At 33.2% G+C, this 68,703-nt stretch overlaps 1 protein-coding gene, 1 long non-coding RNA gene and 2 pseudogenes across 2 annotated transcripts; all 4 read left to right on the forward strand.

Moving 5' to 3' along the window:
- The first annotated feature begins 6,193 nt into the window (after nt 1–6,193).
- On the forward strand, nt 6,194–9,348 carry LOC131617722 (receptor-like protein 7; annotated as a pseudogene).
- An 11,130-nt stretch (nt 9,349–20,478) lies between these two features.
- LOC131617723 (uncharacterized) lies at nt 20,479–22,884 on the forward strand. The gene is made up of 4 exons (XR_009288664.1): nt 20,479–20,701; nt 20,777–20,833; nt 20,946–21,006; nt 22,269–22,884. It is a non-coding gene; the product is annotated as an uncharacterized LOC131617723 (long non-coding RNA).
- A 2,247-nt stretch (nt 22,885–25,131) lies between these two features.
- LOC131617724 (receptor-like protein 7) lies at nt 25,132–28,450 on the forward strand. The gene has a single exon (XM_058888980.1). The coding sequence runs from the start codon at nt 25,283–25,285 to the stop codon at nt 28,277–28,279; it is 2,997 nt and encodes a 998-aa protein (XP_058744963.1). The 5' UTR covers nt 25,132–25,282; the 3' UTR covers nt 28,280–28,450.
- A 10,310-nt stretch (nt 28,451–38,760) lies between these two features.
- On the forward strand, nt 38,761–41,888 carry LOC131615607 (receptor-like protein 7; annotated as a pseudogene).
- Nucleotides 41,889–68,703: the final 26,815 nt, after the last annotated feature.

Below are 68,703 nucleotides of genomic sequence, written 5' to 3' on the forward strand. Positions count from 1 at the left end.
AATAAAAGTACTTTCTGTTGAACAAATAAACAATTATAATTCTTAAGTTTTTAACTTATTGAACATTTAACTATTTTTTAACAGTAATTATAATTCTTAAACTTTTAGATCTTAATATAAGTATACGTGGGAACTTGAAGCAAGAAGTATTACTGATCTGGTTTCAAAGACATAAAAAGATATGGCTACCACTATAAATGTGATTTAAGAATCAAAGAATTATGTTTCAAAATAAAAGTCCTTTATTTCAACAAATTACAACTCTTTACTGAACAGAACACACAATAGAATATTGATGCAAATTGAATATTGTGCAAGTTTTGGAATAAAATAGGGCCCTTTCAATGGGGCCAAAAATAAATGCATTATGTAGAGGGCCTAAAACTTTAGGGCCTAAAATAAATCATCAACAATAAGGGCTTGATATATTAGGGTCTTAATGGGGCTAAATAAGTGGGGCTTTCAAATATAGGGCTTATTTGACAGCTCTAGTGTGCAGCATGCACTTTCTAAATGGCTTAAACGTTTGAAGAATATTATCTTTTAATATATTATCTAAAGTTATTATCTATTAATGGTTCATTTTACTTTTATCTAAAGTTTTTCGTGACATTTTCAGTTAAACTATCGTTATGAACCTTTAGTATGATCATTATTTCTTTTTACTTTGAGAAAAATACCTCCTTCAAATTATAAACTAGTTTACCTACTCCCTTAATTATTCTCAATTGAAGTTTATAAACTAATCTGTTTTTATATTTGCTCTGTTAGCTTCTGATTAGTCTTGTATTATTATACTGATTAATTTAATTGGACATTACTTATTAGAAGATATCTAACTAATCAATTCCTTTTTAGTTGATTAAATTAACCTTTGGTCACAAGGAACAAAGAGGGAACAACTTTCATGATTGAACAACTTTTATAATGATGCTTTGCAGAAAAACTAAATTAATAATATATTTTTATTACACAAATCTACTACAAGAAATACAAATATTTCCGGTAAATAAAAATTCTAATAACGTCAAAAAATATGTTGCAATTGCACATCTTTCATCTACTTCGTTGCAAATATATTTATCTACCTTTGCACCTAAAACATGCTTGAATTTACCGAAACAAATTTTACAATGAACAGGAACATGTCACAATAAAATTAAAAGGGGGTGGAAGAATTTTTGGTTCATTATTTGTGAGGTATAGCAGGCCTTTTGAGAAATGCTTATTCGTTGGCGAGTTTTCATCCTTTCAAAGTGTCAAAAAATCTTAAGTTTAATCTCCTGCAATTCGCGAATGACACAATCATATTGGGTTAAGCTTCGTAGGCGCACAATTTGTGATCCAATTTTGTTTAAGCTTCGCAAACGTCTCTCTTCTTAAAAAGGAAAACTGATTTCTCTTAGATTTCAAGTGACACTTCAAAACTCAGTTTGGAATTTCATCCCTCTATTTTATTTTTCCTTCTTCAAAACCCTGAAAGTGGTTATTCAAAAAGTTATACAAATTCAACGAGCATTCCTTTGGAATGGCGAAGAGAAGAAGAGGAGAATAAATTGGGTATCCTGGACTGCAATTTGCAAATCCAAAGTTGAAGGTGGCCTAGGGGTCAAGCAATGTGAATCATTCAACTGTTAGCTTGGAATTTCGACCAACTTGAAATGTGGCTTTATAGAAGTTATTTCTTTTTTGGATTTACCTTATGAAGACTTAATACGTCGAAGTAAAATACAGCTTCAAGTGCGTAATTGGAATATTTTATATGAAGAAATTTGCTTTGACAACCAGGTTGGATATGGTTTCTAAAAGGCTTCGAGCGGGAAGGGTTTGAAATTAAACTTGCGTTTGTTCGTCAGAAGAACACGTGGTATCATCAGAATCCTTTCGTTTGAAATATTGAGCGTGGCACTTATCTGCGTAGAGACCGTTAGGGTCGAATCATTATAAATAGGAATCTTAGGTTTTAAGATTGGTGTGTTTTTCACATTGTATACAAAAATCACTCAAATACTTGAAGTACCGGCGCGAGAGAAAAGAGTCGGTTGATCATGTATGTATGAAAACACCATTGTTTTCTTTGCTCTAATATCATTTATAGTTTCATTAATTCCAGTCTTTCGCCATTTATTTTCCTTTATTTTCAGTCAGACCTTTTTACATGTTTGGCAAAACCTTTACTTTCTTACACTTTACAATATTTACAAACCTTTTAGATTCAACTTTTATATTTTATCCAGTACTTTGTAGTCGAAGGTTTATTCTTAATACTTAGACAATACTTAGTTTCTTTTACAAAAGAATCTTGTTCTTATTCATAAATAAAAAATATGACCACTTATAAAATGAACTTAGAGAAAACTAAAACTTTGAGACACATGTCCTAGGATCAATCTAGTCGATCCTGTAAGTTACCAAATCACCCAGTTTGGAGGACCAGCGGTTGTTTGTCAGAAATTACTGGTAAACATCCACATGGTGTTGCTGAGTAAATGGGCATGGAAAATCATTTCAGATCATATATCTATTTGGCATCTCCTTTTAGCTTTCAAATATGGTGACATTAAAGGATTGATCCTTGACCTGTCCTGAACTGTTAACAGTAGAAATTTTTTGCTTTGGTGGAGAGTTTTAAGGTCTTTAGTAGGTGTTTGGAGGGACGCTCCAAATTGGTTTGGAAATACATTGCTTGCAAATTAGGAAATGGTTTAGCAATTGACTTCTGAACGCATATATGGATCAGTTCAATTCCTCTGAATTTGGTATTTCCTGGTTTATTTGATATTATGCAGGATTCAAGAACAAACATTTATGGTTTAGGGCACTGGTTAAATGGTGTATGGGTTAGGAATGTGAGGATCAATCATATCTTTTTGAAGATTCATCATGGTGTGAATGGGACTATTTGCATAACATTCTATCAAATGTTAACCCGATTCCAATTCTAGATGATATTTTTGTATGGTGGCGTGATGCAAAAAGTTTTTCTATTAAGGCTGCTTGTTATAGGTTGGATTGCACTTCGATTATGCTTAAGTTAGGGGTGGAAATCCTATGTCCCAATCAAGATTCAAGTCTTTGCTTAGAGACTTCTTTTGATTATGCTTCAAATAAGGGATGGATTGGTCGAAAGATGGGTTATTATTGGTGTGCACAACCTAGTATGCCCGCTCTATTTAGGACCGGCTTAAATGCACTTATACCATTTCCTTCTTTGTCTAGTGGCAGCTTGCGTGTGGCATAGTATGTTGGAGGGGATCGCGCATGGTGAGATAGCTGCCTAATTTTGACATTTTGGATCATTTGAAGGTCTTTGTAAATCTTATGAAAGGAAAGATCAAGAAAAATGTGTGTTTGTTCTTTAGGAAATAATATTATTAATTTTCATATAAACTTTATTCTTTAGGAAATAAACAATTTGACTCGCAGTCACTAATCACTAACATAAGGCAAAAGACTCCAAGAGGTCGAAGCACATGTGTTGCATTGGTGGTGTTAGATAAAAAATTTAAGTCGAATGAATCCAGACTTGAATAGTAAATATAATCACTTAATTAGTTGTATTTAAGCACTTTCAAAATGTCTTAGAATTGACTGGCATGAATACACAAGATAATTCAGTCTATATTTGAGTTTGCATAAAAGAGATGAAAATTCGAATGAAGAGAAGATAGAAATATGAAATTTTCTATGAAGATGATAGGCTTATATCATGTGATCTTCTAAATTCGAAATGGCCTATTAATAGGTGAAGTAATGTTGTTTTAAAAGCTTATGACCTTTGCTGAAATGGCCTATAATATCAGTTTGTAGCACATAATGCAAAACATATAAATGGACTTACCCAGTCTACTCAGCTATTGTATGCATCCTCCTAGTTCTTTTGTTATCTTTCAGCTCAACAATGCTATTACTCTCTATTTGGTCATGATATGAAAGACTCTCTATATCCGGGTAACCTAACTCTCTTAACCCATCTAATACTTCGAAATAACTCCAATAATCAGGATTCACATTGCATATTTCCTCTAACCCACTATACCCTAGTTTCGTGAACTCAGAAAACTCACCCCCGTGATGAACAATGCACACAAAGCGACTACCATGACTTAGAGACGGAATATGTAAAATCCTAAATGAGAAATCCAGTTATGGGTAACAAAACTACAAATATTTTGCATTACTCATACCTTATCACAGAATGTAGAAGATCTTCTTGTTCCACAAACCCTAAAAAATGAAGACGAACGAAGTATCAGTAGGAGAGATGAACGGAAATGGAAGAAATGAACACTGATAACATTGAATAAATAGTATTGTACCTTTGCACACGAAGATGGAGATGGAGATGAACGTTTCACGAATGCTGATGAACGAAAGAGGTTGTAGGAGAAAAGGTGAAAGGGTTAATGAAAAGGAACAATGAGAAAGAAATATGAAACCTTAAGAAGAAATGTCATTTTTATTCAAATGTGTTAATCATAAATCCAGGTGACCTAATGATGCCCAGTTCGACTGCCAACACGGCAAAAACTAACAGAAAAACATGAAACTTAACAAAAAAGACAACATTCACTAACGGAAGTATAAATAAGGGACCTGAATGTAACGTTTATTATATAAGGGACTGAACTGAAATTAAACTAAGGGACCAAATGATACATTAAGCCATTATTGTAGGAGTGAACTTACACGAAATTTGAAAAGGTTAAATGAGAGAGTTAAAAATTGAATGGTAAATAGTTGCTATGTAAAAAGGTTAAATTGGTTATTTTTGAAAAAATATAGGAAGAAAAGTATAAACATAAAGGTGTGAGATAAAGTTTTCAACTTTGCATTTATCATCTTTCTTGACGATGGAGCGGGGAGCAGAATCATTGAGAGAGATATACAAATTGGTTGAAAAGTCTTGGTCTTTCTTGACGATTGTTTTCATTTTACTCAGTCCCTACCCATCTTAAATATCTCTTAATTACTACAAAACAAGTGCATGCCATCACTCAATCGGTACGCACACACCCTAAACAAGTAAAGAAAGACTTTTGAAATCAGAGTGCACATGCAACTTCCTCTAAATGGGTTCCTTTTTAATTCTTTTTTCTTATTTCACTTTTCACTTGTTCTTTTTTATGGAAATGTTGTGTAAAACGTTTTGCTCATCCCTTGTATAAGAGAAGATGCCATTTAATGCATGTTTTCATTTTCTTCTGTTCCCACTTATGGATGCTAACGAATTAATCTTGTTGTTGATTATTCCTATCACTAAAAAAATATGATATTAAATAATAAAATAAATTAAATTTCTCTTCCGTGCTTTTAATGGGTAATAGAGTAATGTTTTAAATTTGAAAATTCAATCATGTTCCCGACATTTTGTTTTCAATTACATAATTTAAAACTAAGAAATTCTATAGAAAAACTTTAAATTTTTTTTAAATAAACTTTAAAAAAAAAAATTTGTGACACTTAGTGATAAGACTAAAGCCTCAAATTTAAGTCGATGAATCACAACCGTTATTCTATTGAAAATATTTGGCTTTTATTTTAATTTTTTAAAAAATAATATAATTGAGTGGTTGTCATGCATTGACAGTGTAAAAAATTTTACACTAATAGTGCATAGCAATTAAACTCTATCTTATAGAATTTAATTAGAATACACTGACGGTGTAAAGACGTTTTACACCGTCAGTGAATCACAACCGTTAATCTATTGGAAATGTTTGACTTTTATTTTAATTTTTTAAAAAATAATATAATTGAGTGATTGTTATGCATTGACAGTGTAAAAAATTTTACAGTCAGTGCATAGCAATTAAACTCTATCTTATATTGTGAAGTATCTTGATTTTACCAACAAATAGAGCGCAAAAATATAATACATCTTATATTGTGAAGTAACTTGATTTACCAAGGTCTTCAAAATTACCACCAAATAGAGTGTATAATATGTTATTATTTTATTGATTTAATCAATCAATTTTGTTAATGAAATTACTCATTGTTTGTGATTGGTACATGCACACGGTTCAAAAGTCTTGTCCCCCCTTGAAAAAATGCATGTCTTCATTTTCTTCCATCCGTACGCATCATAAATATACAGTAATCATTTCTATGAATTAATGTTGTCAAATTAATTCAACTACACAAATTCTTCTTTGCTTCTTTTCTATCTCTATAAACAGAGGAGAATCAATTGCTACATCCTAAATCACCAAGTAACACAGTGCAAGTGTAAGTTTAACTAAATGGGATCCTTACTTTTTGTATTGCCTTATTTTTCCCTTCACTTGTTCTTATTGCTGCTACTTACTCATTTTACTTCCTACACTTTTTCATTATGCAATCCTCACGACACCTCTGCATTGTTACACTTCAAGAACTCTTTTTTCGTCAACGCTTCATCTACACCTGAATATGATTATGACTATTATCCGTTGTATGGCTGTCCCTCTTTTTCTTTCAAAACAGAGTCTTGGAAAATAAGTAAAGACTGTTGCAAGTGGGATGGTGTCATGTGTGACAACGTTTCAGACTACGTGATTGGTCTCGACCTTAGTTGCAATAACTTGCAAGGTAAATTACATCCCAATAGCACTATCTTTCAACTTAGACACCTTCAACAACTCAACTTGGCTTTTAATGATTTTTCTATGTCTTCATTGCAAATTGGTGTTGGTGATCTAATTAATCTCGCATATCTAAATCTATCATACTGTAACCTCACTGGTAATATTCCTTCCACCATCTCTCATTTGTCAAAATTAGTATCACTTGATCTTGGCACAAATGACATTGAAACTCAATCCATTCACATGGAAGAAACTCATTCATAATGCTACTAATTTAAGGGAACTTAATCTTTATTGGGTGAATATGAGTTCAATCAGAGGGAGCTCTTTGTCTATGCTAAACAATTTGTCATCCTCTTTTGTTTCTCTTAGTCTATCATACACTGGGTTGCAAGGAAATTTGTCAAGTTCCATCCTTTCTTTACCTAATCTTCAAAAACTAGATTTGTCAAGTAATTATGATATTAGTGGTCAACTTCCAAAGTTCAACTGGAGCACTCCTCTTAAGTACTTGAGCCTCTCCTACATTACTTTCTCAGGTGAAATTCCTTATTCAATAGGTCAGTTGAAGTCTCTTACTCACTTAAACCTTCAAGCCTGCAATTTTAATGGAATGGTTCCTCCATCTTTGTGGAACCTCACTCAACTCACATATTTGAACCTTGCTGCCAACAATTTTGAGGGTGAGATCCCATCATTACTTTTAAAACTTTCAAACCTCACTTTATTGGATCTTCAATATAATAAGTTTAGCGGCAACATTCCAAATGTTTTTGAAAATTTAACCAAATTAGAATATTTATCACTTTATAGTAATAAACTAGTTGGCCAAATTTCAAGTGAAATCGCAAAACATTCAAAATTGAGCATTCTGTATTTAGGACATAACATGTTAACTGGAACAATTCCATACTGGTGTTATTATTGGCCTTCTTTAAGGGAGTTGGACCTCGACAACAACCACCTCACAGGATTCATTGAGAACTTCTCAACTCATTCTTTGGAAGTTTTATCTCTCTCTAATAACAACTTACATGGTCATTTTCCAAATTCAATATTTGAACAACAAAATCTTCATTACTTAGATTTGTCATCAACAAACTTGAGTGGTGTTGTGCATTTTCACCAATTTTTAACATTTCAAAACCTACATTTCCTCAATCTTTCACACAATAGTGCTCTTTCTATCAACATTGATAGCAAAAATAGAACCCTTCCACCTTACCTTCAATATTTATCATCAGCTAACAGTAATCGTTTTCCTAAATTCCTAGCACCACTACAAAATTTGAAAGTATTAGATCTCTCTAATAACAACATTCATGGGAAAATTTCCAAATTCCACCTCTTAAGCCAGCTCTTAAGCTCATGGGAGAACATGTATCACATTGATCTTAGTTTCAACAAGTTGCAAGGAGATCTTCCAATTCCACCAATTGGCATTCAATACTTTTTATTCTCAAATAACAACTTCACAGGAAACATTACTTTGTCATTGTGCAATGCAAGTTCCCTTGTAGTGCTCAATTTGGCTCACAACAATTTAACAGGGACAATACCACAATGCTTGGGAACATTTCCTTTTCTTTCTATATTGGATATGCAGATGAACAACTTCTATGGAAGCATGCCTAGAACCTTTTCCAAAGAAAATAATTTTGAGACAATAAAGTGGAATGGCAATCAATTGGAAGGACCACTGCCACACTCTTTGACCCGTTGCTCATTCCTTGAAATTTTGGACCTTGGAGATAACAACATAGACGAAGCATTTCCAACTTGGCTTGAAACTCTACAAGAGTTACAAGTACTCAGTCTACTATCAAATAAATTTCATGGTAAAATCACATGTTCTAGCACTGAGCATTCATTTTCTAAGTTGAGAATATTGGACATCTCTCATAACAATTTAAGTGGACCCTTGCCAACATCATGCATCAAGAACTTTCAAGGAATGATGAATGTGAATCATAGCCAAATTGGTCCGCGTTACATGGGTAGGGATAATTACTATAACGACTCTGTGGTGGTTGTAATGAAAGGTTTTTATATGGAGCTTACGAGGATATTGACTACTTTCACAACAATTGATTTATCAAACAACATGTTTCAAGGAGAAATTCCTCATGTCATTGGAGAATTAATTTCTCTCAAAGGTCTCAACTTTTCAAACAATGAAATCAGAGGTAAAATTCCTCAGTCTTTGAGTAATTTGAGAAGTTTGGAGTCGTTGGATCTCTCAAGGAACCAATTGACGGGTGAGATTCCGGCTGCTTTGACAAATTTAAATTTTCTCTCTATCTTAAACCTTTCACAAAACCACCTTGATGGAATCATACCTACAGGTCAACAGTTTTATACATTCGAAAATAGTTCATATGAAGGAAATACAATGTTATGTGGATTCCCGTTGTCTAAATCATGCAAAAATGATGAAGATCAACCACCACATTCAACTTCTGAAGATGAAGAGGAATCAGGATTTGGATGGAAAGCGGTAGTAACAGGATATGCATGTGGGGCAATATCTGGGCTGCTCTTTGGATATAATGTGTTCTTCATTGGAAAACCTGTATGGCTTGTAAGATTCTTTGAGCGTATGTTAACATAAGACTGAAGAGAACACGCAACAGAGCCGGTGCAAATCGAAGGAGAATGAATTAATTTGATGTCGGTGTACAATATCATGATTGATAATGTAGCTTTTCTGTGTAATATCATAATGTTGTCTATTTTAGACAGTTACATGTACAAATAAAAACTGGTGATAAACTAGTGATTGTGTTATTTTCATGACTGTGTTATGCATAACGTCTTTAACTTTTGAAGAATATGCTCAGTTTGTGAAAAAATGCTGGTTGATATTTGTATGTTTCGTATTTATCTTTTTATCTGGTTCTTATGTAAATAATATTTTTATTTAAGGCGATAACTAAAAAATATAATCATATTTTTAAAGATATAGGAGAATCCCTTAGTATCAGACAATTTTTTCTTTTTATTTTGATAAATATATACCTCCATCAAACTATAAACGAGTTTACCTATTCTATTAATTGTTCTTGAGTGAAGTTTATTAACTAATATGTTTTTATATTTGCTCTTGTTAGCTTTTGGTTAGTCTTATACTATTATTATGTTGTGTGTGGGTCCTGGTGGTTTTATGGATGATGCAGTTGTTTCATATTGTCCAAGTGGTTCACATGTTCAGTTTTCTTCTTCTCAGAAGAAGTTTGTTCTTAGAGTTTCATCTTTAGACTCCATTTCTTAGAAAATAAAGGTGTTTTGGCTAATGAGGGTTAGGTTAGTAGAAGAGTTGTAATGATTGTTAGGTATTTTAAAATTTCTTTTTAAAATGCAATAAAATTAAAATTTTATTTTTTAGTATTTTTATAATTGAAATAAAAGTATTCATTAAAAATATTTGACAATACATTTTCAACCAGGACAAAACTAAATAACTAAATTAAACATTTATGCAAATTTTTATTAAATTCAAACATTACGTTTCATGTCATAATATTAGTTTAGAACTACTTATAAAAAATATTATATACTTAAAATTCTACATCCTTGAAAAGGTTAAGAGGGTTAGCATCAAAGATAAGATTCTCACAATTTGGATAGCAACAACATGGAGTCTTTGGTGTATGTCTCAAAAGCTCACTTAAAGAATAATAATCTTTATTGAAACAAAACGGACACCTTAATATTGAGTCGGAGATTTCAAGCTTATGGGAATCATCTTTCAACTTATTATAATATCAACGTTTGTAGTATTCCAAATCAGATTCACGAGTACGTTCAGATTTTCGGTACATGTGAAAATGATAATATTAAAATCAACTTTAAAATAAGAGCAACACAAATAACTAAATATAGTGACTAAAACTAGATGATTTGATTATTACCTTCATAAGGGATAGCTAGGGATATATGAAAAGATAACTTAAGTTCACTTGGTAAATAGAGCATGCATTAGGTACTTTGTTCTTAAACATGATATTTCCAATCACTCCACTCACACAAAAAAAAACTTTGTTCTTAAACAAGATCTTGACAAATAATCATCTCTTTGATATGATGCTCAACCTGTACTAACATGCCCCATGTGGACAAGGCTACAGGTGTATTGTTAGAGTCCAAAGTCAAAATGAGGACCGGGTTCTCTGGATCACTTAGAATACAAGCCTAAAACGTGTCTTGTGTAGGGGCGTTCGCGATGCGATTTTGACGAAAAAATCATCCGAACTGCAAGAGAAAAAAATAGTGCAGTTTGGTTTGAGCCATACATACACATAGAGATGACAACATAATTTTGTAATTAGACATTCATACACTATCAAATAACAACAAAACTCGTCATATTTTGACAACAAATTTTTATTTAATATGTAAAAATTAAATTAGACAAAAATGGAATATTAAACATAAAATAATAGCATAAACAAATATAAAAATTATTATAATGAAACAAAAAATAGAAGAGACGAAAGATTAGTGAAGGTGAAAAAGAAAAAAAAGTGTTGAGAGATTAGAGAAGAAGATGTACGATAAAAACGAAACTGAAATACGGAACTTTTACATAAAAATGAGAAGGTGAAAAAGAAAGAATATAAGTGAGTAGAGATTATAGAAGAAGAGAGAAGATGTATGTGACAAAGAAGGTGCGATAATGTTATTAGAGATTTGAGAAGATCGGGACTGAAATTATATGTGTAAGGATGAGAAAATTGTTCGTAATCATAAGACTAATGTATAATAGGTTTATGTTTGGGTTAGATGTCAGTTAAGTAAAATTTAGGTTGTAACATAAAGCGGTTTGATTCGGTTTGGTTCGATTTACAAAATACAAACCGCAAATCGAATCGAACCGTGCGGTTTTGTTAAAAAATGACCCAAACTAATCCAAACCAAATGCGGTTTTTTGCGGTTTCGGTTTGATTTGGTTTGGTTTACAGTTTTCTATTGGGTTGGTTTGGTTTTGAACACCCCTTGTCTTGTGTACTCTAGGAGAAACAAGAAAATAGTAGGGGCTGTTAGATGATAGGAAGAATCTAGAAGGGCGTTGAATAGATCCTTTAGTTAAATTTTCACACTTTTTCAAACAACACGAACCCCCAGATTCAAACTCGTCTACAATGATCTGTTATTGAAAATATCGGATATCCTAACCGATTGGAATAAAGATGATAGATTATGAATCAATACACTTCACGTTTAATCAAAAGCTTAAACAAATTCACTTATTACTTAGTACTTCCAATGAGTTGTTTAAGATAAAATGAATAATTTGTGTGTTTGTCAAACACTTGGTGTGCTAAATGCACCAAGTTCACTTTCACTAAAGTTGTGGTGATTGTGTTACTAGATAACACTCAAAGTGAATGCTATAAATTTGTATGATACTACATAATCACCACAATTTTGTCACAAGTTGTTTTAACAAATGAAATCACACAAACTATGGCAAATGAAAATAACGGCGCGAGAAGATAAATAACAACACACAATTTGATCAGGCAGTTCCCCTTGTTGTCCTCGCGTAGGGTACGTCTGCCCCTAATTCTAAAATCTAGAATTAGGATATATGATATTAAGTTGCAAAGTTTTTACAAGAGAAGAATAGTCACCAATACCCAATTTACAATTGCAGAATTTGATACTATGTTTTTCTCTCCCCTTGATTCGAGATGAACCAAGTATGCCAAACACTTCGAACAAACCTCCGGTTAACGCTACTAATTTGTACGATGAACTCGTTCCACAAATCTTTCACTCGGCTAATTTCGATCGCAAGATGAATGACCCCAAATCTTCTTCACAATCCTCCAGTTATTGCTATTTGATTGTGCAAACCCACAGTTTCACAATCCTTTTGCTCGGCTGAATTGGATGAAGCAAAGAATTGTGCAAATACCCCAAAATCTTCAAGATCTTGGAGGAGAAAACCCCAATGGTTTTATCCAAGAAAAAACTCACAATTGCTCAACCCAAATCTAAATATCTATCTTCAATTTGAACGTTATCAACTCATCAATGCACTATGATCAACAAAAATTATTATGTGTAGTTGTTGTTGAATGCTTGAATGGTTGAAGATGAAGAGCAAAATGTGTATTTCTTTCACTTTTTCTTGTTAGATATGAAAATGTCACAAAATGAGTATATATGTGTAAACCACCAGCTCAAGAGAACAAAGTGTAGCAGAAAATTGGTCATAAACCGAGCAGTCGCCCGTTACAGAAAGGCTAGTCGTCGTCTATGTTGTTAATCTCGGAAAGCGGCGCGGCGCGGTCAACCCCAAAATAGGAGCGGCGCGGAAGCGGGGAGCGGCGCGGGCGCTATTTCATTATTTATATTTATTATTTTTTAATTAATATATTTTTTATATACAAAATAAATAAATAAAAATAAAAAACAAGGGGTCCAAATAATAGTGAGGTGTGGTGTTTAGAAAATTAAACAACTACTTTTGGGCTTATGGCCCAAAAACCATAAAAAAAGAGCAACAAAAATAACTTGGCCCCATCATTCTGAGTCAAACCCTAGGTTATAAGGGTGAGAGAGAAAGGTGGAGTGAAAATGCGCCGCCAAGAAGAAAAAAAGATGTTCTCTCTCCTGTTTGTTTGAAAGCTTTTACAAATTCACATCTCTCTTATCTCTTATCTCTCGCAAACTGCTCTCCTCTCTCTGCTCTCTCGCCACCTGTTTCACTGTTTGCCGGAAACTGAGTCGACTTGACCCACGAAAATGGAAAAGCGTCTGGAAGCGGCCGCTCTGAACCGCTCCAGAACCCGATTTCGCGGCCGCTCAAGCCGCTTTGAGCCGCTTCACCATTTCGCGCTGTACCGGTACCACCGGAAGCGGCCTCGCCGGATTTTCCGCATCGCACCGCTATAGCGGCCGCTCCAGCCGCTTTTAACAACATAGGTCGTCGTAAGCTCTCCCGAGGCAGATGAGAGGCAAGTTTCTTACACCATGCGTTACTCTGCAGGGGCATGCATCGACGCAATTCGAGGAAATATCTACTCCTAGTGTGAGTCGACCATAAAGATCGGCGTGAGCGCTCCTGAGGTTGGTGAAAGAAAGTTTGATGCTGTCATGCATCAACCATAGCAGAAACTACGGGAAATTTGAACTCAATATTTTACATGGAAGAAACTCATTCATAATACTACTAATTTAAGAGAACTTTATCAAAATTATGTTCACCTTTAAAAGGTGAATTCCAACCACTAAATTATTTGATAAAAAATATTATAATTACTTTAATGTTTAATATATAGATCATCATTTATTAATATTAAAATTTATTTTAAAGGTTATATTTTTTATAATTAAGTTATTTAAATATTATAAAATTATCAATCGTGAATTTTCTAACATTTTTTTATTTACTGGACTTTTACACGCGACTTTAAAAATATATTTATCGCGATTTCTTTTACTCCAAAAGAGATCTTCTCGACTATAAACTGTAACACCCTGTTTCCCAAATACATAATATAATAATAATTATAATAGCACTTATCAGAGTTTTCATAAAATATGGGATATTACATTCCTTTCAACTTTATAATAATAGTAACTATAAAAATATTACTTTATTAATTCCATAAAAATTCCTTTATAAAGGTTTATACAAACTGCAGCGGAAAATATTTTTATAACATCACCATCTTCAACTCAAATGGCACTAAGGTCTTCATTACAACAAATAAACAACTTCTTCATAATATGTTTCAAAATCTAATACGTAACAATATATGAATAAAAACAACTAAACAAGACTCATCCCATTACGTATCAAGCAGACTCCTACACAAAGACACCAGAGACTCCGAACTCAAGCAGCAACTACTCCAATGAATCTGCACGTTACCCACATAAGAGGTAACATTCAAGCAGAAAGGGTGAGATTTCACAATTCATAATAAAATGATAACATAGTAAGGAATTATCACGTTCAGCAACTTACAATCCTTCACCAATAACAACACATAATGCATGTTATCAACAACAACAATATATTATCATATTATAGCAACAATAGCAATTTATCACGTATGTGTAGTTAACAACTGACTTCAAAATTAACACCACATATAACAACAACCATACAACATCAACTACACATTATTATTCATCTTTATCAACAGTTTACAATATCATCAACAATTAACATCAACGTCATATGAAATGCAAGTGCAATCATGCATGTGGTATCCAGGGCATAAGCCCTCAATATTTTTCCTTAAATAAGGATCCAAGGCATAAGCCTTCAACGGTGCCAATCCAGGCCAACAACAGGGCATAAGCCCTCAACAATGCATATGTAATCATGTCAAATGAAATCAACTCAAAAACATCAACAATCAACATTTGGCACAATGGCCCAAGGCATAAGCCTTCAACAACGTCATCAACAACAACATCATCAATATTGGTACAAAAACCCAAGGCATAAGCCTTCAACAACAAACATCAACAATAACATAATTTATTTCATCAAGTAAATAATTACTCCCAACATCATTTTATACATCATTTGATTCGCCCAAATGTGTAACACAACTACCAACGATCGACACAATCATATTCAAATAATTATTTAAAATATCAAACGAAGTCGGAATCACGCAAATGAATATGTTCCGGAAAGCTTAGAGAGTCTATTTAAAGGATATGAATTTTATTTTAAGACCTAATACACCAATCAGTTTAGTTTAATCAAACCAAAAGAACACACACTCACACCTGGTAGAATATTTTGTCTAACTTCAAAATAATGCCAAAACTTATATACTTATGATAAAATTCCGAAACCTTCCAGTTGGAAAGATCATTAAGTCCTCTTTCCAACGCAACTGACGCCACCCCAAACAGACTTACGACGCTCCAGTTACACTCGAAACAAAATGACCAACGCATGACCGAAATCGCCAACATTTATGGTATAAAAACAAGGTAACCACTACTATTGAAGAACTCCTGGACTTAATTTCTCCATATAAACATAAATATTACCGCGTTAGCTTTCTAACGCTTCGAACGAGACCTCAAACGGACTTACGAAACTCAAGATATGCTCAAAACAAGTCGGTCAATACACTTCTACAGTCTCCTGCGATCCCAGTACGGAAATTTCACTCTTAAACTCATTTTTTTCAACTTAAAACAATGTCAAACATTCCCCAACATGTTCAAATAGCTTATTTTGAAAATCACTTATTATTGGTCAATTACTTTTTGTTATTTCACTCTAAACCTATCAACCAACATCAATTCTAACAACATTATGCCATCAAAATTCATCCCCATTCATCAATTCAACACAAATCAACATTTAACACCATTATCAACAAACATATACAACCATATTACATCAATTCATAATCAACTCAAAAACATCCCTAAACAACCCTAACCCCAAACATACATTATCAATCACATTATAAAATGTTAGTCCCCTTACCTTAATTTTGAGCTTTGATCCTTCAACAATGGTGGAAGTCTTCCTTCTCTCTTGCCCTAGCCTCTTTCTCTGTTTCTACATTCTTCAAAAATTAGCCAAAACCTAATCTTCCTTCTAATTCTATTTTATTTTATTAATAATACTTATTTCTAATATTACTAATGGGCTTACTACTCACACCCTCCCAACTACTAACCACATACATGGCCCATTTAATTAATTAACACTATTATTAATATAACCAATTCTTAAATTAATTAATAATACCAACTGACAGCAACATACCCTCTTATGATAACTTATACTAAAATTATGCCAAATAATGCACAAACACACCACAAAATAATTAATAATTAAGTAAATAAATAAACCGGGCGTTACATAAACAAATGCTTAGGAAAAAGTGAGTTTTGGAAGGATCTTTGGAAAAAAGCAATTTCTCAATGCACCCATAGATCTCTTACACACCGCACAAAGTTCGCACTTCCAAAACACCTCATTTTTAAAAAAAAATTAGTTTTTTTCGTAGATGCATCTAAGAAAGCCTTAAAATATAGTGAAATTTGGAATTTTCCAATTAATTGGGAAAATCTAAATGTTTCGTAGATACATCTACGGAACACTCTCTTTTCAAATCCCAAGTTTCACTACGAAAGCTTTAAAACACAGTGAAACTTGGATTTTCCCAATTAATTGGGAAAATCTCAAATTAAGTAATAAATTAATTGAAAAAATTTCAAATTAATTTCTCAATTAATTGAGAAAATTCCAAATTAATTAAGTTTATGAAATCTTTCATAGCTACATCGACGGAAGGTTTTGAAAAGAGTGTGTTTCGTAGATGTATCTACGGAACATTATGATTTTCCCGTTTTAAAGCTTCTGTAGATGCATCTACGAAAAAAACTAAATTTTTTTCGGAAGTGCATCTACGGAAACTGGAAGTCATTTTTACCAATTCAGTGGTGCGTAAGAGGTCTATGGGATGTAGTGAGAAATCATCTTAAAAAAATACAAGATTGAATTTTATAGGGTGCTTGAAAATACATTAGTGGAAAATTCCATTCACCAATTCGAGTCGTGCCCATTCAAAAGTAGAATTTTGAACAAAGTAGGACAGTGGTTAGGGATTTCGGATAAGTTGACGAATGTTGAGCTGAGGAAATTCTTGGAACACTTTGAAAAAATTAAGTCGAAAGACGAAAGATTAACTGTATATGGACTATATGGCTTGCGGTTTTGTGGAACTTGTGGGTGATGAGAAACGCTATCTTGTTTAAAGGTTGTGTCTTTAACTTTGATGAATGTTATAGTGCTATAATTCTCAGTTCGTGGAAATGGTTTAGGTCAGTTAATATTTCTTCTTCGGCGTGTAATTTTCACTATTGGTATTGGAACATTTTACCTCTATCTTATATAAAAAGGTAAATGTTTGTTTGTGTACTTTCTTGTGATGAATCACATTACTTATTGAAAAGAAAAAAAAAATAAACATTATAGAATTTACAGAAAAAGTAAATATTTTAACGTGAAAGTGCTATATAGCTATCATTTTAATTAATGAGTTTTTATTCCATAATTTAACTAAATTAAATACTTTTAAAAAATAAAGATTCTTCTTTTTATTTCACCCCTCTTTTCTAAAAATATAAAAAAAGAAATCTGGGGAAGAAAAAGTATTGATCTTCCCCCCTTTGAAATAATGCATGTTTAAAAGTCTTGGTCTTTCGCTTTGAAAAAATCCATGTTTTAATTTTCTTGGGTCATTATCCATCTTAAATATACACCAAACATTTCTATGAAATATGGATGATAATCATTTAATGCCGTCAATTGTCATATGGTTGAAGAAAAGGATCCTACATCTGGGATGTGTTGATGTGCATAAGGTATATCCTTATGCACGGTGCATAAATACTCGAATATTGTTTATATTACTCAAAGTATTATATTTATTACTCAACATAATATACAGATTATTCAAAATAGTATAAATATTACTCATAATAATGAATATATTACTCAAAATAATTAAAATTTGATATAACTTAAAATAGTGTAAATATTACTCAGAATAGTGTACTTATTAGTCACAATTAATAATTACTCATATAATTAATAGATGTGTACAAATAATATATATATATATATATATATATATATATATATATATATATATATATATATTATTCATGAATTATGATATTATTACTCGTTTCTAACTAAAATATTACTCAGAACAATTTAAATATTACTCATACGAAACTTATGCACCGTGCATAAGGATATACCTTATGCACATCAACCTGACCCGATCCCTACTATACAAAACAAGAGCACCCAATACTCAATTTGAATTGTATATTGAAAAGTATGATAATGATTATGTACACTTCACGACTTGGTCCATTTGGTTGAGTCATAATGGGGTGAGTTTTCGGACGGAGGATTGGAATTTAGATGACTTGGTTTGGAGCATTAAATGCTTGGTTTGGATGTGGTCTTTTTGTGGAGAAATTACCCACGCCAATTATTCTTATTATGATTTTGTTAAGGAACCATTGCGGTTCTTGTCATAATATTAATTGGGTGTTAATTTCTTCATTTTTCTCGGCCTTTCTTCTTGTGTTCCGGTCTTGTGCCGATCTTTTGTAAACAGGTTTGCCGTTTGAGAACCCTTAGTTCTCCTTTCAATATATTTCTTGTTTACTAAAAAAAAACTTTGAATAAAAAATGTCTTGGCTCAATGTCGTTTTAATTTGAAATTGGTAAAAGGAATGTAAAGCCATGGTAACAACTTAGTGCAATGAACAAAATTCCAACTCATTTAGTTCCTTTGTCAAATGGAAGGGTGATAATTTGAATTGAAATGAAATTAGAAAAATAACTTTCAAAGCCAAATATTGATTTTTCAAAGATGCATCATGCATGTGGTAGAGTGAAATTCAAACTAAATTAAAATCATGAATGGGACAATGAATGTATGATGAATGATGGTTTCCTTTTGAACAATCCAAAATGTTTATTTTTTTGGGAGATTTTTTCATGAATGGTCTAAAACTAAACCAAAAATAATAAAATGAAAGGATGCATAATGCAATGCGTGGTTAATTTAGGATAAAAAAATATGTCTTAGGGGTAAAATTTAGGATATGACAATCAAGAACATTCTCTTAGAGAATTTGATCAATTTCTTCATTCTTTTGAAAATTTTCAAATTGAAACTTGATTGTTCTTCATATTTTTTTTTCTTTCTATCGATCATTTCCTCTACGAGTCACAACAATCATTGTTCTCTTTTTTACAATTACATCACTCTCTTTTTTGCAATTACATCAATTAGTTAGAGCTTTTCATTGTATCAATTACATTTATCTTCTTGATTTCCTTTATTCTTGGCGCATAGAATGCTATAAGTCAACTAGTTCAACCACAAATTAATTTGGTTTTTTATGTGCAACGAAACGATGATCCAAATTTAGTATCTGTCTCAGGAAAACTCAATGGAAACAAGTATGCAGGTTGAAACAAATCCATGTGTAAAGCTCTTGGAGCTAAGAACGAGCTACTTATTATTGATAGGTCCTTGCCAATTCTTAAATTTGATTATCTTAATCGAGTAGCATAGAAAAATTGCAACCATTTGGTACATTCTTGCCTCGTTAACTCAATTTTTAATTCAATTGTTCAAACAATTATTTTTCATAAAAATTCCATTTATGTGTGTAATGATCTTAAGGAGAGATTCTCCAAAATTGATTGTATTTGTGTAACTACCTTAGATTTCAACTCAACAATCTCACTACAACAAATATTATCTCTGGCAACACTTTTTTATACAACATGTAAAAATTGTTGCCTAAAAGTATCTGAGGCAACACTTAATGCTGGTTGCCATTAATATTTTTGTAACAAATTTTAAATGTCCCCTAAACTCTCTGTGGGGACGTTTTTAAAGCGTTCTTATGCTATTCATTTGACAATATTTGATAAGTGTCCCCTTATATATTTGTGGGGACGTTTTTTAATTGTTGCATAATTTCTAACAATATATCGTTTGATTTTCAAGTTAAAAGAATTTTTGAAGCCAATCTTTTTTCAAAACATATAATAAAGTCATTTCTTTTTTAAGAAAATAATTTATTTAACGAAATTTATTACTATGCACTTTTAATATAAGAGAATTTACACTATTATAATCCGGATAGTTATCATTAAAAAAATTACGATTTAATCGGTTAATGGTAAAAACTCATTAAACTTAATGTATGTTCGCCTTAAATCTTTAATAATAATTTTTAATTAAAATTCTTATTTAACTTAATAATAATATAATAATATTTTTTTTTATATTTAAAATATATTTTATAGGGAAAATTATTAAAACTAAATGATGATAAAACAAGCTAGTCTCTTGTTAAAAGAAATATCTCTGAACTGAACCGTCAAAGCTCTGGAAAAATTGATTTCTACGCATTTCTTTCCACTTCCTGACCTAAAATGAATCAAAATTCCTTTTTCTTCTGCGTTTCACTTTCGTTTCTCATTTGTTCCATATTCAAACCCAAATCGATTTCATCTGAAACATGTGAGAAATTGTCGAGATTGAAATCATCCTTAGCCCTTCTTTCTGTTACCCATCATCCCAAAGCCGGTAAGAAAAGAAGCCCTTTGATTTTTGACTTATATGAATTGTTAACATTTTTGTTGATGTTTGTATGTTCATTAGGAAGCTGGAAAATTGATTGGGTTAAATTAGGGTTCAAGATGTGTGAAACATTTAGAGGTACATCAAAACTTACTTGATATCAAATTTAATTTTAAATTTTATTACTTTTTTTTTATCTCTTTTAACATGAAAGGAAAGGTTTGTATTGAAACTATTTGTTTGTTTGAAGGGGGTGGAGTTCAAGATGTGTGAAACTATCTATTTTATTATGCAAGTGTTTCAACATGATTGTGAGTTATATTTAAATTATGTAGTTCCAATTTTGTTTTGTTTGTATGTATTGTTTATGTGTTTAAATTTCAAATCAATGAACTAGATTTGATAACATTTTCTAAGGGTTTCTGAAAGTTTTCAAAGCAATACATTAGAGTCTAAACCAAACTCTTGTAAGAGCTTCTATGTACAGCTAGGCCCTTTAGTTTATCTATCTATTCCTAGAAAATATAAGTCACGTGTTTGTCTGGCGATGGATTATATAGTGTATACTTCTATATGCATTTAACTTTAGTAACCATTTTACAAGCCAATAGAAATTAAGCGATGGAATTTTATTTTATATATATATATAACATCTTTAATAAAGCAAATAAGTTATATAGTTAGGAACTCAGTTGTAAAGATTCATGGACTCGGTTTTTATAGCTCTTGCATTTTTGGGTAAAAAAATAACACTCAATTTTTGGGTAAAATTTATTTAGGAACTAAGAAGTCGTGGATATTTTGTGTTGTTTCAATTCAGTTCTTTCTTTGTCCATGAATTAAGGAACTAATACATTTATTCTTTCTAGTGCTTGGTTGTGTTGAATAAGCTGTTAGAGGAATGAAATTTCAAGATTTATGGATTATTTAATGTGAAAATTATACATATTTTATGGTTCCTCTAGTTAGGATTCATTCTTTCAAATATCTTAGCATTTGTCTTGACACATGCTGTCTAATGTGAAGTACTTGTGCACTAATCTATCTACTAGATAAATTATTAAATTGTGAATACATTTAATTGTTTTGGTACTCTGTCATGAATAAACTATTAAGTATGTTTTAGATAATTAACTTTTACTGTGTGGAGATCCCTGACAAAATAAAGTACAAGTCCAACACCAAAATTCTATAACATCTACCTTAAGATAAATAATTAATCTGGGACTATTCTAATGTGCCGCCAGTCTCATTTTCGTATTGCTGCGAGTATATCGTCGATCGTGTTGTTGTGTTGTTCTGAGTGTGTCGTCGGTCATGTTGTATTGTTGTGAGTGTGTCGGTTGTTTTGCTACCGATTGTGTTGTTGTCATCTTTGTTTTTTCTTTTTTGGTAAGTTGGATTGAATATTCTGAAGTTGGTTGTGATCTTGGATGAGCCTAAAAGAGCTCACAAGATTCCTGTCCAAGTTCTAAGACATATTCCTTTGATTATAAAATTAAAAAGATTGTTTATGTGTTTTTTCAATTTGTTGTATGTACTATTATTTATTGATTTTTATTTTATTTTTCAGACTGATACATCACTGGATATAGAAGCTAAACTTATGACAAGTTGGGAATTTGACAAAATTGCTCAAGTTGAAAGTTGTATATCTTCATGGTTCTCAATAACACTCTCCAAACAGTTACTTTTGAAAAGGCATCTGGATTCTGCCTCAGGTGGTAACATAGATTCCTATCATTGCTTTCATGTCAATGTACATATTACATCTAAATTTAGGATAGCCTTTGAAAGAAGCATCTAAATTTAGGATAGCCTTTATACATATTACATCTAAATTACCTACATGTTATTTTCTTCAATGTATTGCTACTACTTGTGTCTTTTATCTTCACAGGGGCCAAAAATTTCTTAGATTTGGATGGGTACCAAATTTCAAGAGGACAACACAAGTGACGATGATGACGTATGTGATGAACTTCAAAAGGATAGATAACATAGGTGATGAAGCGGATGATGGAGATGGAGATGAGTTCGGCGAACTTAAATTAGCGGGATGATGTTGTTTTAGGCTTAGTATTAAACTTATAGTATTAAGTAATTAGATATTTTGTGTCTATTGTATGTATGAGTTAATATTAGAAGATTTTATTAACACGACTTTTGTTCGAATTGTTTATATAATGAAAAATAAGGTAAAAAATATTCCTCGTGTTCTCACTTTCTCTTTGAAGGAACAATTTGTATTTGTTAGCAGATATGACAACATTTAAAAAGTGTTGCCATTGATCGTTCTCAGTCTACTACTCTTAGGGAACATTTTTTAGTCATTGCAAGTTATAACAACATTTGAAAAGCGTCGCCTAAGATGTTTTAGAAAAACGTCCCTTTTACCTATAGTTTAGGCGACGCTTTAGGAAAGTGTGGCCAAAGAGCGATAAAAAACGTTGCCTCAAATAATAGGCAACGCTCGTTTAGAGGACAGCTGAAAAACGTCCCCTGTTACTTTAGGCAACATTTTTTGCAACTCTGGCAACACTTTTCAATTGTTGTCAAAGAGAAAAAATGTTGTAGTGTCTCTAACAAGTATCTAAGTCAGTCCTTGAATATTTCATTGAAATGAAGACTCTTTGGGTGAAATAAATTTGTATAGACCTATTCTCTCATATATATGCCCTTACCCTTGCACATGTGCAAGGGTAAGGGCATATATATATATATGAGAGAATATTCTTAAGGATTTAATAATTCGATTTCTCAGAAGTTTGAATGAACAGATCAGTTAAGACTCAAGTTTTCTTGATGAATTCTTTACCATCAATCAATAAATTCTACTTCCTATTAGCTCAAGAAGAAAGTTATACCACATTTACACCCGTGATTAATGAACTTAACGATCTAACATGAAAATTTTACCATCTTTTACTTTCTTTTAATATGGCTAAACAAAATATGAGAAAGATAAAAACTAAATTACTCATTAGGATTTCTACTTATAACGAATCTGTCATGTCATATACTGAAAAGTCTTGGTGTTTCCCTTGTTAGAGCATAATTATCGGCAAGTTTTTACCGTTTCTTCACACACTCCAACAATACGGTGTCAGTAATACATGGATAATTGACCTTTGAGACTCGTTCCTTTACTTGCCATTGTTCTTCTCTATGAAGACGTTTCTTTTCTGACATTTGCTTAGTTTATTAAATTTAACACATATATATTCAATGTATGGAATGAGAAAAAATTGAAGGAGAGGATCCAAAGTGGAGTACTATTAATATAGGATTTCATGGGACCCATTAAAATATTTGATAGGTTGTTTGGATATTTAAAAAAACTAGATGAATTGTTTTAATTATTGTGAATCACAAAATAATAAAAAAAAATTAGTAGGGTCCATTTAAAGAATTCAAATGGATTCTTTGGATATGGATGCTCTTAACTATCAAAATTGGGAGGCTCACTGGAAAATATTTGTTCAGATGATTCATCATACTATGCTTTCCAAGAATCACACGGTAAGTGCTCTAGATATCAGATATTGAAATTATACCCAAAACTTGAAGAATTCCAAGTCAATCTTGATGAACAAGAATCAATCATTTCGATTGATTTTGCTTATTGTTCTTCACTCTTCACTTGAGTGAATCAACCACACCTTGATTACAAGATGATTCCATTGCACAACGATAATGAAAGAAGAAAGAAAATATGAATTGGGAAAGAACGGAGAAATTAGGGTTTTAGAAAAAATGGGTGAAGATGAATATTTCTGTAGAGTTTCTCTCTGCTTCCAAACTGAAATTTGTATTCAACTTTTCTCAATAAAAAACTGAAACATTTTACAATAATAGGATACCTCCTTATTTATAGGCAGGATTGCTTGCTTACTAAGCAGTCTCCAACTACCTTATTTACTAAAGCAAAGAAAACAATGCTAAGTCAAAATTCTATTGAGGCTAGCTCCTTCCACACTTTAACATCTATACAATTTCGACACACAACACATTTCTACGCAAAGAATTATATTCTCAACAAAGATTAGTTAGAGATAAATAAAATTAAATGCGTAAAAATTAATTGGATCAAAGAAATTTTATTATAATAAATAAAAATAATAGTAATACATTCAAAAGTGTTGGTCTTTGAAAAATATTTTTCATATGGCTCACTTAAAATAGAGAATAATATATTTAAAGGTTTTATAAATTTCTAACAAATCTCCTCTTGTGAATACATTTAATGTTATTATTATTATTTTGATTTAATCTTTCATTTTCGTTTTCTTCTATGGAATTATATGGACACTACGGTTCAAAAGTCAAAGGAGTAATAAATTTTTGATCAATTATGATATTATTAAATTGCAACCACACAAATTATCCCTCTTGAAGTACTCCATACGGTTGAAGAAAAGTATCCCTCTACCACAAAACAAGAGCATGCAAAGACTCAAATTTTTCTTTGTTTCTTGCGAATGCTTAATTTCAGGTTACGTTTCCTATATAAACACATGATAATCAATTGTTACTTCCAACATCACAAAGCTTTACAAAAAAGAGTGCAAGTGTAAGTTTCTCTAAATGGGATCCTTACTTTTAGTATTGCCTTATTTTTCCCTTCACTTGTTCTTATTGCTGCTACTTACACTTTTTACTTCCTACACTTTTTCATTATGCAATCCTCACGACACCTCTGCATTGTTACACTTCAAGAACTCTTTTTTTGTCAACACTTCATCGAAACCTTATGAGTTTGAAATGTTTAGGTGTTCCTCTTTTTCTTTTAAGACAGAATCTTGGAAAAATAGCAAAGACTGTTGCGAGTGGGATGGTGTCACGTGTGACAACGTTTCAGACCATGTTATTGGTTTAGATCTTAGTTGCAATAACCTGCAAGGTGAATTACATCCCAATAGCACTATCTTTCAACTTAGACACCTTCAACAACTCAACTTGGCTTTTAATGATTTTGTTTTGTCTTCTGTGCATGTTAGTTTTGGTGATCTAGTGAGTCTCACACACCTAAATCTATCACATTGTCTCCATAGAGGTACTAATATTCCTTCACAAATCTCTCATTTATCAAAATTAGTATCACTTGATCTTAGTAGTAGAGGATTTGGGTCTTTTATGAAACTCAATCCCTTCACATGGAAGAAATTCATTCATAATGCTACTAATTTAGGTGAGCTTTATCTTGATAATGTCGATATGAGTTCAATCAACGAGAGCTCTTTGTCTATGCTAAAGAATTTGTCATCCTCTTTGGTTTCTCTTAGTCTATATCACACTGGGTTGCAAGGAAATTTTTCAAGTGACATCCTCTCTCTACCTAATCTTCAAAAACTAGATTTGTCAGGTAATGAATATCTTAGTGGTCAACTTCCAAAGTCCAACTGGAGCACTCCTCTTAGATACTTGGACCTCTCCGAAACTGCTTTCTCAGGTGAAATTCCTTATTCCATAGGTCAGTTGAAGTCTCTTACTCATTTAAACCTTCATTTCTGCAATTTTAATGGAATGGTTCCTCCATCTTTGTGGAACCTCACTCAACTTACATATTTGCACCTTGCTGCCAATAATTTTGAGGGTGAGATCTCATCATTACTTTCAAAACTTACAAACCTCACTTTGTTAGATCTTGGAGATAATAACTTTAGCAGCAACATTCCAAATGTTTTTGAAAGTTTAATCAAATTAGAGTATTTATTCATTTATAGTAATAAACTAGTTGGCCCAATTCCAAGTAAAATCACAAATCATTCAAAATTGATCATTCTGTATTTAGGACATAACATGTTAAATGGAACAATTCCACATTGGTGTTATAATTTGCCTTCTTTAGTGGAGTTGCACCTCAACGACAACCACCTCACAGGATTCATTGGTGACTTCTTAACTCATTCTTTGGAATCTTTGATTCTCTCTAATAACAACTTACATGGTCATTTTCCAAATTCAATATTTGAACTACAAAATCTTACTTACTTAGATTTGTCATCAACAAATTTGAGTGGTGTTGTGCATTTTCACCAATTTTCAACATTTAAAAATCTACGATTCCTCAATCTTTCACACAATACTGCTCTTTCTATCAACATTGATAACAAAGCTAAAATCCTCACACCTAACCTTCAAGACTTATATTTATCATCAACTAACATTACTAATTTTCCTAAATTCCTAGCACCCCTACCAAATTTAAGAATATTAGATCTCTCTAATAACAACATTCATGGGAAAATTCCCAAATGGTTTCAAAGTCAGCTCTTAAGCTCATCATGGAAGAACATTGAACACATTGATCTTAGTTTCAACAAGTTGCAAGGAGATCTTCCAGTTCCACCATATAACATTCAATTTTTGTTGCTCTCAAATAACAACTTCACTGGAGACATTCCTTCAACTTTCTGCAATGTAATGTTCTTGGGTGTGCTCAATTTGGCACACAACAAATTAACAGGAACAATCCCAGAATGTCTAGGAACATTTTCTTATCTTCAAGTATTGGATTTACAAATGAACAAACTCTATGGAAGGATTCCTAGAACCTTTTCCGAACAAAATTTGTTTGAGACAATAAAGTTGAATGACAATCAATTGGAAGGACCACTACCACGCTCTTTGGCTCGATGCACATCCCTTGAGATTTTGGACCTTGGAAACAACAACATAGATGATGCATTTCCAAATTGGCTTGAAACTCTACAAGAGTTACAAGTACTCAGGCTACGATCAAATAAACTTCATGGTAAAATCTCATGTTCTAGCAGTGAGCATTCATTTTCGAAGTTGAGAATTTTTGACATCTCTCATAACAATTTAAGTGGACCCTTGCCAACATCATGCATCAAGAACTTTCAAGGAATGATGAATGTGAATGACAGCCAAACTGGTCCGGAATACATAGGTAAGGAGAGTTACTACACTGATTCTGTGGTGGTTGTAATGAAAGGTTTTTCAATGGAGCTAACGAGGATATTGACTACTTTCACAACAATTGATTTATCAAAAAACATGTTTCAAGGAGAAATTCCTCATGTCATTGGAGAATTAATTTCTCTCATAGGTCTCAACCTTTCAAACAATGAAATCACAGGCAATATTCCTCAATCTTTGAGTAATTTGAGAAGTTTGGAGTGGTTGGATCTCTCAAGGAACCAATTGACAGGTGAGATTCCGATAGCTTTGACAAATTTGAATTTTCTCTCTTTCTTAAACCTTTCACAAAACCACCTTGAGGGAATGATACCTAAAGGTCCACAGTTTGATACATTTGAAAATACATCATATGATGGAAATACAATGTTATGTGGATTCCCGTTGTCTAAATCATGCAAAAAAGATGAAGATCAACCACCACATTCAACTTCTGAAGATGAAGAGGAATCAGGTTTTGGATGGAAAGCGGTAGTAACAGGATATGCGTGTGGGGCAATATCTGGGCTGCTCTTTGGATATAATGTGTTCTTCATCGGAAAACCTGTATGGCTTGTAAGATTCTTTGAACGTATGTTTAACATAAGACTGAAGAGAACTCGCAACAGAGCCGGTGCAAATCGAAGAAGAGGGAATTAGTTTGATGTCAGTGTTTTCATATATTAAGATATTATTGCTTGAAGTTTGAACTTTTTCCGTTTGTGTAATGAAGCCTTATCTCTTTTAATATCATAAAGTTATCTATTTTAGATAACTAGTGAATGCTTGCTTGTGTTATTTTCATGTCTGTGTTGCAGCATGCACTTTATAAATGGCTTTAACGTTTGAAGAATATATGATATTATTGATTTTTGAAACCATATCCTTAGTTTGTGAATAAATGTTGCTTGATTGTTTCTGATTCTTAATTATTAATGAGTCATTTTACTTTTATCTAATAATATATATAAGGGACTTGTTGAAATTTTATTTTATTTTTCATGTTCAAAATTTGATTGTGACATTTTAAGCTAAATTATTGTTATGAACGTTAATTACCCATCTTATACAACTAATTTGTGTATTAGACTAACTTTGAAGGATTGGATAGTAAATGAAAAGAAAAAAATGTGTTTGACGGTATGTTTTTTTTTATCTGGTTTTTATTTAAAGCAATAACTATAAAATATAATCACATTTTACAAATTTTAGGAGAATCCTTTAGTATCAGATTACTCCCTTAATTGTTCTCAAATGAAGTTTATAAACTAATCTGTTTTTATATTTGCTTTGTTAGCTTTTGATTAGTCTTGTATTATTATACTGATTAATTTAATTGGACATTACTTATTAGAAGATATCTAACTAATCAATTCCTTTTTAGTTGATTAAATTAACTTTTGGTCACAAGGAACAAAGAGGGAACAACTTTCATGATTGAACAACTTTTATAATGATGCTTTGCAGAAAAACTAAATTAATAATATATTTTTATTACACAAATCTACTACAAAAAATACAAATATTTCCGGTAACTAAAAATTCTAATAACATTAAGAAATATGTTGCAATTGCACATTTTTCATCTACTTCGTTGCAAAAATATTTTTCTACCTTTGCACCTAAAACATGCTTGAATTTACCGAAACAAATTTTACAACGGACAGGAACATGTCACAATAAAATTAAAAGGGGTGGAAGAATTTTTGGTTCATTATTTGTGAGGTATAGCAGGCCTTTTGAGAAATGCTTATTCGTTGGCGAGTTTTCATCCTTTCAAAGTGTTCAAAAAATCTTAAGTTTAATCTCCTACAATTCGCGAATAAAACAACCATATTGGGTTATAAGCTTCGTAGGCGCACAATTTGTGATCCAATTTTGTTTAAGCTTCGCAAACGTCTCTCTTAAAAAGGAAAACTGCTTTCTCTTAGATTTCAAGTGACACTTCAAAACTCTGTTTGGAATTTCATCCCTCTATTTTGGAACTTCAAAACTCTTCAAAACCCTGAAAGTGGTTATTCAAAAAGTTATACAGATTCAACGAGCTTTCCTTTGGAATGGCGAAGAGGAGAATAAATTGGGTATCCTGGACTGCAATTTGCAAATCCAAAGTTGAAGGTGGCCTAGGGGTCAAGCAATGTGAATCGCTCAACTGTTAGCTGGGAATTTCGACCAACTTGAAATGTGGCTTTATAGAAGCTATTTCTTTTTTGGATTTACCATATGAAGACTTAATACGTCGAAGTAAAATACAGCTTCAACTGCGTAATTGGAATATTTTTTATGAAGAAATTTGCTTTGACAACTAGGTTGGTTGGTTTCTAAAAGGGTTCGAGCGGGAAGGGTTTGAAATTAAACTTGCGTTTGTTCGTCAGAAGAACACGTGGTATCATCAGAATCCTTTCGTTTGAAATATTGAATGTGGCACTTTTCTGTGTAGAGACCGTTAGGGTCGAATCATTATAAATAGGAATCTTAGGTTTTAAGATTGGTGTGTTTTTCACATTGTATACAAAAATCACTCAAATACTTGAAGTACCGGCGCGAGAGAAAAGAGTCTGTTGATCATGTATGTATGAAAACACCATTGTTTTCTTTGCTCTAATATCATTTATAGTTTCATTAATTCTAGTCTTTCGCCATTTACTTTCCTTTATTTTCAGTCAGACCTTTTTACATGTTTGTCAAAACCTTTACTTTCTTACACTTTACAATATTTACAAACCTTTTAAATTCAACTTTTACATTTTATCCAGTACTTTGTAGTCGGAGGTTTATTCTTAATACTTAGATAATACTTAGTTTCTTTTACAAAAGAATCTTGTTCTTATTCATAAATCAAAAATATGACCACTTATAAAATGAGCTTAGAGAAAACTAAAACTTTGAGACACGTGTCCTAGGATCAATCTAGTCGATCCTGTAAGTTACCAAATCACCCAGTTTGGAGGACTAGCGGTTGTTTGTCACAAATTATTAGTAAACATCAACATGGTGTTGCTGAGTAAATGGGCATGGAAAATCATTTCAGGTCATATATCTATTTGGCATCTCCTTTTAGCTTTCAAATATGGTGACATTAAAGGATTGATCCTTGACCTGTCCTGAACTGTTAACAGTAGAAATTTTTCGCTTTGGTGGAGAGTTTTAAGGTCTTTAGTAGGTGTTTGGAGGGACGCTCCAAATTGGTCTGGAAATACATTGCTTGCAAATTAGGAAATGGTTTAGCAATTGACTTCTGAACGCATATATGGATCGGTTCAATTCCTCTGAATTTGGTATTTCCTGGTTTATTTAATATTATGCAGGATTCAAGAACAAACATTTATGGTTTAGGGCACTGGATAAATGGTGTCTGGGTTTGGAATGCGAGGATCAATCATATCTTTTTGAAGATTCATCATGGTGTGAATGGGACTATTTTCATAACATTCTATCAAATGTTAACCCGATTCCAATTCTAGATGATATTTTTGTATGGTGGCGTGATGCAAAACGTTTTTCTGTTAAGGCTGCTTGTTATAGGTTGGATTGCATTTCGATTACGCTTAAGTTAGGGGTGGAAATCCTATGTCACAAGCAAGATTCAAATAAGGGATGAATTGGTCGAAAGAGGGGTTATTATTGGTGTGCACAACCTAGTATGCCCGCTCTATTTAGGACCGGCTTAAATGCACTTATACCCTTTCCTTTTTTGTCTAGTGGCAGCTTGCGTGTGGCATAGTATGTTGGAGGGGATCGCTCATGGTGAGATAGCTGCCTAATTTTGGCATTTTGGATCATTTGAAGATCTTTGTAAATATTATGAAAGGAAAGATCAAGAAAAATGTGTGTGTGTGTCATACCCCAAAATTTGCCCTCCTCATTTCATCTTCAATGACTCAAGGCTCAAGGGTTACTCAAGGCATTCTCTTAATCAAGGATCTCCTGAACTAGGGTTTTGGATTTGCTAAGGAGAAAAGATGTATCAAGGGTTCCAATGGGTTTCGTATGGTTTATTAGGTTTCAAATTATCCCCATGCCAAGTTTCAAGCCTCAGCTTACAAGATTGCTCAGTCAAATGCTTAAATGGTCAACAGTCGACTAGTTTGACCTAAAATTCAACTAGGGTCAAATCACAGTCCAAGCTCCTGATTTTTGGTCAACATCCTTATTTTAAAGTATCATTCATCATTTGATCAAAGGTTAATCATGATTTATCAAGGAAAGCTTCAAAATCAACAAGATTCAAAGTTGTTAAATTAGGGTTTTATAGGAGAAAGTCAAATGAACTTTGACCAGTCATAACTTTCACATGGAATGTCAGAAATTTCTCACTCAAAGCCTATTTCGAAGGAAATTGAATTCTATACAACTTTTTCTCTAACATGCCAAGGCCAGAAATACTTCATTTGAGAGATATGGTACAAAAGATTATAGGTCCTTTTCAAAAGTCAACCAAAAGCAGTTTTTTGTAAAAGGCCATATCATCAAGATAAAATCTTCAAATGCAAAAACCTTTCCAAAGTGGCTTGTAGAGGACATCTTGAGGTTTCCAAAAAGTCCTAGAAATTTTCCATATCTTAAAAATTGAGGGAGATATGCCTTGTCAAAGTTGGTCAATTTTGGATGGAAAATGTGAAGCAAATAAGGTTCAAAATAGATTTTCTTGCAAACGGGCCTATCATTTTATGACCCAATCTTGTTCCCCAAGTCACTAAGAATATCCAAACCCAACCCCATGGTTATTTGATTTTTATTCTATTTTTATTGGATTTTTATTCATTTAAAATACAATTTAAATCAAATAATTGATAGGAAATAAAAGAGATTTGATTTTCTTTTGTTTCCAATCATCAAAAAGTCACATAATTAGCTCAGATTCGTGCAAGGAGGATTTGGAATGAGAAAGATTGGAATTGGCCTATTTTGGAAAGTTCCATAATCATGATTCAATCAAATTACAATCTCCAAAAATTATGAAGATTTGATAGAATTTGCTTAACCTAATTTCATCTAACATATATATACGAGCTACTGAGAATACAGGAAGAGGTTTTTGCAGCCCTGAAAATCGTGTTCAAGCTCTAAAAAATCAAAGAAAACGAGCAAGTCGGTTTTGGAATTGGAGGCTGGTTCAAGAAGATTTGTTGGTTCTAACGCCTTCCTGGAGTTTCTCTGAAGAGATTCCAATCGTCACTATCATCCAAGGCCTTCATAAGTGTTGAGGTTCGTTCATGGTTTGTTAGTTTCTTTTCAAATTCGATTTACATGATTCATACGTTTTTGATGTGATTTGATTACATATTTGTGTTCATAGTGATATTTGAAATCTATCTAGATAGTTTAATTTGTTCTTCAAGGCAGGTACAAGACTCTACCATGGCTAGGGTTTCAGAGCTCCCAATTAGGGGTTCTTGATACAGACACAATTTAACCAAACGAGTTATACCGCTGCGTTCAAGAAGTGATTCTGAGTCGTCCTATACCCGCGCCATTGATTTCCATTATGTATTGATTGACTTTGAAATTTACAGGTCTTGTAGCTACGTTTTATCCATAGGTAAAAGGTTGTTGCTACGGAACAAATCGTAGCTAAAAATTTGGGTTCGCAAGGAGGAAGACGATAGCTTTGGCGCGTGTTGTTTCTTTTGAAATTTTAGTTTATGTTATACTAATCACTAACGATTACATAAGCAGCGGAATAAAAGTGGCGTAGTGGAGAAGGAGAGAGTCTCGGGGTCTTGGTACGCAAGGGCAGGGGTTCGATCCCTGCTCCTTGCAAAAATATTTTGTTCAATTGTTTTTCCTCCTAATGCTTTGTAGGTTCAGTGCATGTGGCATGCGCGTCTCTATCGTACGCCCTCGTGCCATCGCCATCAGATCTCATCAAGACTGAATCCAACGCCCCCGGAGCTGCGACCCCACCATGAACACTCAAGGGCATGCTACATAGGATTACACGCCCAGGTTTTTTACAAATTTTTATATTTATTAATATAGATTGTTTTTTAACTAATTAAATCCTTTTTCTCTATAAAATAATTAAATCATTATTAATTAATAAGATTAGTTTTTAGTAATTAATTTACATTAGGTAATAAATAATTAGTTAATATTTTTTAATTAGGATAATTAATTGATAATTTAATTTAGGTTAATAATTAACTTAAAATTGGATTAATAATATCATGTTAAAATTTTATTTATTATTCGTTTCGATTAAATTAATTGATCGCGATGGGTAATAATCGATTATTTAATTAATTAAATATTAAATTCAAAAAAGGTTTATTTTGCTAAAGGGTTTTAACCAATTCTATTGGTTACGATGATTAGCATTTTTTTTTATCAATTCGTTATTTATTTTAATCGAATCTATTGATTACGAGGAGTAACGATAATTAATAATCTAATTTAAAATGCGTTTAGTTGCTAATGGTGATAATCGAATCTATCGATTAGAATAATTAGCAATTCTTTATTAAATCTGTTAATTATAGTGATTAAACCTATTAATCATCGCGATTAATAGAAGATATTAAAATCAGGGTTGTACGCCACATTCAAAACACAATTTCATCTTCAAACTACGGATTTTCAAAACTACCATAAGGTAATTCAAAATACCTTGCAAACTGCGAATTTCAAAACTACGATAAGGTAATTCAAAATACCTTCAAACAACCTCATACTAAATCTAAGGCGTACAACCCTACCCCGAACTACGTAGACTCTGATCCTCCATAAGGAGGTACGTAGGCACTTGGATAACCAAGGCGAGTCCCCTTCCCCAAAATCTCACTTTTCACCTTATTCATTTACTTAGCTATAAACCCTAAACCTTAACATGTTTAGCCACAAACCTTTGCCTTAAACTCAAAACCTTAGGAAAGGGTTAAGGGTGCCTAACACCTTCCCTTGACCCAAATATAATAACGTACCCGGAATTCTCTTAACTGCGTAGGGTTTCCTATTCGCCCTGGTAGAATAGGTGGCGACTCTAAAATCTTAATTTTTAGAGCAGGTTGCTACAGTCTGTTCTTTAGGAAATAATATTATTAATTTGCATATAAACTTTATTCTTTAGGAAATAAACGATTTGACTCGCAGTCACTAATCACTAACATAAGGCAAAAGACTCCAAGAGGTCGAAGCACATGTGTTGCATTGGTGGTGTTAGATAAAAAAATTAAGTCGAATGAATCCAGACTTGAATAGTAAATATAATCACTTTATTAGTTGTATTTAAGCACTTCCAAAATGTCTTAGAATTGACTGGCATGAATACACAGGGTAATTCAGTTTATATTTGAGTTTGCATAAAATAGATGAAAATTCGAATGTAGAGAAGATAGAAATATGAAATTTTCTATGAAGATGATAGGCTTATATCATGTGATCTTCTAAATTCAAAATGGCCTATTAATAGGTGAAGTAATGTTGTTTCAAAAGCTTATGACCTTTGCTGAAATGGCCTAAAATATTAGTTTGTAGCACATAATGCAAAACATATAAATGGACTTCCCCAGTCAACTCAGCTATTGTATGCATCCTCCTAGTTCCTTTGTTATCTTTCAGCTCAACAATGCTATTACTCTCTATTTGGTCATGATATGAAATACTCTCTATATTTGGGTAACCTAACTCTCTTAACCCATCTAATACTTCAAAATAACTCCAATAATCAGGATCCACATTGCAAGTTTCCTCTAACCCACTATACCCTAGTTTCGTGAACTCAGAAAACTCACCCCCGTGATGAACAATGCACACAAAGCGACTACCATGACTTAGAGACGGAATATGTAAAATCCTAAATGAGAAATACAGTTAAGGGTAACAAAACTATAAATATTTTGCATTACTCATACCTTAATTATCACAGAATGTAGAAGATCTTCTTGTTCCACAAACCCTAAAAAATGAAGACGAACGAAGTATCAGTAGGAGAGATGAACGAAAATGGAAGAAATGAACACTGATAATATTGAATAAATAGTATTGTACCTTTGCACACGAAGATGGAGATGGAGATGAACGTTTCACGAATGCTGATGAACGAAAGAGATTGTAGGAGACAAGGTGAAAGGGTGAATGAAAATGAACAATGAGAAAGAAATATGGAACCTTGAGAAGAAATGTCATTTTTATTCAAATGTGTTAATCATAAATCCAGGTGACCTAATGATGCCCAACTCGACTGCCAACACGGCAAAAACTAACAGAAAAACATGAAACTTAACAAAAAAGACAACATTCACTAACGGAAGTACAAATAAGGGACCTGAATGTAACGTTTATTATATAAGGGACTGAACTGAAATTAAACTAAGGGACCAAATGATACATTAAGCCATTATTGTAGGAGTGAACTTACACGAAATTTGAAAAGGTTAAATGAGAGAGTTAAAAATTGAATGGTAAATAGTTACTATGTAAAAAGGTTAAATTGGTTATTTTTGAAAAAATATAGGAAGAAAAGTATAAACATAAAGGTGTGAGATAAAGTTTTCAACTTCGCATTTATCATCTTTCTTGACGATGGAGCGATCATTGAGAGAGATATAGAATTGTTTTCATTTTACTCAGTCCCTTCCCATCTTAAATATTTCTTGTTGAAGTGCTCCATACGGTTGAACAAAAACATCTCTTACTACAAAACAAGTGCATGCCATCACTCAATCGGTACGCACACACCCTAAACAAGTAAAGAAAGACTTTTAAAAACAGAGTGCACATGCAACTTCCTCTAAATGGGTTCCTTTTTAATTGTTTTTTCTTATTTCACTTTTCACTTGTTCTTTTTTATGGAAATGTTGTGTAAAACGTTTTGCTCATCCCTTGTATAAGAGAAGATGCTATTTAATGCATGTTTTCATTTTCTTCTGTTCCCACTTATGGATGCTAACGAGTTAATCTTGTTGTTGAATATTTCTATCACTAAAAGAAATATGATACTAAATAATAAAATAAATTAAAACATACATTGTGATATTAATTAATAACAGAAACTTTAGTCTCTTAAAAGTATTTTTTTTATATCACTCACATAGAAATAGGAGAAATTCTTTGGCCACCTCCCTATCTTCTAGTCCACCTCTGCTGAAAACCCCATTATACCCCTGACTTCGGAAATGAACTTCCGAAATGCATGAAAAAGGTGTTTTCGGAAGTTCATCTCCGAAAGCGCCTTTTTTTTTGAAAAAAATGTCTTATTTCGGAAGTTCATTTCCGAAACTACAATTTCGGAAATGAACTTCCGAAATAAAACGCGTTCTGCAGATTAAGCAGAACTCTCCCCCTCCCCCAAATCATTTACCCTAATCATCATCAAACACTTCCATAGGCGAAATTTCTGCAGAAGCAAGTGTGAAGTAGCCAAACTCTTCTTCCAAACTCAACCAAACTCATCATTAAACACTAATTGGTAAGTTTATCATTGTTTTTTCAAGTTTTAGATCTATTTGATTAAACTATATTAGGGTGTTTAGAATCTGAAAAAATGACATTAAGATAGCTTAGTACTGATATTAGGATGTTTAGTAGGCAAAAAAATGGATTTGGTTTAGGTTTTTGGGTCTGCCATTGGAGGTTGCAGAGAAGCTCTGCGTGGGGGTGTTTCGGAAGTTCATTTCCGAAAACACCTCCATCCCAGTTTTCGGAAATGAACTTCCGAACTGTACCAGAAGTTCATTTTTTTTTTGTTTTTTCATTTGTCTCGCATATTAATCGATTTCGATTGTTTACAGGATCATGTCAGACCAGCCAGCACGCATCAGACAGGGGAGAGAGTCCCAAACTGCGTCGGCTAGACGCGAGCGGGCGGCGGCGCATCTGGCGTCGACCCAGGGACGGGGGCAGGGACGGGGACGCCGTGTCCGCGTTCCACAGGACTTGGTGGAGAGTTCATCTGCTTCTGGCTCTAGGAGTAGGCTGGCTCGGGTATCTTCTTCCCGCCAGCGAGAGGAGGAGGATGAGGATGAGGAGGAGGAGGAGGTCATACCGGATGTTGACCCTCCAGTCGGGGAGGAGGAGGAGCAGGAGGAGCAGGAGGTGGATAGCTTTCCGGGAGGGCCTTTTGACACTTTCCTGCTGATTCACTACCAGGATCACGTCGCTCGGCGGATCTGGGAGGGCGGACCAGAGGTAGTCGCCGTGATGGAGATCATCGTCACTGATGCGGGCCGTGCGGCGGGGTACAGACGGCAGAGGAGGGCCCAGGGTGAGCGGGTTAGGCACACCCAGTAGTGGTGGGGTTTATTCATTTTTTGATTTTGGATTGTATATTTAGCACACTATTTTTATTTATTTCGGTTTGTATATAATATTTTCATATTAGTATTTTTTTTGTTTATTTATCATATTAGTGTTTTCAGTCTATCTATTGTTTATTTAATTTGCCGGTAACGTTTAATTAAAATGCGGTTGCGTTTAAGAAAAAACATAAAAAAAAACACAGTTTCTGCATAATTCGGAAATGAACTTCCGAATTCATCCCCCATGAGGTGTTTTCGGATGTTCATCTCCGAACGCACCCCCCATGAGGTGTTTTCGGAGATGAACTTCCGAATCAAGGAAATTTTTTTATAAAAAAAGCGCTTCGGAAGTTCATTTCCGAAGCAGGGGTAGTTTGAGAATTTCGCTGGGGTTGACCCCCCATAGGGAGGTGGGTAAAGAAATTTTCTAGAAATAGAGGGTATAATATATTTAAAACATCTTAAAATTACCAACAAATTTCCTCCATGCTTTTAATGGAATTGATGACTCCATTAAGATCGCAACCACGTCAATAGAGTGCAAAAATATAATATCTTATATTGTGAAGTATCTTGATTTACCAAAGTCTGCAAAATTACCAACAAATAGAGTGTATAATATATTTATAATATTTGAAAATTACCAACAAATGTTATTATTTTATTGATTTAATCGATCAAGTTTTTAATGAAATTACTCATTGTTTGTGATTGGTACATGCACACGGTTCAAAAGTCGTGGCCCCCCTTTGAAAAAATGCATGTCTTCATATACGGTAATCATTTCTATGAATTAATGTTGTCAAATTATTATGTCACTATACCTTGAACTACACAAATTCTTCTTTGCTTCTTTTCTATCTATATAAACAGATGAGAATCAATTGCTACATCCTAAATCAAATGGGATCCTTACTTTTAGTATTGCCTTATGTTTCCCTTCACTTGTTCTTATTGCTGCTTCTTACACTTTTTACTTGCTACACTTTTTCATTATGCAATCCTCACGACACCTCTGCTTTGTTACAATTCAAGAACTCTTTTTTTGTCAACACTTCATCTAAACCTGAATATGATGATCATCACTATTATCCGTTGTATCGCTGTCCCTCTTTTTCTTTCAAGACAGAGTCTTGGAAAATAAGTAAAGACTGTTGCGAGTGGGATGGTGTCATGTGTGACAACGTTTCAGACTACGTGATTGGTCTGGATCTTAGTTGCAACAATCTAAAAGGTAAATTACATCCCATTCAACTTAGACACCTTCAACAACTCAACTTGGCTTTTAATGATTTTTCTATGTCTTCATTGCAAATTGGTGTTGGTGATCTAGTTAATCTTGCATATCTAAATCTATCGTACTCTAATCTCACCGGTAATATTCCATCCACCATCTCTCATTTGTCAAAATTAGTATCACTTGATCTTAGCAATTACTACGGTCAATCGGAACTCAATCCATTCACATGGAAGAAACTCGTTCATAATGCTACTAATTTGAGGGAGCTTTCTCTAGATTATGTGAATATGAGTTCAATCAGAGAGAGCTCTTTGTCTATGCTAAACAATTTGTCATCCTCTTTGGTTTCTCTTAGCCTAGCATCAACTGAGTTGAAAGGATATTTGTCAACTGACATCCTCTCTCTACCTAATCTTCAAAAACTAGATTTGTCTGATAATGAATATTGTAGTGGTCAACTCCCAAAGTCCAACTGGAGCACTCCTCTTAGGTACTTGGACCTCTCCGAAACTGCTCTCTCAAGTGAAATTCCTTATTCCATAGGTCAGTTGAAGTCTCTTACTCATTTAGACCTTCATTTCTGCAAATTTAATGGAATGGTTCCTCACTCAACTTACATACTTGAACCTTGCTGTCAACAATTTTGAGGGTGAGATCCCATCATTACTTTCAAAACTTACAAATCTTACTTTCTTAGATCTTGGATATAATAAATTTAGCAGCAACATTCCAAATGTTTTTCAAAATTTAATCAAATTAGAATATTTATCACTTTATATTAATAAACTAGTTGGCCCAATTCCTAGTGAAATCACAAAATATTCAAAATTGAGCATTTTGTATTTAGGACATAACATGTTAAATGGAACAATTCCACATTGGTGTTATTATTTGCCTTCTTTGTCAAGGTTGCACCTCGGTGACAACCACCTCACAGGATTCATTAGTAACTTCTCAACTCATTCTTTAGAATATGTGTTTCTCTCTAATAACAACTTACATGGTCATTTTCCAAATTCAATATTTGAACTACAAAATCTTACTTACTTACATTTGTCATCAACAAATTTGAGTGGTGTTGTGCATTTTCACCAATTTTCAACATTTAAAAATCTATTTTCCCTAGATCTTTCGCACAATAATGCTCTTTCTATCAACATTGATAACAAAGCTAAAATCCTCACACCTAACCTTCAATACTTAAATTTATCATCAACTAACATCACTAGTTTTCCTAAATTCCTAGCACCCCTACCAAATTTAAGATTATTAGATCTCTCTAATAACAACATTCATGGGAAAATTCCCAAATGGTTTCAAAGTCAGCTCTTAAGCTCATCATGGAAGAACATTGAACACATTGATCTTAGTTTCAACAAGTTGCAAGGAGATCTTCCAATTCCACCATATAACATTCAAATTTTTTTGCTCTCAAATAACAACTTCACTGGAAACATTCCTTCAACTTTCTGCAATGCAAGGTTCTTGGGTGTGCTCAATTTGGCACACAACAAATTAACAGGAACAATCCCAAAATGTCTAGGAACATTTTCTTATCTTCAAGTATTGGATTTACAAATGAACAAACTCTATGGAAGGATTCCTAGAACCTTTTCCGAACAAAATTCTTTTGAGACAATAAAGTTGAATGACAATCAATTGGAAGGACCACTACCACGCTCTTTGGCTCGATGCATAGCCCTTGAAATTTTGGACCTTGGAAACAACAACATAGATGATGCATTTCCAAATTGGCTTGAAACTCTACAAGAGTTACAAGTACTCAGTCTACGATCAAATAAACTTCACGGTACAATCACATGTTCTAGCACTGAGCATTCATTTTCTAAGTTGAGAATTTTTGACATCTCTCATAATAATTTGAGTGGCCCTTTGCCAACATCATGCATCAAGAACTTTCAAGGAATGATGAACGTGAATGACAGTCAAATTGGTCCGCAATACATAGGTAAGGAGAATTACTATATTGACTCTGTGGTGGTTGTAATGAAAGGTTTTTCTATGGAGCTAACGAGAAAATTGACTACTTTCACAACAATTGATTTATCAAATAACAATTTTGCAGGAGAGATTCCTCGTGACATTGGAGAACTAATTTCTCTCAAAGGTCTCAACCTTTCAAACAATGAAATCACAGGTAATATTCCTCAATCTTTGAGTAATTTGAGAAATTTGGAATGGTTAGATCTCTCAAGGAACCAATTGATAGGTGAGATTCCGGTGGATTTAACAAATTTGAATTTCCTCTCTTTCTTAAACCTTTCACAAAACCACCTTGAGGGAATCGTACCTAAAGGCAAACAGTTTGATACATTTGACAATAATTCCTATGATGGAAATGCAATGTTATGTGGATTCCCGTTGTCTAAATCATGCAAAAATGATGCACCACATTCAACTTCCGAAGATGAAGAGGAATCAGGTTTTGGATGGAAAGCGGTAGTAACAGGATATGCGTGTGGGGCAATATTTGGGCTGCTCTTTGGATATAATGTCTTCTTCATTGGAAAACCTGTACCGCTTGTAAGATTCTTTGAACGTATGTTTAACATAAGATTGAAGAGAACACACAACATAGCCGGTGCAAATCGAAGAAGAGTGAATTAATTTGATGTCGGTGTTTTCAAATATTAAGATATTATTGCTTGAAGTTTGAACTTTTTCTGTTTGTGTAATGTAGCCTTATCTCTTTTGATATCCTTAGTTTGTAAATAAATGTTGCTTGATATTTGAATATCTTAGGTATTAAATAAATTGTTTTGATTCTTAATTATTAATGGTTCATTTTACTTTTATCTAAAGTTTACTCATCTTATACAACTAAGTTATGTGCCAACTGGATGGGTTTACTTAGACATATATACTTTGAAGGATTGGATAGTAAATGAACAGAAGAAAATGTGCTTGACCAAATTTTTTTTCTTTGGTTTTTATGTAAGTAAGATTTGTTTTAAAGCAATCAATAACTATAAAATATAATCACATTTTAAAAATTGTAGGAGAATCCTTTAGTATCAGACCATTTTTTCCTTTTATTTTGAGAAAAATAGCTCCTTCAAACTATAAACTAGTTTACCTACTCCCTTAATTGTTCTCGAATGAAGTTTATAAACTAATCTATTTTTATATTTTCTTTGTTAGCTTTTTATTAGTCTTATTTTGTTATACTGGTTAATTAGGGAGTACATTTACTTGGTTTAATGCTGTTGGAAATTCTATGAGCAGGCTCGATCGATTTCTTATCTCTTAAGGTTTAATTGATAAATGGAGTTAAAAAGGACAATTCGTGGGTAATAGGGAAATTACATATCATTGTCCACTAATGTTCAAAGCCAACCTTTCAAACTAGGGGTCCAAACCCTTTAAGTTCTTTTCAGCTTGGCTTGATCATTCGGATTTCCTAACTATGATTGAAGAGACTTGAAATCATCAAACATTCAAGGCAAGAAAATGTATATCTTCAAAGAGAAGCTTAAGCTTATGAAATCAAGAATGAGAATTTGGAATTTGGAGGTTTTTGGGAAAGTATACTTAGAAGTTGAATATGCAATTAAAAGTCTTAATGTGCTTAATCAAATGGTGCCAAATGGTGATGTATCTCTCAGTGCTGAGATAAGTGAAAAGAGAATTAATTTATCAAACAACAATTTTGAAGGAGAAATTCCACGTGACATTGGAGAATTAATTTCTCTCATAGGTCTCAAACTTTCAAACAATATGAAGGAAATTTGAATTTTCTCTCTTTCTTAAACCTTTCAAAAAACCATCCTGAGGGAGTCACACCTACATGTCAACAGTTTGATACATTAGGAAATGATTCATATGAAGGAAATACAATGTTATGTGAATTACCTTTGTCTAAATCGTGCATAATTGATGAAGATCAATCACCACACTCAACTTCTGAAGATGAAGAGGAATCAGGATTTGGATGGAAAGTAGTAGTAACAGGATATGTGAGTGGGGCTGTACTTGGAATGTTGTTGGGATACAATGTCTTCTTCTTTGAAAAGCCCGGAAATCTTATAAGATTCTTTGAATGGATGTTTAATGTAAGACTGAAGAGACCACGCAACAGAGCTGGTAGAATTCGCAGAAGAATGAATTAGTTTGATGCAATTGTTTTCAAATATAAGATATGTATAAATTGTTTGAACAGTTTAAACACCTCTGCTTGAGTATCATTAGGTTATCTTTTTTTAAGTTGTTATATCTACCAATAGAAAACTAGTGATCGATTGTTCAGTTATTTTCATGATTGAAACTTTTTGCTCACCCAAAAACACAAACAATAAAGATGCAAACATAATAAAATACACAAGGACTTTATCCTAGTTTGTTGATAACTAAGCTATATCCACTCGGCCACTCCCCTCGCCAAGGTAATTGAGCATTCTCAATAAGGACTTAATCCACTAAGAAAACTTTGATTACAACTACAAAATCAGAGTTTACAAAACCAAGAATGGGTTTACAACGTTGTTCCAAAAAGATGATACAAACAGTGTGAAATACAAACTTTACACTTTAGAAAAATTATACAACGAAAAGTTCAAAGTGTAAAGATAACAAATTTTCTCTTAAAGATTATTCTTGCCTTTTCTCTATTCTTCCTTCAATTTTTCACACTTGTAAATATTGTCTTTTCAAACTTCCAAGATCTCTTTATATAGATGGTGAAAAAATCCGATGGAGGGTAGGTTTAAATCCTCAAAATACTTGTTATGATTTTTGCTTGTTGCATGTAGTGATGATGAGGATGAAGTTAGTGGCAACAATAATAGTACAAAAGTACAATCCTTTTCCTGAAAATCAAGGTAGCGAAAAGGATATCAGCATATTTATTCAGTATTATGATCGTTAAGGCGTATTATGATTGTTTTAAGGCCAATCTTTCAGCCCCCTAAATCCGACTTTGGTTAAAGATTTGAATTATTTGTGGAAGGTTAAAGTTCCCTCTAATATTATGTTTTTCGATTGACGTTCTATTCATAAAAGAATTGCAACTAAAGATCAGTTGTTTAAGAGGGGAATTTGGTGGATAATAATGACTTACTTTGTGTCATGAGTTTGACGGATGAGGAATCTTTATCACATTTATTTGGTGAATGCGAGGTAACGTCGTGTATTTGGAGGAGGGTGTTTGTTTGGATAGGCCACATTCCGGACTTGTCTTTTGAGGAGTTTGTCAGTTTCTTCTTCTTTTGCGAAAAAGTGAAGAGTTTGTCCAAGATGACCATAGTGGAGGTGATTTGTTTAGTAACGGCTTGGTGTTTATGGTTGAAGCGTAATGCGATTATTTTCAAGAATGAGTTATTTCGTTTCTCTGAGTGTATGTCAGCTATAATTCTTTTTTCTTAGAATTGGCTTTTATCTTTCTACAAATTAGTGGAGATTTGTAATTTTTATACTTGAAATATTCTGCCGCTCGTTTCTTTCGAGTTATAGGAGCTTTCTGTTTTGTTTTTGGGTGGAATATCCCTTATACTCCTTTGTTTAATTCCATTTCCTTTTAAAAAAAATTGAATGGTAAATAGTTGCAATGTAAAAATGTTAAATTGGTTATTTTTGAAAAAACTAGTAGTTTGCCCGTGCGATGCACGGGTAAGTTTGTATAATTTGCTCTTAATAATTTGTTAATCATATTTTTAATATAAAAAAATATCAATTGTAAGAAAATAAGTAAAATATAGATTGAAAAAGGGAAAAGCGTGCGAGTAAGATGAAAAGAATATTACCGTAGTTTTATTATGATATAATGTGATTTTTTTAATGAAATGGAAATAAAATATAAGAGAAAATGAAGATGAAGATATGACCTTAAAATAGTCTCAACCTAACATTCAAAAGTTTAATTCTTATGCTAGCACGAAAAAATATATAGCAGAGGTGGGATAAAAGTGGAACGTTAAAAAAATTATATGATTATTGATTAATTATATATAGTATATATTAGTCCGTGATAAATAATTATATTTTTTAATAATAATGTAATCACGGAAAAAGAAAAACTGAATGGTAAATGAATTATTGAAAAATAATAATAGAAAAAAACATTAGTTAATTTCTGGGACTAATCCTTTGATCCGATATTGTAGTAGATGATTAAATTATCTCAAAAAATTTAACATTGATGTGTGGTTAGGATTTATTTTGAATAAAAAATGTACGATTAAGTTGAAAGAGATCTTTATCATATCATGCAAGTATTCTTCAATATAACATCCATTTTTTTATAAATTTTTTTATAATTCATTTTTTTTAAAAAAATCTATAAAAATTTGTACCTATAAAAAATTATAAGGAAAAATGAATTAGTGGGAAAAAAAGTAAGAGAAAATAATAGGAAAAAAATAGGATAATTACAGTGACTAATCCCTCAAATCGATGAGAATTCTGTTCAAAAAAATGAAAATTGTTTCGTGGTTATGATTGAATTCGAACCTAAGACTTCTGACTAAGGTGAAAGAGATCATTATCATATCATGTAGGTGCTCTTGAATATAACATTCATCTTTTAATCCACCATTTTTCACGATTCATTTTTTTTTTAAAATTGTCTTCAAAATACGTACCTACAAAAAAAAAACATAAGTTAACTTCAGGGTCTAACCCCTTGATTCAATATTGTAGTAGATGATCAAATTTTTTCAAAAAATTTAACATTGATGTGTCGTTAGGATTGATTTTGAATAAAAAATCTACGATGGAGTTAAAAGAGATCTTTATCATCTCATGCAAGTGCTCTTGAATATAACATTCATTTTTTTTATTCTATAAATTTTGTAACTATAAAAATTATAATGTTAAATGAATGAGTGAAAAAAATACTAAGAAATTAATAAGAAAAAAAAACATGAGATAACTACAGTGACTAATCCCTCAGATGGATGATAATTTTATTAGATGACAAAACATTCAAAAAAAAATGAAAAATGTTTCGTTGTTATGACTGAATGCGAACCTAAGACCTCAGACTAAGGTGAAAGAGATCATTATCATCTCAAATTTGCACCTATAAAAAATCTTAAGGTAAAATGAATGAGTGGAAAAACTAAGAGAAAATGTTGTGAATTCAATGCCACGAACAAAGTATAAAATAAGGAATGAATAAAGGACAAGGAAGAAGAGGAGAACACAAATATTGGTTATAACTTCTATTCTTTTACTTTCTCTTAAAACAAGATTACAAGTTTACAATAATAACAAATAACCTCTCTCACCTCAAATTAGGATTTGCAGCTTAGCAATGATGAGAGACTAGTATGCTATTTATAATAAAACCTAACATACTAACTAATGGGATTTTTTCCACAAGGTCCATTACACAAGCCAACTTAATAAACAAGCTAACTTAACAAATTAGGGTTTAAACACTAAAACCTAATTTAACATGCTAACAACCCTAGCATCTTCGACACAAGCATGTGAACAACCTTCGACTTCATGCTTAATCCTGTCGAACCAATAAGCTACCCTTCGGCCATACTAGAGTTCGATCCAATATCTAACAAATCTCCACCTTGGATCTAACTCTACAACATCAAGGGAACAAACTAGCTTTCTTCATGCAGCTTTATCAACTGAATACAGTGGAAAAACTTGCAACTCGGCAATGACTTCTCCGTTGCCGTCAATTTTGCATTCATGGTTGCCCCTCCCTTCAACGCTTTCAAGCAACCCTACTGAACCAGTAGGGCTTTCATCTTCAAGCGCCATAGACCGAAATCATTCACTCCAGTGAACTTTTCAATCTCATACTTTGTTGAAGGCATCTTCTCCATGCTCACCGCACAATTTATTGTGAATTGAATGCCACGAACAAAGTATAAAATAAGGGATGAATAAAGGACAAGGAAGAAGAGGAGAACACAAATATTGGTTATAACTGCTATTCTTTTACTTTCTCTTAAAACAAAATTACAAGTTTACAAGAATAACAAATAACCTCTCTCACCCCAAATTAGGATTTGCAGCTTAGCAATGATGAGAGACTAGTATGCTATTTATAATAAAACCTAACATACTAACTAATGGGCTTTTTTCCACAAGGCCCATTACACAAGCCAACTTAATAAACAAGCTAACTTAACAAATTAGGGTTTAAACACTAAAACCTAATTTAACATGCTAACAACCCTAGCATCTTCGACACAAGCATGTGAACAACCTTCGACTTCATGCTTAATCCTGTCGAACCAAGAATATACCCTTCGGCCATACTAGAGTTCGATCCAATATTTCACAAATCTCCACCTTGGATCTAACTCTACAACATCAAGGGAAAGAACTAGCTTTCTTCATGCAGCTTTATCAACTGAATACAGTGGAAAAACTTACAACTCGGCAATGACTTCTCCGTTGCCGTCAATTTTGCATTCTGGTTGCACCTCCCTTCGACGCTTTCAAGCAACCCTGCTGAACCAGTATGGCTTTCATCTTCAAGCGCCATAGACCGAAATCATTCGCTGCAATGAACTTTTCAATCTCATACTTTGTTGAAGGCATCTTCTCCATGCTCACCGCACCAATTTGTTGTGAATTCAATGCCACGAACTAAGTATAAAATAAGGGATGAATAAAGGACAAGGAAGAATAGGAGAACACAAATATTGGTTATAACTGCTATTCTTTTACTTTCTCTTAAAACAAGATTACAAGTTTACAAGAATAACAAATAACCTCTCTCACCCCAAATTAGGATTTGTAGCTTAGCAATGATGAGAGACTAGTATGCTATTTATAATAAAACCTAACATACTAAATAATGGGCTTTTTTTCACAAGGCCCATTACACAAGCCAACTTAATAAACAAGCTAACTTAACAAATTAGGATTTAAACACTAAAACCTAATTTAACATGCTAACAACCCTAGCATCTTCGACACAAGCATGTGAACAACATTCGACTTCATGCTTAATCCTGTCAAACCAAGAAGCTACCCTTCGTCCATACTAGAGTTCGATCCAATATCTCACAGAAAAAAAAACATGAGATAACTACAATGACTAATCCCTCGTATCAATGAGAATTCTAAAAGATGACAAAACTTTCAAAAAAAATGAACATTATTTTGTGGTTATGACTGAATGCGAACCTAAGACCTCTTAATATGGTGAAAGAGATCATTATCATCTCTTTTAAGTGCTCTTGAATATAACATTCATATTTTAATCCACTATTTTTCACAATTCATCTTGTTTTTTAAATTGTCATCAAAATGTGTGCCTACAAAAATCATAATAAAAAATGAGCAAACAAAAATAAAATAAAAAAACATAAAAGATGTGAACTCAAATAATTAAGATAGTATACAATTTAAAATAATTGCGAATGAGCCAATAACAATAAAATTTAGAATAAAATAAAAGAATGAGCATTTTGGTTCTGCAACGACGAAGGTGTGGGGGAGTGAAGGGAATTGCTCTCATAAATAATCAAAGTAGCGACGTGAAGTAAACCTCGCTAGTTGCCACGTGGTAAACACGTCGCAACAAGCAAACGGTAATATTTAATTAATGTCTCTGCCATAAATGCTGTCACCTAGTCAATTCTTGGGAACGTTATAAATGTTGCGACGTGTTTACAACGTCACAACTTAATTTTTTAAAATTTGAATCTCCCCCCATGTGAACGTTATTGCTTTTTAAATTTTAATTTATACATTTAATGTAGCGACGTGTTACCCACCTCGCAACCTTTTTCCCGTAACCCAACGTCTGACACCTCATTACTTTATGTTTATAAAGTTATTTTAAATTTAAAAACATGTTGCGACGTGGTTGTCACGTCGCTAGAGGCAATAATTACCCACGTGACTTCCACGTCGCTAATATATGTCGCTGGGGAGCACTTTTTTTGTAGTTATAACTTATAAAAAATGAAGGAATTTATCATGGGTTAGGGGAGATGAAAATATTACTATAATTATTTATTTATTATTATAATGAATGAATTGGTTATTTTTGAAAAAACTAGTAGTTTGCCCGTGCGATGCACGGGTAAGTTTGTATAATTTGCTCTTAATAATTTGTTAATCATATTTTTAATATAAAAAAATATCAATTGTAAGAAAATAAGTAAAATATAGATTGAAAAAGGGAAAAGCGTGTGAGTAAGATGAAAAGAATATTACCGTAGTTTTATTATGATATAATGTGATTTTTTTAATGAAATGGAAATAAAATATAAGAGAAAATGAAGATGAAGATATGACCTTAAAATAGTCTCAACCTAACATTCAAAAGTTTAATTCTTATGCTAGCACGAAAAAATATATAGCAGAGGTGGGATAAAAGTGGAACGTTAAAAAAATTATATGATTATTGATTAATTATATATAGTATATATTAGTCCGTGATAAATAATTATATTTTTTAATAATAATGTAATCACGGAAAAAGAAAAACTGAATGGTAAATGAATTATTGAAAAATAATAATAGAAAAAAACATTAGTTAATTTCTGGGACTAATCCTTTGATCCGATATTGTAGTAGATGATTAAATTATCTCAAAAAATTTAACATTGATGTGTGGTTAGGATTTATTTTGAATAAAAAATGTACGATTAAGTTGAAAGAGATCTTTATCATATCATGCAAGTATTCTTCAATATAACATCCATTTTTTTATAAATTTTTTTATAATTCATTTTTTTTAAAAAAATCTATAAAAATTTGTACCTATAAAAAATTATAAGGAAAAATGAATTAGTGGGAAAAAAAGTAAGAGAAAATAATAGGAAAAAAATAGGATAATTACAGTGACTAATCCCTCAAATCGATGAGAATTCTGTTCAAAAAAATGAAAATTGTTTCGTGGTTATGATTGAATTCGAACCTAAGACTTCTGACTAAGGTGAAAGAGATCATTATCATATCATGTAGGTGCTCTTGAATATAACATTCATCTTTTAATCCACCATTTTTCACGATTCATTTTTTTTTTTTAAAATTGTCTTCAAAATACGTACCTACAAAAAAAAAACATAAGTTAACTTCAGGGTCTAACCCCTTGATTCAATATTGTAGTAGATGATCAAATTTTTTCAAAAAATTTAACATTGATGTGTCGTTAGGATTGATTTTGAATAAAAAATCTACGATGGAGTTAAAAGAGATCTTTATCATCTCATGCAAGTGCTCTTGAATATAACATTCATTTTTTTTATTCTATAAATTTTGTAACTATAAAAATTATAATGTTAAATGAATGAGTGAAAAAAATACTAAGAAATTAATAAGAAAAAAAACATGAGATAACTACAGTGACTAATCCCTCAGATGGATGATAATTTTATTAGATGACAAAACATTCAAAAAAAAATGAAAAATGTTTCGTTGTTATGACTGAATGCGAACCTAAGACCTCAGACTAAGGTGAAAGAGATCATTATCATCTCAAATTTGCACCTATAAAAAATCTTAAGGTAAAATGAATGAGTGGAAAAACTAAGAGAAAATGTTGTGAATTCAATGCCACGAACAAAGTATAAAATAAGGAATGAATAAAGGACAAGGAAGAAGAGGAGAACACAAATATTAGTTATAACTTCTATTCTTTTACTTTCTCTTAAAACAAGATTACAAGTTTACAATAATAACAAATAACCTCTCTCACCCCAAATTAGGATTTGCAGCTTAGCAATGATGAGAGACTAGTATGCTATTTATAATAAAACCTAACATACTAACTAATGGGCTTTTTTCCACAAGGTCCATTACACAAGCCAACTTAATAAACAAGCTAACTTAACAAATTAGGGTTTAAACACTAAAACCTAATTTAACATGCTAACAACCCTAGCATCTTCGACACAAGCATGTGAACAACCTTCGACTTCATGCTTAATCCTGTCGAACCAATAAGCTACCCTTCGGCCATACTAGAGTTCGATCCAATATCTAACAAATCTCCACCTTGGATCTAACTCTACAACATCAAGGGAACAAACTAGCTTTCTTCATGCAGCTTTATCAACTGAATACAGTGGAAAAACTTGCAACTCGGCAATGACTTCTCCGTTGCCGTCAATTTTGCATTCATGGTTGCCCCTCCCTTCAACGCTTTCAAGCAACCCTACTGAACCAGTAGGGCTTTCATCTTCAAGCGCCATAGACCGAAATCATTCACTCCAGTGAACTTTTCAATCTCATACTTTGTTGAAGGCATCTTCTCCATGCTCACCGCACAATTTATTGTGAATTGAATGCCACGAACAAAGTATAAAATAAGGGATGAATAAAGGACAAGGAAGAAGAGGAGAACACAAATATTGGTTATAACTGCTATTCTTTTACTTTCTCTTAAAACAAAATTACAAGTTTACAAGAATAACAAATAACCTCTCTCACCCCAAATTAGGATTTGCAGCTTAGCAATGATGAGAGACTAGTATGCTATTTATAATAAAACCTAACATACTAACTAATGGGCTTTTTTCCACAAAGCCCATTACACAAGCCAACTTAATAAACAAGCTAACTTAACAAATTAGGGTTTAAACACTAAAACCTAATTTAACATGCTAACAACCCTAGCATCTTCGACACAAGCATGTGAACAACCTTCGACTTCATGCTTAATCCTGTCGAACCAAGAATATACCCTTCGGCCATACTAGAGTTCGATCCAATATTTCACAAATCTCCACCTTGGATCTAACTCTACAACATCAAGGGAAAGAACTAGCTTTCTTCATGCAGCTTTATCAACTGAATACAGTGGAAAAACTTACAACTCGGCAATGACTTCTCCGTTGCCGTCAATTTTGCATTCTGGTTGCACCTCCCTTCGACGCTTTCAAGCAACCCTGCTGAACCAGTAGGGCTTTCATCTTCAAGCGCCATAGACCGAAATCATTCGCTGCAATGAACTTTTCAATCTCATACTTTGTTGAAGGCATCTTCTCCATGCTCACCGCACCAATTTGTTGTGAATTCAATGCCACGAACTAAGTATAAAATAAGGGATGAATAAAGGACAAGGAAGAAGAGGAGAACACAAATATTGGTTATAACTGCTATTCTTTTACTTTCTCTTAAAACAAGATTACAAGTTTACAAGAATAACAAATAACCTCTCTCACCCCAAATTAGGATTTGTAGCTTAGCAATGATGAGAGACTAGTATGCTATTTATAATAAAACCTAACATACTAAATAATGGGCTTTTTTTCACAAGGCCCATTACACAAGCCAACTTAATAAACAAGCTAACTTAACAAATTAGGATTTAAACACTAAAACCTAATTTAACATGCTAACAACCCTAGCATCTTCGACACAAGCATGTGAACAACATTCGACTTCATGCTTAATCCTGTCAAACCAAGAAGCTACCCTTCGTCCATACTAGAGTTCGATCCAATATCTCACAGAAAAAAAAACATGAGATAACTACAATGACTAATCCCTCGTATCAATGAGAATTCTAAAAGATGACAAAACTTTCAAAAAAAATGAACATTATTTTGTGGTTATGACTGAATGCGAACCTAAGACCTCTTAATATGGTGAAAGAGATCATTATCATCTCTTTTAAGTGCTCTTGAATATAACATTCATATTTTAATCCACTATTTTTCACAATTCATCTTGTTTTTTAAATTGTCATCAAAATGTGTGCCTACAAAAATCATAATAAAAAATGAGCAAACAAAAATAAAATAAAAAAACATAAAAGATGTGAACTCAAATAATTAAGATAGTATACAATTTAAAATAATTGCGAATGAGCCAATAACAATAAAATTTAGAATAAAATAAAAGAATGAGCATTTTGGTTCTGCAACGACGAAGGTGTGGGGGAGTGAAGGGAATTGCTCTCATAAATAATCAAAGTAGCGACGTGAAGTAAACCTCGCTAGTTGCCACGTGGTAAACACGTCGCAACAAGCAAACGGTAATATTTAATTAATGTCTCTGCCATAAATGCTGTCACCTAGTCAATTCTTGGGAACGTTATAAATGTTGCGACGTGTTTACAACGTCACAACTTAATTTTTTAAAATTTGAATCTCCCCCCATGTGAACGTTATTGCTTTTTAAATTTTAATTTATACATTTAATGTAGCGACGTGTTACCCACCTCGCAACCTTTTTCCCGTAACCCAACGTCTGACACCTCATTACTTTATGTTTATAAAGTTATTTTAAATTTAAAAACATGTTGCGACGTGGTTGTCACGTCGCTAGAGGCAATAATTACCCACGTGACTTCCACGTCGCTAATATATGTCGCTGGGGAGCACTTTTTTTGTAGTTATAACTTATAAAAAATGAAGGAATTTATCATGGGTTAGGGGAGATGAAAATATTACTATAATTATTTATTTATTATTATAATGAATGAATTGAATGCCAATTATTTAGGCACTAAGAAAAACCATTTATGGAGCGGTGACGAATTCACCGTTACTAAAAAAATAATAATACTCCTTTAAATAAAATATTGATGGTTTGGTATAACTTCACATGAGATATAACTTTTCCAAAGATAACTACAATATGAAAGACATAGTAATATGATAGTTATTACTATAATATTTATTGTTAAATAGACCTAATAATATGAGTTTTGGATGATTAATAAGGTTAGTGGATTATATAAGAATTAAAAAATTAAAAAATATTATATAAAAATTAAAAAATGTTGTTATTTTATATTATTAAAGTATTAAAATAAAATATTTGTAAACTTTAAAATATCATATCAGTTAATCTATAGTTCTATTTTAAAATTATTATTTTTATAATATTTTTGTTACTTCAATTCTTAAATATATATTTTTAATAATTATTAATATAGGTTTAATTTATTAAATAATATATATATATATATATATATATATATATATATATATATAATTTAATATTAATATTATTATTATTATTAAGTGAATATTATATTGAGTATCATATTTGTAATGAAATTATTATTTTTTAAATAAATTTCGTACAAATGAATGTAATAACAACAATAATAATAATATCTTAGAAATGAGAATATATTAGAATTAAAAATATATGTATTTATGTCGAAAAAATGTCATAGACTTCTAGAGCATCCATGATATCTTGTACTTCTGATTCAGATGAAAAAAATAGTTATATTTATGTTATTTAATACAAAAATGAGAAAGAAAAGTAGAATAATGAACTAACAAAAAAATCATTAAAAAGAGGAGTTTTCAATTATTCAAATATATGGCTATAGAAATGTACTAGCCTGAATGAATATTAGACTTTCCATACAATGATAATGTAATACAATTTTATTATCATGCTCTTCTGATTTACATGGATAAAAGTCATATTCACCTCGACTAATAAAATACTATAAAAATAGTTAGCATATGAGGCTAACAAAAGTTATATCAATATAAAAGAAAGTTTAAATATTTAAAATAAAATAACTCGAGTTTCTATTATGCCACAAAACAAATGGCAAGACACATATGTAAATTGAAATAAAAATAACTTTACAAAATAGGAAGAGCACCACCAATGATTTGTCTGCAAAATACAATGATAACTCAGTATGACATATATATATACACATACATGTGAATATGAATAGAACAATAATAAATAAAGAAAATTATAACCAATTAAATTATTAATTAAAATTTATATCAATATGATAAGTGAATGAATTACCATAATTATATAACATGAGTTACAAATCATAAAAAGATGTAACTTCAATATTTATTTGATATATTAATTCATTTATTTCATTAACTACATTTATTTTTGTCATAATTAAATAATAAGAGTAATATAATAATAATAAAAAAATATAGTTATAATTTTTTATAATAGTGGTAGTTGGATATTGTATTATTATTATTAGTTAAATATTATATTATTATTATTATTACTAATAATAGTGGTGGCTCAATATTATTATAATTATTATTTTATTGATTATTATTATTTATTATTATTATTATTATTATTATTTATTTTTAATATAGAGTTTTTATTTAATTTATAAACTTTTCAATAAATATAAGAATTAAATTTTTAAAAATGTATAATTTGTTAAACACTCAATTCAATGAATATTTAAGGGAGTAAGTAATGGTAGACGTTATATAAGTGATTTTTATTTAAAATATATTAATGGTAAAAGAGTTATTAAATTAATTTATAGTATCAACATGATATGAGAAACTTTAAAATATTATTATAAAAATCAAATTTTAAAAATAAGGGTGTGAGATTATATAACATCTTTCTTGACGATGAAGCGGGGAGCAGAATCATTGAGAAAGATATACAATTGGTTCAAAAGTCTTGGTCTTTCTTGACCATTGTTTTCATTTTACTCAGTCCCTACCCATACGGATGCTAATGAATTATTATTGTTGTCAATTATGATATCACTTCCTACTAGAGTGCTCCTTACGGTTGAAGAAAAACATCCCTACAAAACAAGTGCATGCCATTTTCTTCCTCACTTACTATTTAATGCATCTATTCATTTTCTTCGCGGTTCCCACTTATGGATGCTAACGATTTAATCTTGATGATTATTTCTATCACTAGAAAAATATTGATAAAATATTGATAAGAAGCGATTCCTGTTAAAGCTATGAAATAGGGGTTTCTACACTAAAAGGGGAAGAACACTAAAGTTATGTTTTGGATACATAAAAAATAACGGAGTGGAATACAGTGGAGGGGGATGGAACGGAGCGGAATAGAGCATAATAGAATAAATATGTCATTCCATTATTTGGATACATCATACATCATCATGGAATATTAGAGTAATTTTATCATTCTAACCAAATAAGAGGGTACAAAAAAGGATGGAAAGGGATGGAATGAGATGGAATGCATTATATATATTCGTTAATGCTCCATTCCAATAGTTTTTAATCAATCTAAATAATAAATATATATTTTTATAATTAAGAGTATTTTAAATCCGACCGCGTAAGGTGCAGTGGGTTCAGGTCTAGTTGAACCGTTGAAAAGGTGTTCAATTAAAAATTAAAAATTAAGTAATACACTCAACAGTGTTGGTCTCTTAAAATTAAGTGGGTTCCGCTGTGCAAGACACGTGTTTGATATTTGGGTTAATTCTAATAAAGCATGACAAACGACTTGGAATTTTATTTATTTTATTAATTGTAACATCCTTGTTGAATAATTACTCTGATCTTTATTATATTTTCGCGGGGATTTTTAGAAGGGTATTACAACTTGGACCTCTCCAACATTGCTATCTCAAGTGAAATTCCTTATTCCATAGGTCATTTGAAGTCTCTTACTTACTTAGTCCTTCAACAGTGCAATTTTAATGGAATTGTTCCTCCATCTTTGTGGAACCTCACTCAACTCACTTTCTTGGACCTTTCTAACAACAATTTTAAAGGTGAGATCCCAATTTTTTTTGAAAATTTCATCAAATTAGAAGTTTTAATTCTTTCCGATAACAACCTTGTAGGCCAAGTTCCATTATTACTTTTTCATTTACCTCAGCTTTATTTTTTAAAGTTATCATCTAATAAATTTGTCGGCCAAATTCCAATTGAAATCACAAATCATTCAAAACTGAAAAGTGTGGTTTTAAGTAATAACATGTTAAATTGAAGAACGGTTAGACCGTGTGCTTGTAACGCAAGACTGGCTGGATATCTACCCTGCGGCAAAACTGAGTAATTTATTGGCCTCACACTCGAATCATAGCCCAATCCTCCTACAGTGTGAACTTTATCGGAGGCAACGTTTCAAGCCTTACTCCTTTAGGTTTGAAAATGCTTGGCTTAAAGAGGAAGAGTTGCAAGGGGTGGTTCTTAAAGGGTGGAATGTCGAGACGGAAGCGAATGTTCTCCAACGTATCAGTAACTGTGCGCTGGAACTCTCTAGTTGGAATAAGGTGAAGCATAAGCAACATAACAATAACGTATCTCTTTATATGGAAGCCATGGAAGCTGCTAGGTTGTCGCATGATGAGGACGCGGCGGCGAGATTTTTTGAAGCACAAAGGGAGTATAATAATATACTTATTAAAGAGGAAATATTCTGGAAGCAACTGGTCAAGATGCATTGGTTGCGGCATGGTGATTCGAACTCAAGATTCTTCCACAGATCCGCTACTGTACGTAATAATTTCAAGAAAATTCATTTGCTGCTAGATGAGACAGGGGCGGAAGTGACAAGGCAGGAGGGGTTATGCCATGTAGCTAAATCATACTTTGAACAGCTCTTTGCAATGAAAGAGGGGGTGCACAATCCGGTCCTTAATTGTATATCACCGGTTATATCGCAAGCAGATAATAGGCAGCTGTTGAATCAAATCACTAGAGCGGAGCTATATGAAGCCTTGATCCAAATGCACCCGGATAAATCTCCCGGCCCCGATGGTTTTAATCCGGCCTTTTATCAACATTTTTGGGATCTTTGTGGGAATGATATCTTTATGGCAGCTTCGACATGGTTGGATAGGGGTTTCTTTCCCCCTGATCTTAATGAAACCAACATCTGTCTTATTCCAAAGTGTGTTAATCCAAAAGACATGAAAGATCTCCGACCCATATCTCTTTGTAATGTTGTTTACAAGTTAATAGCTAAATTGCTTGCAAACCGGCTAAAGGTTGTTCTTAATAAGTGTGTTTCGGAGGAGAAATCGGCGTTTGTGGAAGGGAGGTCGATTCTTGATAATGCTATGGTGGGCACATAAATTATTCATTCCTTAAAAAGGAAGATGTCGGGAAATAAGGCTCATCTCTCCTTAAAGATCGATATTAGTAAAGCTTATGATAGAGTTGATTGGGGTTTTCTACGTGGGGTTCTCCTTCGTATGGGTTTTGATGAGAAATGGATTCACTGGCTTATGATGTGTGTGACGTCGGTGCACTATTCTGTTCTTGTTAATTCCGATAGAGTTGGACCTATTATCCCAGGACGCGGACTTAGACAAGGCGATCCTTTATCACCATACCTCTTTATTCTTGTTTCTGAAGGTCTTTCGGCACTTATCAAGAGTGCAGTTGCTCGAGGAGATATCCATGGCACACAGATATGCAGGGGGGCACCTAGTGTGTCCCACTTGCTTTTTGCTGGCGACTGTTTTTTTGTTTTGCAGGGAAAATATTGTGGAAGCAACTAATCTTATGGAGATTCTTAACGTTTATACCGAGGCAACTGGGTAGGAGATCAACCTTTCAAAGTCTGAAGTGTTTTTCAGTCGCAATCTGAGTGGTCCAGCCCAAGAGGACTTAGCCCAAATGATGGGGGTTAAGAGGGTTTTGGGTACAGGAAAGTATTTGGGGTTACCATCCATGATTGGTAGGAGCAAGAAGGCGGTGTTCTCTTTTATTAAGGATAGGATCTGGAAAAGAATCAATTCGTGGAGCGGTAGATCTCTATCTAAAGCTGGTAAAGAGGTTATGATCAAGTCTATCCTTCAGTTGATACCGGCTTACATCATGAGTGTTTATTTGCTTCCGGATGGAGTGGTGAATGATATTGAAAAAATGCTAAATTCTTTCTAGTGGGGTGGTGGTGGTAATAACAAAGGTATAAGGTGGTTATCATGGGATCGTATGACTACTTCGAAGAGTGAAGGAGGTTTGGGGTTTAGAGACTTTAAATCCTTTAATATGGATATGGTAGCGAAACAAGGATGGAGCATTTTATCGAAACCAAATTCTCTTGTTGCTAGAATTTTCAAAGCAAGGTACTTTCCCCACTCTTCCTATCTTGATTCTCTTATTGGTAATAACCCAAGTTTTGTTTGGCGGAGTTTGTGGAAGGCGAGGGTTGTTATCAAGCAGGGGAGTAGGTGGTCTATTGGTGATGGTAGTAGCATTAAGGTTATGTATGAACTGTGGCTCCGAGAAGGAGGTAGATATTATCTTAGTGGCCCACAATTGCGAAGTACTAGTGAACTCTCAGTTAAAGATCTCTTGTTGCCCAACATAAAGAAATGGAATGTGAGTTTGATTAATCAACTTTTCGACTCAGAAGGAGTGACAAGTATTCTTCGTGTTCCCCTTGTTGAGGATGTGAAGGACGATAGGATGATTTGGCATGAGGAGCAAAATGGTGAGTATAGTGTGAAATCAGGGTATAGAATTTGGAATGGTCGTCATAGTAACATTCGGAATCATAACATGGAGGGGAGGTGGAAGAGCATTTGGAATATATCTGCACCACCTAGAGCTAAACATTTGCTATGGCGGATTTGTAAAGATTGTCTACCGACGCGTACAAAGCTTCAACAACGTCATGTGCAAGGTCCGTCGGTTTGTCCTTGGTGCGAATTAGAGGATGAAGATGAATGGCATATATTCTTCGGACGCGTCTCAATCATTCAGAGTTGGCGGGAAGCAGGTTTGTCATCTATTATAGATCCTCGGTTGCCTAATTTCTATGATGTTCAGTCTCTTATCTTTGATGTTTGTAGTCGGGAGGATCGTAGAGATGCGGGCCGGTTTGCTGTTTTGCTTGAGACCCTTTGGCGGAGTAGGAATAATATGGTATTGAAAGATACCCGGGATGATGCTTTGAGGATTGGTATTCAAGCTTATCATAATTGGTACGATTGGTTCTTAGCTAGAGATGATCATAATTCGGCGGCGGGTAATAATTTAACTACAAGTTGGACTCCTCCATTAGTTAATTACCTGAAATGTAATGGTGATGCAAGATTTAATAATGTGTGTGGTACTACAAACAGAGGGTGGTGCTTTAGAGATCACTTTGGAAGGTTTATTTCCGCAGGGGTGTCCTAGGATGTGGGTCTTCTCTCCGTTGTCGAAGCTGAAGCAACCGCCTTAAAGGAAGCAATCCAAAATGCTATTTTTCTTCAGTTATCTCACATCATTTTTGAAACCGATTGTCAGATTGTCGCTAAGGCTATTTATGCTTCTTATGATGGTTCCTCAGAATTTAGCTTTATTATTAAATCTATTAAGCAGTTGTTAGTTTTATTTCCGAACTTTGAGGTAAAGTTCATCAATCGCCAAGCGAATTCGGTTGCCCATACGTTAGCTAAGGCGGCCAATTTTTGGTCTCGACGTAGTTTTTTCAGATATGTACCTCCTTGTATTGAACGATGTTTGATTAATGATATTAGTTAAGTTTGTCTTTGTCAAAAAAAGAAGTAATAACATGTTAAATGGAACAATTTCAAATTGGTGTTATAGTTTTCCTTCTTTATTACAGTTGCACCTTAGCGACAACCACCTCGCAGGGCCTCTTGGTGACTTCTCAAGTCATTCTTTGAAACAATTGTTTCTCTCTAATAACAACTTACAAGGTCATATTCCAAATTCATTATTTAAAATCCAAAATCTTACTCACTTAGATTTGTCATCAACAAACTTGAATGGTGTTTTGGATTTTCACCAATTTTCGAAATTTAAAAATCTAAATTACCTCCTTCTTTCGTACAATAGTGCTCTTTTTATCAACATTGATAGAAAAGCTCTAACCATCTCACCTTACCTCCAAAATGTGTATTTATCATCCACTAATATTAATAGTTTTCCTAAATTTCAAGCACCCCTACCAAATTTCAATCTACTAGATCTCTCTAATAACAACCTTCACGGGAAAATTCCAAAATGGTTTCAAAATCAGCTCTTAAACTCATGCAAGAACATTAAACTCATTGATCTTAGTTTCAACAAGCTGCAAGGTGATATTCCAATTCCACCAAATGGCATTGAATACTTTTTACTCTCAAATAACAGCTTCACAGGAGACATTGCTTTATCATTGTGCAATGCAAGTTCCATGATTGTACTCAATTTGGCTCACAACAATTTAACAGGGACAATCCCACAATGCTTGGGAACATTTCCTTTTCTTTCTATATTGGACATGCAGATGAATAACTTCTATGGAAGCATTCCTAGAAATTTTTCAAAACAAAATTATTTAGAGACGATAAAGTTGAATGACAATCAATTGGAAGGACCTCTACCACGCTCTTTGGCTCACTGCACAAAACTTGAAATATCAGAAGTTGACTTTTCTTGAAGATACACAAAACCCTAGTTTTAGTCCTTATTGCTTAGGAGAGTGTGCATCCACTTAGATCTTGAGCTATTGATGCTTGGATGAGCTTGAGAATATAAAAAATGGTGGGCAAATTTTGGGGTATGACACACAGACGCATACGATTGCGATCGAGTCGAAGAGATTGCAGAAGCGCTTGAAGAAGATCTTGCAGATTGTCCCAAAATGTTTGAGAGGTTGGTAAGTGATGCAGAGAAACCGTTGTATGATGGTTGTTCAAAATTCACAAGATTGTCTGCGGTGTTAAAGTTGTACAACTTAAAGGCGGACATTGGATGGTCGGATAAAAGTTTCACAGAGTTATTAACCCTTATGAAAGATATGCTACCAGAGGATAATGTTCTACCCAATCGAACGTATGAAGCCAAAAAGATGTTGTCCTCTATTGGCATGAGCTATGATAAGATACATGCATGTCCAAACGATTGCGTTTTGTTTCGAAACGAGTATGCAGCGTTGAATGAGTGTCCTAAATGTGGTGCCCCTTGATATAAGAAAAAGTTGTCTCCTGCTAAAGTCTTATGGTATTTTCCTATAATTCCGAGATTTAGACGCATGTATCGTAGTGAGACCGATTCAAGACACTTGACTTGGCATGCAGATGAAAGAATTATTGATGGAAAGTTGCGACATCCCGCAGACTCACCACAATGGATGAAAGTTGATACTGATTATCCTGAATTTGGAAAAGAAGCAAGAAACCTTCGGTTGTCATTGTCTACTGATGGAATGAACCCGCATGGTATTCAAAGTATCTCGCATAGCACATGGCCTGTGATTCTTATGATCTATAACCTACCACCGTGGCTATGTATGAAGCGTAAGTACATGATGTTATCTATGCTAATTTCTGGGCCTAAACAACCAGGGAATGACATAGACGTATACTTGCCACCCTTAATCGAAGATTTAAAGTTTTTGTGGGAGAACGGTGTGGAGGTTTACGATGGGTATAGGAAGGAAAGTTTCAACTTGAGGGCGATGTTGTTTGGAACAATTAATGATTTTCCAGCATACGGAAATCTATCCGGGTACAGCAATAAAGGTCAAAAGGCGTGTCCCGTTTGTGAAGATGAAACCGATACGACACGATTGGAGCTTTGTCAGAAGAATGTCTTTCTCGGCCATCGTAGATTCTTAAATTCTAATCATCACTACCGTAGGTGGAGAAAAGCATTCAACGGAAAGGCCGAACATGGTACAGCCCCGCCTTTTTTGTCAGGTGATCAAATTTTTGAAAAGGTGAAAGATGTGAGCACTCAGTTTGGCAAGCCTTTTGCACATTCACTTGTCAAGGGTGGGTGGAAGAAGAAGTCAATTTTTTTTAAACTTCCATATTGGAAGTCGTTGTACGTAAGACATTTCCTGGATGTTATGCATATTGAAAAAAATGTATTTGACAGCGTCATAGGTACGTTACTCAATATACAAGGAAAGTCTAAGGATGGCCTTAACATAAGGAAGGACATGGTAAACATGGGAATGAGAACTGAATTGGGACCCGTGACGAAAGGAAGACGAACATATCTGCCACCTGCTGTTTACACTCTATCTAGAAAGGAGAAGAAAACATTGTGTAAGTTCCTCAGTGAAGTTAAAGTTCCAGAAGGCTACTCTTCAGATATTAGAAGACTTGTGTCCATGAAAGACCTCAAGTTAAAGAGTTTGAAGGCACATGATTGTCATGTTATAATGGAACATTTTTTACCAATAGGTATTCGTTCTATTCTGCCAGAAAAAGTAAGAAGCGCAATAACTAAGCTGTGTTTCTTCTTCAGGTCAATTTGCAGTAAAGTGGTCGATCCCGTGATCTTACCAACATTGCAAAAAGAGATAGTTGTTACTTTATGTGATCTTGAAATGTATTTCCCTCCCTCGTTTTTTGACATAATGGTTCATCTAGTCGTTCATCTTGTGAAAGAGACACAATTGTGTGGACCAGCTTATATGAGATGGATGTACCCTGCTGAACGTTATATGAAAATATTAAAAGGGTACGTGAAAAACAGAAGTCGACCGGAGGGTTGTATTGCCGAACGATACGTTGTTGAAGAAGCGGTTGAGTTTTGTACTGAATATCTGTCAAATGTTCAATCAATTGGACTCCCCAAATCTCATATTGTCGAAAAAAAGAAGGAAAAAGGCTAATTGGAAATAAAGTTGTGACAATATCAATGGTCGAACGGGATCAAGCGCACTTGTATGTTCTGCACAATGAGATTGAGGTTAAGCCGTATGTTGAAATGCACAAGGTTGTTCTCTGAGATTTAAATCCAAATAGAAATGAGAACTGGATAGTACGAGAGCACAATCGAAGTTTCATACTGTGGTTTAAGGATCATATTTATTCAAAGTATCGTTCAGATCCTGCTTCAGTAACAGAAAGGTTGAGATGTTTAGCCTATGGTCCAACTGTAATTGTGCTTTCTTATAGCGTATACGCTATTAATGGATACACATTTTATACCAAAGAACAGGATGATAAAAGTACTATGCAAAATAGTGGTGTTACCTTGGTAGCTGAAGCAATGCACATATCAAGTGCGAATGACTTAAATCCGAAATTTGCAAATTTGTCATATTTTGGGGTTATCGAGCGCATTTTGGTGTTTGATTACGCGAAGTTTCAGATTCTTGTATTTGGTTGCAAGTGGGTTGAAAATAATAGTGGCATACGAATGGATAAGTCAGGATTTTTGCAAGTGGATCTTAATAGGGTAGGGTACAAAGATGAGCCTTTCATTCTAGCCTCTCAAGCTAAACAAGTGTTCTATGTCAATGATCCGACAAGTACGAAATGGTCTATAGTGCTTTTATTAACAAAATAGTTGATGAAAACATTGAAGATCAAGGTGATATTGGTGTTGGCATTGAATCTTGTACAAGAAACGATCAAAATGAGAATGAATCTTGTACTAGAAATGATCATAATGAGGGTATTTGGATCAATCCAACCGTCCGCGTTGTTAAGAGACGCGTAGAACACAATCCTACCAAGAAAAGAAAGAGACGTTAGTGATAAAGGTAATAGTATACATATTCCGACTAATTTGTTTTATTCAATTTGTACCGATTGTTTTATTCAATAGTATAGTACTTATTCAATTTTGGTGCATATTCTCGTTTTGTACATAACTTTTGAACCATGTATCCGTTTGTCGACTTCTTTACATGTAACTATACTATTTTGACGATTCCGGAGCTGCTCATGCATTTATCTTTACATTTCGGGACTGTATTTTTATCGGTTTTGCTTCTGCCCGTAATCAAAAGTCGGGCTTAGGGTCTGAATTTCGGAAAACCGACTTTATTTTTGAGTCCGTGGGGACGTTTTACCATAGCCATGTAAATTTCATTCAATTCCGACAACTTTCTTTTTTGACGCTTATTTTGATTTGTACCGATTTCGTTTCCGATACACTTGTACATGCATGGTTTGACTTCCATTTGACTTGTATAGATTGTTAGCTTATTAATAGTGTACTAATGTGCTTTAGTTTGTTTGATACAGGTTAAATGGCTCCGGATAGAGATGCTCCACCTGAAAACTCAAAAGAAAACTCACAAGAAAGAGATGCTCAAGAAAGAGATGCTCCGGATACAAATGCTCCACCTGATACATCATCAAAAGAAGTTGCACGAGGCATCACCATTATGAAGGGAATCATTCGACATAGAGACCAAGGATTAGTATACCATTTGGAATGGAATTCTGAAAACCAACCAATTGGTCCTAATTCTGCAAAGTTGACAAGCTACATTGGTACACTTGTTCGTATGCATATTCCAGTCTCCGTAGCTAAATGGAATCTGAAAAGCAAAGTGTTGGACGAGAAAAAAGACGCGATTTGGGACGAGCTTCAGGTATATACCATATATGGTTGTTGTTATTATCTTGACGATAAATTGTTTAAATTACTTATACTAACACACTATGCGTATGTTTTTTTGCAGAGGACTTTTGACATACCAGATGAGCGTAAACGCTACATACTTGGTTTGGCCGGAAAAAGATATAGAGGGTGGAAAGCTTTTTTGACAAATAACTATCTTAAGGATAAAGATGGAAACTTTCTTGAAGAGGCACCGGGACGGCCAAAAAAGTATGAGATCTTCATTGATGAAAAAGATTGGGTTGAGTTTGTAAATCAAAGAGATGAAGCTTTTCGGAAAAAGAGTGTCACAAATAGCGCGAGAGCATCAAAACCCGCATATCCATACAAAAAAGGGCGTTTGGGATATGCACGCTTAGAGGATAAAATTGTAAGTAAATAGAAATGCGTTTTAATTAATTGTCTAAATGTGTTTTATTTGACGATTTTATCAATTGTGTCAATGCATAGTTAGAGGAGACTAAAAGTGAGGAAACCTCACTTCCTGTACATGTGTTGTGGAGGGAAGCTCGTGTGGGCAAGAATCAAGCTGTCGATCCCGAAGTTCAGAGAGTTTTTACTGAATGTGTAAGTATAATACTGTGTCTTTAATTAAATCTAATGTTTTTTAATATATAAATAATTTTTTATCTCCACTGATAATTATTGAAATGTAAATGAATTACAGGAGACCTTGTCGCAATCGGTATCCACCGGTGAGGGGAGCGTACTTAGTAAAGCACTAGATGCTCCTGAGTATCCCGGTCGGGTGAGGGGTAAGGGTCATGGTGTGACTCCAACCTCTTTTTATAAGCATCCTAGGAGAAGAAATCCTTCAAATGAAGAAGTGTTGCAAAAATTGCAGGAATTGCAAACACAAGTCTCTGAATTGCAAAGAGATAAAGATATGTATATGAGAGAAAAGTGCAATACTGCATCGGTGAAAGAAACTAGTGATAAAGCTAGTTTCAACTGTCAAAGAAAACTTCCCGAGGTAATTATAAATTTCTTTTCCTTAAAAATTGTTCTATTTTATTAATGATAATGACTTTATATTTACTATTGGTTTAGGGCATTTCATCTTGCCAACTATACTTATCGTCACCGAATTATCGACTAGTTGGCAAGGGAAAAGTGCACAACACTTTGGGAGATTTACTTCACAATAGACCGCTCCCGGATGGACACCTGAAAGTATCGGTGGATGTTGTAGTAGATCATGATGCGATGCTACCGGTACCTGACATGGTCTCAGAGACGACATTGCTGCGAGATGCAATAGGATCATTTGTTGCATGGCCCTCGGAGCTCATTACCATTAGTGACGAGGTATATTGAAAACGATTATGAATCATTTAGTTTTCGAATGTCAATTCTAAACCGTTTATTAATTATTTTTTACATTTTAATTTTAGACTGCTCCTATAAAACCCGCAATTAAAGGTAAAGGGATTTTATAGGAGGAGGAGTTTGTTGCATCACTAAAAGAGGTACATTTAAAGTGTTAATATATAATCTAAATCTAAATCTGCATGATTTTATATTTTACCTAACTTATATGATTTTTAGGCATCCGCTCGGGAGTCACAACAAGTGACGCAGCAAGTTCGTAGCGTACCACCCACTGGTCCTTCGAAGCCAGCGGCAAAAAAAGGCGGTGCTTTTGTGCCTCGATACAGGTCGACGCTCGCAACAATGGTTGATATGTCCGATTTGAAGGATGGTGATTTACGTGAAATCAATATGGATGAAAGTGTCTTCGGTATTGAATTCAATTCACTTATTACAGTTGATGACTTGGAAGAGATTTTTAGGCATGATCAACTAGGCGTCAGTAATATGCACTCATACATCAGGTAATATTCACTCATCCGATATATTATTTAATTAGTCCCACAATATAATTTATTTACACATTTCAATGAAAATAATCTAATGTTTATTATGTTTTTATTTAAGGTTGTTGTATGACAGAGTGTTGCGCGGGACTCCGTTGTCTAACAGATTCCGTTTCGTGTCTTCCGCCCATTGCAGCGGAATGACAATTGCTTCGGAACCGGAATCAGTTAGACAACGCTTAGTCGATAGATTCATGTCCACCGGCAATACGGAAAGTCTGCATCTTTGGGCGTATAATACCCGACCAGTAGGGTTAGTTTCTCATTCTTTGTTCATCTAATCTCTGTTTCTTTTGTGTATAGCAAAATTTTCATATAACATATTGTTTTAATTTATAGAGCACACTGGTTGCTGCTTGTTATCAACCCTATAAGGGAAGTCGTGTATTATCTGAATTCGGTAAATGGTGAATGGACCAATTATCCGGCAATGAAGGACATCGTTGATTTGTAAGTGGGATCGTTCTAAATATATATTCGTGATATTTATATATTTACTTATTTGTGGGATTGATCTAAACATATGCTTTTATATATTTGTTAATTAGATCAATACAAGTGTTCCGAAGTCAACGGGACGCACAGGTATCCCGAAGTAAATCTAACAACATTACTTGGATCCAAGTGCAGGTACATTATTTTTCACAATTTTATTGCTTATAATAAATTTATGCTACTTGATGTACAAGACAACTATAGAATCTTATTTGTTTTTCTATGTAGTGTCCGCAACGGCGAAACAGTTTCGATTGCGGATACTTTGTATTGAGGTTTATGAAAGAAATCCTTCAGGCGAATCAATTAGAGATTCCGCTCACGGTATGAATTTATAACTTAATATAATTTCATATAATTTATTACATTTAACTAAATATATCATTCATATTATGTTTTTGTTTTGTAGTACCTTGACGAATTCCGTGTTACTGGGTACCCGAGACTTAAGTTGGAAGAAATCAAAGAGGATTTGTGTCAATTTTATATTAAGCAATTTTTCATGTAGGATTTATGTCGATTTGAACTATAATATTATTGATGTGGTAATGATGTATATATATAATTTTGGATATTATAATGGTATTATATTAGTATATATATTGTCTTACTGATGGCTGAAATAATATCGTCGAAAATAAATTACAGGTCAAAAATATTACAGGTTGAAAACATATTACAGGTCGAAAATATTACAGGTCGACTGGGAGGATTAAATTACAGGCTGCACATTAAAATACCTCATTTAGCAACGACAGCGCTTTTAAAAAGCGCTCTTAAAGGTCCAGCTACTAAAGCGCTTCTTAGTAAAAGCGCTGCCAAAGATTAATAAAAAAGCATAAAAAATAAAAAAACCGCAACATACGAAAGCGCTTTTGGAAAAGAGCTCTTATAGGGGGGCTTTAAGAGCGCTTTTTCCAGAAAAAGCGCTCTTAAAGCCCACCCTATAAGAGCGCTTTTCCAAAAGCGCTTTCGTATGTTACATTTTTATTTTATTTTTTACTCTCATAGGGGGGGCTATCAGAGCGCTTTGCTGGAAAAAGGGCTCTTAAAGGGGGGTCTACAAGAGCGCTTTTTCCAGGAAAGCGCTCTTATAGGGGGGCCTACCAGAGCGCTTTCTCCAGAAAAGCGCTCTTATAGGGGGGGCCTACCAGAGCGCTTTCAGAAGCGCCGTTGTAACCTACGCCAGCGCCAGCTTTTACAGCGCTTTTAAGCACTTTAAAAACCCAAAATAAGCGCTTTTAAAGCCCCAGCGTGTTGTAGTGCAAATTAG

The sequence above is a fragment of the Vicia villosa genome, linkage group LG7, assembly GCF_029867415.1.
Source record: "Vicia villosa cultivar HV-30 ecotype Madison, WI linkage group LG7, Vvil1.0, whole genome shotgun sequence".
In the NCBI taxonomy this organism is placed as follows: domain Eukaryota; kingdom Viridiplantae; phylum Streptophyta; class Magnoliopsida; order Fabales; family Fabaceae; genus Vicia; species Vicia villosa.

Excerpts from the sequence above, each read along its gene's own strand:
- LOC131617724 (XM_058888980.1), top strand. The coding sequence starts at position 25,283 with ATGGGATCCTTACTTTTAGTATTGCCTTATTTTTCCCTTCACTTGTTC.